General features: G+C 32.9%; 1 long non-coding RNA gene and 1 pseudogene across 1 annotated transcript; both read right to left on the bottom strand.

Annotated features, from left to right (window-relative positions):
* Positions 1-46,584: 46,584 nt before the first annotated feature.
* LOC139840671 (brassinosteroid-responsive RING protein 1-like) lies at positions 46,585-48,566 on the bottom strand (annotated as a pseudogene).
* Positions 48,567-50,526: 1,960 nt separating this feature from the next.
* LOC139904632 (uncharacterized) lies at positions 50,527-52,267 on the bottom strand. Its single transcript, XR_011778921.1, has 3 exons — positions 52,142-52,267; positions 51,176-51,283; positions 50,527-50,842 (listed from the first exon to the last, which is right to left on the bottom strand). It is a non-coding gene; the product is annotated as an uncharacterized lncRNA (long non-coding RNA).
* Positions 52,268-72,089: the final 19,822 nt, after the last annotated feature.

Here is a 72,089-nt window from a genome sequence, read left to right as displayed (position 1 = left end):
CATAAGTATATTAACAATGAGTTATATACATATAAACAAGACTACTAACTTAAGGATTTCGAAACGAGACATATATGTAACGATTATCGTTGTAACGACATTTAAATGTATATATATCATATTAAGATATATTAATATATCATAATATCATGATAATATAATAATTTAACATCTCATTAGATATAATAAACAATGGGTTAACAACATTAATTGAGATCGTTAACTTAAAGGTTTCAAAACAACACTTACATGTAACGACTAACGATGACTTAACGACTCAGTTAAAATGTATATACATGTAGTGTATTTAGATGTATTAAAATACTTTTGGAAGACTTCAAGACATATATCAAAACACTCATACTTAACGAAAATGGTTACAGTTACTTTCCCATCTTTTCTTTCATCAAGAATTCTAGTCGTATTCTTACCCGTATTATACACAGCTTCAAAACGTACTTACTATGGGTATATATCAATAGGAACTAGCATGGGATTCCACTCTTGATTATGTCATGTATGACTAATCAATTTTAACTTCTACCATGAGCTAGTCAACTAACTAGAACTCCTTTTAACCCCACTCACCACTCACCAATTACCACTCATCATTCACTCCATTTCACTTCCAATTCTCTTTCTAATTATCTCTCAACACACACACACACACTATTATGAACATATTTTTCCAGTAGTTAATCATCATCTTCATCAAAAATCACTTCAAGAATCAAGCTATAATCATCATAGGAAGAACACTTCAAGAACACTTCAAAAATCCCTTCAAGTTTACTAATTTACTTCCAAGCTTTCTAATCCATTCCAAGTAATCATCTAAGATCAAGAAACCTTTGTTATATACAGTAGGTTATCTTTCTTATTCAAGGTAATATTCATATTCAAACTTTGATTCAATTTCTATAACTATAAACTATCTTAATTCGAGTAAAAATCTTACTTGAACTTGTTTTTGTGTCATGATCCTACTTCAAGAACTTTCAAGCCATCCAAGATCCTTTGAAGCTAGATCATTTCTTGTCACTTCCAGTAGGTTTACCTACTAAACTTGAGGTAGTAATGATGTTCATAACATCATTCGATTCATATATATAAAACTATCTTATTCGAAGGTTTAAACTCGTAATCACTAGAACATAGTTTAGTTAATTCTAAACTTGTTCGCAAACAAAAGTTAATCCTTCTAAATTGACTTTTAAAATTAACTAAACACATGTTCTATATCTATATTATATGCTAACTTAATGATTTAAAACCTGGAAACACGAAAAACACCGTAAAACCGGATTTACGCCGTCGTAGTAACACCGCGGGCTGTTTTGGGTTAGTTAATTAAAAACTATGATAAACTTTGATTTAAAAGTTGTTATTCTGAGAAAAAGATTTTTATTATGAACATGAAACTATATCCAAAAATTATGGTTAAACTCAAAGTCGAAGTATGTTTTCTAAAATGGTCATCTAGACGTCGTTCTTTCGACTGAAATGACTACCTTTACAAAAACGACTTGTAACTTATTTTTTCAACTATAAACCTATACTTTTTCTGTTTAGATTCATAAAATAGAGTTCAATATAAAACCATAGCAATTTGATTCACTCAAAACGTATTTAAAATGAAGAAGTTATGGGTAAAACAAGATTGGATAATTTTTCTCATTTTAGCTACGTGAAAATTGGGTAACAAATCCATTCCAACCATAACTTAATCAACTTGTATTGTATATTATGTAATCTTGAGATACCATAGACACGTATACAATGTTTCAACCTATCATGTCGACACATCTATATATATTTCGGAACAACCATAGACACTCTATATGTGAATGTTGGAGTTAGCTATACAGGGTTGAGGTTGATTCCAAAATATATATAGTTTGAGTTGTGATCAATACTGAGATACGTATACAGTGAGTCGTGGATTGATTCAAGATAATATTTATCGATTTATTTCTGTACATCTAACTGTGGACAACTAGTTGTAGGTTACTAACGAGGACAGCTGACTTAATAAACTTAAAACATCAAAATATATTAAAAGTGTTGTAAATATATTTTGAACATACTTTAATATATATGTATATATTGTTATAGGTTCGTGAATCAACAGTGGCCAAGTCTTACTTCTCGACGAAGTAAAAAATATGTGAAAGTGAGTTATAGTCCCACTTTTAAAATCTAATATTTTTGGGATGAGAATACATGCAGGTTTTATAAATGATTTACAAAATAGACACAAGTACGTGAAACTACATTCTATGGTTGAATTATCAAAATCGAATATGCCCCTTTTTATTAAGTCTGGTAATCTAAGAATTAGGGAACAGACACCCTAATTGACGCGAATCATAAAGATAGATCTATTGGGCCTAACAAACCCCATCCAAAGTACCAGATGCTTTAGTACTTTGAAATTTATATCATATCCGAAGGGTGTCCCGGAATGATGGGGATATTCTTATATATGCATCTTGTTAATGTCGGTTACCAGGTGTTCACCATATGAATGATTTTTATCTCTATGTATGGGATGTGTATTGAAATATGAAATCTTGTGGTCTATTGTTACGATTTGATATATATAGGTTAAACCTATAACTCACCAACATTTTTGTTGACGTTTTAAGCATGTTTATTCTCAGGTGATTATTAAGAGCTTCCGCTGTCGCATACTTAAATAAGGACGAGATTTGGAGTCCATGCTTGTATGATATTGTGTAAAAACTGCATTCAAGAAACTTATTTTGTTGTAACATATTTGTATTGTAAACCATTATGTAATGGTCGTGTGTAAACAGGATATTTTAGATTATCATTATTTGATAATCTACGTAAAGCTTTTTAAACCTTTATTGATGAAATAAAGGTTATGGTTTGTTTTAAAATGAATGCAGTCTTTGAAAAACGTCTCATATAGAGGTCAAAACCTCGCAACGAAATCAATTAATATGGAACGTTTTTAATCAATAAGAACGGGACATTTCAGTTGGTATCCGAGCGTTTGTCTTAGAGAACCAGAATTTTGCATTAGTGTGTCTTATCTAGTTTGTTAGGATGCATTAGTGAGTCTGGACTTCGACCGTGTTTACTTGAAAAATGATTGCTTAACAAATTTTGTTGGAAACTATATATTTTTAACATGTGAATATTATGTGATATATTAATCTCTTAACGCGTTTGATATTATGTGATAGATGTCTACCTCTAGAACAAGTCCCATTGACTCACCTAATAATAATGAAGAGTCAAATGTAAATTGAAATGATTCGTGGACTGATTCACAAGTTCCCGAAGAGGAACCGGAAGAAGAGTCGGAACCGGAAGAAGAATCGGAACCGGAAGAAGAATCGGAACAGGATGAAGAAATAGAACCGGTGGGGGAAATAATAAAACGGTTAAGTAAAAGAAAATCCTCAACCAACCGACCAAGGTTAATTATGGTCAATGGTGTTTCCGCCAAGGAAGCAAAATATTGGGAGGATTACCAATTCTCCGATGAATCGGATTCCGACGAGAATTCCGATGATGTTATAGAAATTACCCCAACTGAATTTAAAAAGGCAAAAGAAAATAATAAGGGAAAGGGCATAAAAATAGAGAAATCTAATTCCAACCCCGATGAACTTTATATGTATCGTCAACCCCCGAAGTCCTTAAGTTGTAACAATGACCCGGGAACCTCTAAACCACCAGGTTTTTCTAAACCAATGTGGAAAACGACGGCTCGTATTAGGGGAACATCATATATCCCTAGAAACTTGGCAAAACGAACCAAAACCGAAAAAGAAGAAGAAACAAGCGAGTCGGAATAAGATAGTTTTATTCGTGTGGTGTAATATATGTAATATAGTGTGCTTATGCTTTATGATATATGTAAAAATTGCTTGTATTAATAAGTATTTTTTTTTATGAATCTAACTCTTGTCTATTTTACAGTATAAAAACACAAAATGGATAGACAACCCAATATTTTAAGAGACCTACCCGGAGACATGATTGATGAAATCTTGTCTAGAGTCGGTCAGAATTCTTCGGCACAACTATTTAAGGCGAGATCAGTTTGTAAGACATTCGAAGAACGTTCCAAGAATGCCTTGGTTTATAAAAGGCTTTCGTTCGAAAGATGGGGGATATCACATTGGGAAATCCATAAGTTACGATGTGTTTACTTTGACGCATATATTGCGGGGAACCCAAATGCTATTTTACGCAATGGGTTAAGAAATTATTTTGACTCAATATATCCGAATATTGGACTTCGTGATTTAGAAAAAGCGGCTAACATGCAACATAAAGAAGCATGTTATGCTTACGGATTAGTAATGTTCGCTTCTCACCAAAGTGAGAACAAGAACATCGGGCTACAACTATTAAACAAAACGTTCCCACAAGTGACGGAGTCGGTAATTGGGGTAAGAAATGAGGTTTTTAGATTGTTACGGGACTGTTGGACATTACTTAACCCTCGTCCCTTTGACGACGTTACAACACACTGTCTTATCAACGGCCATAACGGTTATGTTCCACAAGACCAAGGATGGGAAGTAATCCTAGTAAAACCAGAATGCATGACTTGTTTCTGGACGCATGAATTACGTGTCTTTATTGCCTTTGCTGAACGACTTGTGTACTAGCTAGAATTATCTTCACAACTATCTTGTATCAAAGTTATTGTGTGCTATATTTCATGCTATATGTAAAATAAGCGGTATTGTAAGTTTGTAAAATATTGTATAAAAGTTTGAACGCGAAATATTATTATAATCAGTTTTTCATATAGAATTGTAGTAGTTGAATTGTATATTAGCTACTAAGTATGAACTTAACGGGTAGGTACTACCCGAATTTAAACTTATAAAACGCTAATATGAAGAAAAAGCTTTTATAAATGAGTTCATATTATGCTACAAAATACTATTAACTACTCTTAATATTCTGTATGATTAACTTGTTCCATTTGACTATTTTGAAGGAAATGGCACCGACTACTCGACACACCGTGAATATGAATGAAGAGGAATTCTGTACTTTTCTAGCTTCAAACATAGCCGCAGTACAGGCTGCGCTACATACCAACAATAACCTTGGATCTAGCAGTACAGGAAATCGTGTAGGATGCACCTACAAAGAATTCACTGCCTGCAAACCTTTGGAATTTGATGGAACCGAAGGACCGATCGGATTGAAACGGTGGACCGAGAAGGTCGAATCGGTGTTTGCCATAAGTAAGTGTACTGAAGAGGACAAAGTAAAGTACGCTACGTATACCTTCACAGGTTCTGCGTTAACATGGTGGAATACCTATCTAGAGCAAGTGGGACAAGACAATGCGTACGCACTACCGTGGTCAGTATTCAAGCACTTGATGAACGAGAAGTACCGTCCCAGAACCGAGGTCAATAAGCTCAAGACAGAACTTAGAGGGTTACGAACCCAAGGATTTGATATTACCACGTACGAAAGACGATTCACAGAATTGTGCCTATTGTGTCCGGGAGCATTCGAAGATGAGGAAGAGAAGATCGACGCGTTTGTGAAAGGATTACCGGAAAGAATCCAAGAAGATATAAGTTCACACGAGCCCGCCTCCATACAACAGGCATGTAGAATGGCTCACAAACTAGTGAACCAGATTGAAGAAAGAATTAAAGAACAGACTGCTGAAGAGGCCAATGTGAAGCAAGTCAAAAGAAAGTGGGAGGAAAACGGTGATAAGAATCACCAATACAACAACAACAGCAATTACAACAATAATCGCAACAATTATCCCAACAATCGCAACATCAATCGCAACTACAACAAACGGCCCAACAACAACAACAACAACAACAACAACAACAACAACAACAACAACAACAACAACAACAACAACAATCATCCCAACAACAATAATAACCGCAACAAAAACAACAATCAGAAGCAGCTATGCCAAAGGTGTGAAAAGTATCACTCGGGGTTCTGCACCAAATTTTGCAACAAGTGTAAAAGAAATGGTCATAGCGCGGCGAAGTGTGAGGTCTACGGACCAGGGGTTAATAGAACGAAAGGAACAAATGGTGTCGGAACGAGTAATGGCGGAGGAAGTAGTGTCGGAGCAAGTTATGCCAATGTAGTTTGTTATAAATGTGGAAAACCGGGCCACATTATTAGAAATTGCCCGAACCAGGAGAACACGAATGGACAAGGCCGCGGAAGAGTTTTTAATATTAATGCGGCAGAGGCACAGGAAGACCCGGAGCTTGTTACGGGTACGTTTCTTATTGACAATAAATCTGCTTACGTTTTATTTGATTCGGGTGCGGATAGAAGCTATATGAGTAGAGATTTTTGTGCTAAATTAAGTTGTCCATTGATGCCTTTGGATAGTAAATTTTTACTCGAATTAGCAAATGGTAAATTAATTTCAGCAGATAATATATGTCGGAATCGAGAAATTAAATTGGTTAGCGAAATATTTAAGATTGATTTGATACCTGTAGAGTTAGGGAGTTTTGATGTGATAATCGGTATGGACTGGTTGAAAGAAGTGAAAGCAGAGATCGTTTGTTACAAAAATGCAATTCGCATTATACGAGAAAAAGGAAAACCCTTAATGGTGTACGGAGAAAAGGGCAACACGAAGCTACATCTTATTAGTAATTTGAAGGCACAAAAACTAATAAGAAAAGGTTGCTATGCTGTTCTAGCACACGTCGAAAAAGTACAAACTGAAGAAAAGAGCATCAATGATGTTCCCATTGCAAAAGAATTTCCCGATGTATTTCCGAAAGAATTACCGGGATTACCCCCACATCGATCCGTTGAATTTCAAATAGATCTTGTACCAGGAGCTGCACCAATAGCTCGTGCTCCTTACAGACTCGCACCCAGTGAGATGAAAGAACTGCAAAGCCAATTACAAGAACTTTTAGAGTGTGGTTTCATTCGACCAAGCACATCACCGTGGGGAGCTCCTGTTTTGTTTGTCAAGAAGAAAGATGGTACATTCAGGTTGTGTATCGACTACCGAGAATTGAACAAACTTACCATCAAGAACCGCTACCCACTACCGAGAATCGACGACTTATTTGATCAACTACAAGGCTCGTCTGTTTATTCAAAGATTGACTTACGTTCCGGGTATCATCAAATGCGGGTGAAAGAAGATGATATTCCAAAGACTGCTTTCAGAACACGTTACGGTCATTACGAGTTTATGGTTATGCCGTTTGGTTTAACTAATGCACCAGCTGTGTTCATGGACCTTATGAACCGAGTGTGTGGACCATACCTTGACAAGTTTGTCATTGTTTTCATTGATGACATACTTATTTACTCAAAGAATGACCAAGAACACGGTGAACATTTGAGAAAGGTGTTAGAAGTATTGAGGAAGGAAGAATTGTACGCTAAGTTTTCAAAGTGTGCATTTTGGTTGGAAGAAGTTCAATTCCTCGGTCACATAGTGAACAAAGAAGGTATTAAGGTGGATCCGGCAAAGATAGAAACTGTTGAAAAGTGGGAAACCCCGAAAACTCCGAAACACATACGCCAGTTTTTAGGACTAGCTGGTTACTACAGAAGGTTCATCCAAGACTTTTCTAGAATAGCAAAACCCTTGACTGCATTAACGCATAAAGGGAAGAAATTTGAATGGAATGATGAACAAGAGAAAGCGTTTCAGTTATTGAAGAAAAAGCTAACTACGCACCTATATTGTCATTGCCGGAAGGGAATGATGATTTTGTGATTTATTGTGATGCATCAAAGCAAGATCTCGGTTGTGTATTAATGCAACGAACGAAGGTGATTGCTTATGCGTCTAGACAATTGAAGATTCACGAACAAAATTATACGAGGCATGATTTGGAATTAGGCGCGGTTGTTTTTGCATTAAGGACTTGGAGGCACTACTTATATGGGGTCAAAAGTATTATATATATACCGACCACAAAAGTCTTCAACACATATTTGATCAGAAACAATTGAATATGAGGCAGCGTAGGTGGATTGAATTATTGAATGATTACGACTTTGAGATTCGTTACCACCCGGGGAAGGCAAATGTGGTAGCCGACGCCTTGAGCAGGAAGGACAGAGAACCCATTCGAGTAAAATCTATGAATATAATGATTCATAATAACATTACTACTCAAATAAAGGAGGCACAACAAGGAGTTTTAAAAGAGAGAAATTTAAAGGATAAAATACCCAAAGGATCGGAGAAGCATCTTAATATTCGGGAAGACGGAACTCGGTATAGGGCTGAAAGGATTTAGGTACCAAAATTTGGAGATATGAGAGAAATGGTACTTAGAGAAGCTCATAAAACCAGATACTCAATACATCCTGGAACGGGGAAGATGTACAAGGATCTCAAGAAACATTTTTGGTGGCCGGGTATGAAAGTCTATGTTGCTAAATAAGTAGGAGAATGTTTGACGTGTTCTAAGGTCAAAGCTGAGCATCAGAAACCATCAGGTCTACTTCAACAACCCGAAATCCCTGAATGGAAATGGGAAAACATTACCATGGATTTCATCACTAAATTGCCAAGGACTACAAGTGGTTTTGATACTATTTGGGTAATAGTTGATCATCTCACCAAATCAGCACACTTCCTGCCAATAAGAGAAGATGACAAGATGGAGAAGTTAGCACGACTGTATTTGAAGGAAGTCATCTCCAGACATGGAATACCAATCTCTATTATCTCTGATAGGGATGGCAGATTTATTTTAAGATTCTGGCAGACATTACAGCAAGCATTAGGAACTCGTCTAGACATGAGTACTGCCTATCATCCACAAACTGATGGGCAGAGTGAAAGGACGATACAAACGCTTGAAGACATGCTACGAGCATGTGTTATTGATTTCGGAAACAGTTGGGATCGACATCTACCGTTAGCAGAATTTTTCTACAACAACAGCTACCATTTAAGCATTGAGATGGCGCCGTTTGAAGCACTTTATGGTAGAAAGTGCAGGTCTCCAATTTGTTGGAGTGAAATGGGGGATAGACAAATTACGGGTCCGGAGATTATACAAGAAACTACCGAGAAGATCATCCAAATTCAACAACGGTTGAAAACCGCCCAAAGTCGACAAAAGAGCTACGCTGACATTAAAAGAAAAGATATAGAATTTGAAATTAGAGAGATGGTCATGCTTAAAGTTGCACCTTGAAAAGGCTTTGTTCGATTTGGTAAACGAGGGAAATTAAATCCAAGGTATATTGGACCATTCAAGATTATTGATCGTGTCGGACCAGTAGCTTACCGACTTGAGTTACCTCAACAACTCGCGGCTGTACATAACACTTTCCACGTCTCGAATTTGAAGAAATGTTTTGCTAAAGAAGATCTCACTATTCCGTTAGATGAAATCCAAATCAACGAAAAACTTCAATTCATCGAAGAACCCATCAAAATAATGGATCGTGAGGTTAAAAGACTTAAGCAAAACAAGATACCAATTGTTAAGGTTCGATGGAATGCTCGTAGAGGACCCGAGTTCACCTGGGAGCGTGAAGATCAGATGAAGAAGAAATACCCGCATCTATTTCCAGAAGATTCGTCAACACCTTCAACAGCTTAAAATTTCGGGACGAAATTTATTTAACGGGTAGGTACTGTAGTGACCCGAACTTTTCCATGTTTATATATATTAATCGAGATTGATATTTACATGATTAAATGTTTCCAACATGTTAAGCAATCAAACTTGTTAAGACTTGATTAATTGAAATATGTTTCATATAGACAATTGACCACCCAAGTTGACCGGCGATTCACGAACGTTAAAACTTGTAAAAACGACATGACGATATATATATGGATATACATATGGTTAACATGAGATTATGATAAGTAAGTATCTCCATAAGTATATTAACAATGAGTTATATACATATAAACAAGACTACTAACTTAAGGATTTCGAAACGAGACATATATGTAACGATTATCGTTGTAACGACATTTAAATGTATATATATATATATATATATATCATATTAAGATATATTAATATATCATAATATCATGATAATATAATAATTTAACATCTCATTAGATATAATAAACAATGGGTTAACAACATTAATTGAGATCGTTAACTTAAAGGTTTCAAAACAACACTTACATGTAACGACTAACGATGACTTAACGACTCAGTTAAAATGTATATACATGTAGTGTATTTAGATGTATTAAAATACTTTTGGAAGACTTCAAGACATATATCAAAACACTCATACTTAACGAAAATGGTTACAGTTACTTTCCCATCTTTTCTTTCATCAAGAATTCTAGTCGTATTCTTACCCGTATTATACACAGCTTCAAAACGTACTTACTATGGGTATATATCAATAGGAACTAGCATGGGATTCCACTCTTGATTATGTCATGTATTACTAATCAATTTTAACTTCTACCATGAGCTAGTCAACTAACTAGAACCCCTTTTAACCCCACTCACCACTCACCAATTACCACTCATCATTCACTTCATTTCACTTCCAATTCTCTTTCTAATTCTCTCTCAACACACACACACAAACACTATTATGAACGTATTTTTCCAGTAGTTAATCATCATCTTCATCAAAAATCACTTCAAGAATCAAGCTATAATCATCATAGGAAGAACACTTCAAGAACACTTCAAAAATCCCTTCAAGTTTACTAATTTACTTCCAAGCTTTCTAATCCATTCCAAGTAATCATCTAAGATCAAGAAACCATTGTTATATACAGTAGGTTATCTTTCTTATTCAAGGTAATATTCATATTCAAACTTTGATTCAATTTCTATAACTATAAACTATCTTAATTCGAGTAAAAATCTTGCTTGAACTTGTTTTTGTGTCATGATCCTACTTCAAGAACTTTCAAGCCATCCAAGATCCTTTGAAGCTAGATCATTTCTTGTCACTTCCAGTAGGTTTACCTACTAAACTTGAGGTAGTAATGATGTTCATAACATCATTCGATTCATATATATAAAACTATCTTATTCGAAGGTTTAAACTCGTAATCACTAGAACATAGTTTAGTTAATTCTAAACTTGTTCGCAAACAAAAGTTAATCCTTCTAACTTGACTTTTAAAATTAACTAAACACATGTTCTATATCTATATGATATGCTAACTTAATGATTTAAAACCTGGAAACACGAAAAACACCGTAAAACCGGATTTACGCCGTCGTAGTAACACCGCGGGCTGTTTTGGGTTAGTTAATTAAAAACTATGATAAACTTTGATTTAAAAGTTGTTATTCTGAGAAAATGATTTTTATTATGAACATGAAACTATATCCAAAAATTATGGTTAAACTCAAAGTGGAAGTATGTTTTCTAAAATGGTCATCTAGACGTCGTTCTTTCGACTGAAATGACTACCTTTACAAAAACGACTTGTAACTTATTTTTCCGACTATAAACCTATACTTTTTATGTTTAGATTCATAAAGTAGAGTTCAATATGAAACCATAGCAATTTGATTCACTCAAAACGGATTTAAAATGAAGAAGTTATGGGTAAAACAAGATTGGATAATTTTTCTCATTTTAGCTACGTGAAAATTGGGTAACAAATCCATTCCAACCATAACTTAGTCAACTTGTATTGTATATTATGTAATCTTGAGATACCATAGACACTTATACAATGTTTCGACCTATCATGTCGACACATCTATATATATTTCGGAACAACCATAGACACTCTATATGTGAATGTTGGAGTTAGCTATACAGGGTTGAGGTTGATTCCAAAATATATATAGTTTGAGTTGTGATCAATACTGAGATACGTATACACTGGGTCATGGATTGATTCAAGATAATATTTATCGATTTATTTATGTACATCTAACTGTGGACAACTAGTTGTAGGTTACTAATGAGGACAGCTGACTTAATAAACTTAAAACATCAAAATATATTAAAAGTGTTGTAAATATATTTTGAACATACTTTAATATATATGTATATATTGTTATAGGTTCGTGAATCAACAGTGGCCAAGTCTTACTTCTCGACGAAGTAAAAAATCTGTGAAAGTGAGTTATAGTCCCACTTTTAAAATCTAATATTTTTGGGATGAGAATACATGCAGGTTTTATAAATGATTTACAAAATAGACACAAGTACGTGAAACTACATTCTATGGTTGAATTATCGAAATCGAATATGCCCCTTTTTATTAAGTCTGGTAATCTAAGAATTAGGGAACAGACACCCTAATTGACGCGAATCCTAAAGATAGATCTATTGGGCCTAACAAACCCCATCCAAAGTACCGGATGCTTTAGTACTTCAAAATTTATATCATATCCGAAGGGTGTCCCGGAATGATGGGGATATTCTTATATATGCATCTTGTTAATGTCGGTTACCAGGTGTTCACCATATGAATGATTTTTATCTTTATGTATGGGATGTGTATTGAAATATGAAATCTTGTGGTCTATTGTTACGATTTGATATATATAGGTTAAACCTATAACTCACCAACATTTTTGTTGATGTTTTAAGCATGTTTATTCTCAGGTGATTATTAAGAGCTTCCGCTGTCGCGTACTTAAATAAGGACGAGATTTGGAGTCCATGCTTGTATGATATTGTGTAAAAACTGCATTCAAGAAACTTATTTTGTTGTAACATATTTGTATTGTAAACCATTATGTAATGGTCGTGTGTAAACAGGATATTTTAGATTATCATTATTTGATAATCTACGTAAAGCTTTTTAAACCTTTATTGATGAAATAAAGGTTATGGTTTGTTTTAAAATGAATGCAGTCTTTGAAAAACGTCTCATATAGAGGTCAAAACCTCGCAACGAAATCAATTAATATGGAACGTTTTTAATCAATAAGAACGGGACATTTCATCATTAGGCAACTCGGTGGCCACTCAGAAAAACCTGAATGGTTACGTGCGTGATTTTACACAACATGATAACTGAAGATAATGGTCGAGCCTTTTGTGGGTTAGAGGAGGATTATCAACCGGTTCGTCGTTCATTATCAATAAGAGAAAGGTTCGATACACATTTGCGAATGGACAAAGAACTGCGCGATTCTACCATTCATCGTTTCCTCCAAGACAACCTTATCGAACACATATGGAGTTTACCACCAAATGCACGTATTAAACATTACTCAAAAGCAGGATCTTTGGCAATTCCCGAGCATGTCAATGACAATGATGAAGCAGGACCTTCGGGAACTAATAACCTGTGACGACCCGCCAAAATCGTCATTGACGGCGCCGTCAACTTAGGTCCCGTTACGTGGTCATAGTCCCTAAATGAGATGCATTTGACCAAAATTATGTCGCATTCATTTGAAACGTGTAAGACTTGCAAAGTTTTAAGTAAACCAAACGGTTCGACAACAAGTATAAGTTTAAAAAAGTTAATAAGTATAAATGAAATATCTTACGACATAATATAAGTTGAAAATCACGAATGCTATCAATAGCGTATGCATGTAAACATTAAGTTTGAATCCAAAGGTGCTATCACTAGCGTATGCATGTATGTTTGACCCCAAGCAAGTAATCAAAGTGTACGCGGAAGCATGTATCAAGTAGCCAAGTATGAACGTGAGAAACATATAGAAAACTGTCAACGAAAAACGTTGGTGAAATCATAGGTGTATTTGTAAACGTATGTTTTTGAACCACAAGATTTTGTATAAGTTGATTATCCAAATCGTTTGCATTCCAAATATGTTGTTCGTTTGTCGAGCACTCAATTATCAAGGCTTAACTGAATGATACCTCTGAATCATAGTGTTAGATACTACACTATACCCAAAAATATATTTCATCCGCCGACGGTAGCGAACCGTCCGAATGAGGGTTCGTCAAACCCGTATGGCCACACAACATAAGTTCACGCTTACACTTACACCCTGCAAGTGTAACTGATGATAATTGGACTTGAGGATTTTTGTTCTAACTCGTACGTGGAATGTTTGTTTTCGTACTTGTGTTCAAAGTATAAAAGTATAAACCGTATATGTTTCTCATCCATGATTTAAAAGTATAAAAGTTGTTGAAAAGATGGGACTATGATCTCACCTTAAGTGCACGAGTATAAAGGTACTTCACAAAGTAAACATATGCATGAAAGTTGTTTAGTCTTGACCTAAACTGAAATGCCCCGTTCATATACAATATAAACAATTCACAATAGTTGATTTCATCGCGAGGTAATTGACCTCTATATGATACATTTTACAAACATTGCATTCGTTTTTAAAAGACAAACTTTCTTTACATCGAAAGTTGACGGCAAGCATACTATTTCATAATACCTTCAACTAATATTGACTTAATAATAATCTTGATGAACTTGACGACTCGAATGCAACGTATTTTGAAATATGTCATGAATGACTCCAAGTAATATCTCTAATATGAGCAAATGCACAGCGGAAGATTTCTTTCATACCTGAGAATAAACATGCTTTCAAGTGTCAACCAAAAGGTTGGTGAGTTCATAGGTTTATCATAAAACAATAAAATTCATCATTTTGATAGACCACAAGATTTAAATCCTGCATGGTACAAATGGGCCCGAATCCTATACCCACATGTAATGTACATGCGATATCTTTTAAATACAGTACACCTTTCTCGTGTACGAAATCATCTTTCATAAATCTTAGTAACCGTACACATATCTTGTGCACAAAAATAACATACACATAATCTGTGTATAAAATTATTCTCTCGATACATAACATTCACTTTTCATTGCTTTCATAGCTTGGCTTGGTAACCGACCTTATCATATAATGCGCATAATAATTTCCCCAAAACAGAACATCTCATCTGTATAATAATCATATAAACTTCGAAGTACTAAACACCACGCCCACTAGCCCTTCCGTCTAGTGAACATTCTGGGTGGGGGTGTTAAACCCGGTAGCTACCTTTAGGATTCGCGTCAATTAGGCGTGCACCAATTCTCAAAATTAGTGATGTTCCCTAATTCTTAGGTTACCAAGCAATAATAATCAGTGAAAAAATATTCATATCAATTGTGGCAATTATCACATCCACATAATTCAATGGTGGCAATTATCACGTCCACATAATTCATTCGAGGAATGTTTTGCTTGTGTCTATCTCGTCAAATATTTATAAAAGCATTTCATGTATTCGCAGTTCAAAAATGTATTTCAAAAGCATTTAATAAAGCAGTTGTAAAAGTAGCGCATGTATTCTCAGTCCCAAAAATGTAAAGAGTAAAAGGGAATCAAATGAACTCACCATACTGTATTTTGTAGTAAAAATACATATGACTACAATGAACAAGTGTAGGATTGACCTCGGATTCACGAACCTATATCATTTGTATATGTATTAAAATATATAATCGTAATCGAACAAGTATGTATATTATTAGTAATATAAGTTTTAATATCAATACTTATATGTTTCATTATATTCATTTTATTCATTTTTAATAAATAAGATATCAATATAGTTTACTTTTGTGTAGTAAATATATTGTTATATGAATATCATTTGTTAGTTATTTTAATGTGAATATTAAGATATGGGTAATAATACTATCAGATTTAATAATAATAATAATAATAATAATAATAATAATAATAATAATAATAATAATAATAATAATAATAATAATAATAATAATAATAATGATGATGATGATGATAAACGATTCGAAATCGATATTTAAAAAAAATCGCGTACATTTTGATAAACGATTCGAAATCGATATTTAAAAAAAATCGCGTACAGGGGAAGGAGAGAAAGAATATCTGTTTTTGTTTCTATTTCTCTCTCATTTTCTTTATCAAAACAGATGAGAACTTAATTTACAAAAACTTAATAATTCACTCAGTACACTAATTGATCGATTGATGTAGATGGGAGGGATGTCGACAGGTTATTCCAAACAAGAGGAAGAAAATAAAGAACGAACAGAAAGAAAGAAAGGGGAGAATGAATAAAGCAGATAATGATTTTAATTGATTGTACAAATTAGAGACTTTGTTGTCCAACAAATTTTGTTCTTTTGTATATGTGATCACTCGACTGGTAACCAGGATTGAGACAGAAAACAAATTGCAAAAATTGATTAAGATAGGGTAACAACTTCTGCATATAGATATACGATTCTATATAATTTGTATTATTAATTAAATAAATATATATTAATACTAATAATAAATAATAATGAAAATCATAATAATAAAACTGATAATAATAATATTATTACTGATTTTTAAATACAGTTCATATTATTTTTAAAAATATAATATTGATAAGTTATAAAAATAATAATAATAATGATGATGATAACTAAAAAAATATGACATAAATCATAAATTGTTACTAAGTATATTAATAATTATATTAAATATAGTAACAATAATATTAGTAATAATTATAACAATTCAAATGTATTAAATTTCATATCTATATAATAATATTAATAATACTATTAATACTGATATTAATATAAATCTATATTTTATTGAAAGTAATAATATTATTATATTTTATCTTGTAAGTAACTTTAAATTTGATGATATTACATATTATTAAAGTATGTAATATTTTATAACATCTAATATACATAATAACACATATTGATTAGTTAATATTTATATATTTTATTTATATTGTAATATACATATAATATTAATTAGGTATAAAAAACCATATATATATATATATATATATATATATATATATATACATCTTTATTTACAAACAATTATTCGTGAATCGTCGGGCATAGTCAAAGGTTAAATGCATTCATGCAAATTGTTCTAAAATTTTGAGACTCAACTTTATAGACTTTGCTCATCGTGTCGGAATCATAATAAGATTAAGTTTAAATTTGGTCGAAAATTTCCCGGTCGTCACAGTACCTACCCGTTAAATAAATTTCGTCCCGAAATTTGAGTGGGATGGTCATGGTTGACATTAAGTATGTTTTTCATGACTCATATGAGCTGGAATTTAGAGTTTTATCATCAATGAGTGGTTTAGATAGAACAAATCGTTTATGTGAAGAGTACGAGTGAAGCTATCACAAACTAGTGAAATGAGGAAGGTAAGTTTCGTCATAACTTTTGACGTAGTCATGGTTGAATTCCGGAATTCAAGGGATTTAAAGAAAATCTTGGAAATCTATAAGATCCGATTCTTTGGGATTTATGAAATTTAAGATCTGTTTAATTAAATGAAGATCTGTTTAATTAAATGCGATCATCTGTCTCGATTACTCTGTCTGGTATTTCCACTATAAATGAACTTCTTCCGTTCCATTATTTTCACCATTTCTATACTTTCTTTCTTAGTTCATACATCCAAAAGATTGTGAAAATGCTTAATCCCATTCTAATCCTTGATGTTTTTCCTAATTATCATTTCTGTCATCCTTCTTTTCAATCTTCCGCCAGAAAAATCTGTTTACGTTTATTATTACCTTGGGGTGATACTATTCTTAATTCTACCATGTCCTTATATTGCTATTCGTATTAATATTCATGGTTTGTAACCTCCGTGTTGTTATTGGCTATATATTTTCTCTTATATTTTGGAGCTCTTTGCCTTTTTATTCTTCTCTCGATCTCTAGTAAAGTGAGTAATGGTCCAGAATTTCGTAAGTATGGAGTTTCGAATGAACTTAATGTTCTAAACAAGAAAGAACGTAATATTATGATTTTGATTGGTTAAATTATCAGAATTTAAGAGAAAAGATAGAACTATCAAGAAATTATGTTATTGATATGTTTATAGATTAGATGGAATGTAAGAGTCGTGTAACATGGCACATGATGACGTTATGGTCTGTGAATCATCACGTCTCATTAGAAACTCAGCATGACTTACTGTAATATAATCACGTTGATCAAGTGTCATTATATTATACTAACTCATGCATCAATTTCCAACACTACTTCAAAACATTCATACTTTAAACTCGAATATTTCAAAATTTTAGAAACTAAAACAGTTTCGTTTTATGATATAACACAGATAACGCGGAGAGATAATTAATATCGGACGAGAATATTTATGAAGATATCTTCAGAAATATTGAGGATATTTATAATAAAAGATTCGATGATATCTTGGAATTTCTAATATCGAAGGATGATGAAGAAGATTTATCCGTAAGGGTTTAGATTCAGAAGCAAGGTGCTTGCTAAAGATTTCATCGGATACAGAATCATCAAGATTCTTTATGTACAAGTTTAGTCCTTATGATTTGTTTAGAGTCTCCTTCATGGTTAGCTCAATCTGTTTTTCAGTACCAAATTTTCTATCGAGCGTTCCCAATATTCCGTTATTTATTATCAAACTCTTGGCCATTTATGCCATTTACAATTTTACTGTTTCGTCTGCATTTAATGCAGCCATATCTGAATCGTCGGTTATCAATCCGAGGTGTTTTCAGGAGAATTGTGTTTTTAGATGATTAAACGCTGATGGTAATATGGTGGAATATGAAAGGTTCCCAGGTAACAATAAAAGAGCACGTATATATATTAAAGTTATAATAAGGTTGTTTCGAATGAAAAGTCGTAGTTGTCTTGCTAGAGCTGTGACAAAATTGACTATTTTGAAAAAGAACTGTAAAGTTATTTTGGGTAATAATAACACTAAAGGAATTAGCACAGCTACGTGTTTAACGTTTACTCAGTTTCCGAGAGTTTTTCAGATGCATAGCTATATGCATCAATCTTTTTTTCCGTAGATGAAGTGCGGTTGGTTCATCCTCTCTATTGAGGTGTTTTCAAGAATCATGAAAAATTTGAACGCAGATTGTAATCGTCAAGATACAAATGAGGTTTAAGATGAAATCAAGTTACAAAGGATGTTTTAAGATGAAATCAAGTGGCAAAGTTGAAGAATTGTTTAGTTTCATATGTTATAATCAATATTTTAATTCAATTTGATTGTCCAATGTTCTTAGTCCACAGTAGATAGTCCACAGTAACAGCCCAATAATTCATATATAGTTTAATATATAATATTCGAATTAATTAATACGTATCGTGACCCGTGTACATGTCTCAGACTCGATCACAACTCAAAGTATATATATTATTGTAGAATCAATCTCAACCATGTATAGCTAACTCTCGCATTACTGCATATAGAGTGTCTATGGTTATTCCAAATAATATATATAGATGCGTCGATATGATATGTCAAAACCTTGTATACGTGACCCGATATTTAAAGTGCGTAAAATAAATAACAGAAATTAAATGACGATAAATAAAATTGCGAGAATAAATATTGCGATAATAAATTGCGATAAATAAATTGCGATAATGTAATAGGGAATTAACAGTTAGCTAGGAACTGTTAGCTAGGATTTTGTTAGCGTGGATTCTTAACAAAATTTTCTCATGGTTAATTTGTTTGTTTCTAACAAATTTTATTTTGTCAAATGTTTTCTTCATTATGCCACTTGTTGAATTCTTATAGGTCAAAATCCAAATATGAAATTGAATGAAAATGGTTATTCTGCGGTGAATGGATACGTATATCTGTGGATGTAAGTAGGATAGTAAATGACTGTTGAATCAGATTCGAAGAATGTACAATGTAACTTATTAATGTGAAATCTAAATATTCCTCGAGTATTACCTACCCGTTAAAATATTTTCACCATTAACAGTTTGTACAAAAGAATTTTTAATTACAATCTTTATGAAAGCATATATACATATATATTTTCTTCAGATGTAATCATGAATTTAATGAGTTAACATGATATTAAACTCATTTAGTTTTCGTTTGGAACTAGAATAAATAATCTCTAAAACTTTAGAGATTACATATTCGCCATGTCGAACGAAGATAATTGAGGTAGAACGATACGTAGAATGGAGATCATACTTGAAGTACAGATGGTGATATTGAGGTATGAATTGTTGATGATACTGGTGCTGTTATTGATGGTACTGTTGGTGCCGGTGATGTTGATGAAGCTTGTAAATTTTGCACCATATTCTCCAAATTGATTACTCGAGCGCGAAGTTCGCTAACTTCTTCTATTATTCCGGGATGATTGTTGGTAGGAATGAGCGGATGAATAAGGTTTAAAATTGTGAATAGAATATAATCATGTCGAACTACTCTGGAAATGAGGCTGAAAATGGTGTTTCGGATAGATTCGCCGGTAAGTGCTTCAGGTTCTTCGCCAAGAGGGCAATTTAGTTGGTGGAAAGGATCGCCGTCTTCTCGTCTCCATTGATTAAGTCGACTACGAACCCATCAGATGAATTGGGGATGGCTGATTGATTGATTCATTCTGGTAACACCGCTTTCGGAGCTTAGGTGAATATCATGTCGAAATAGTTGTCGGAATAACTATCGGAATAGCTATCGAAATCTGAGGGACTTGAACTGGTTGAGGGATTCATCTCGTACGATTAGATGAAGGATTTTCGATAAGAAACAGATTATAGAATGTAGATTAGTACTCTGCAATACATAATTTACATATGCATATATAATACTAAAATCCCATAAGTTACGGAGGAATCTACGGAAGCTGTCAGGCAAAGGTAACAATAACAGATACACTAAGATATGAATTTATCTATACACTGTCTATGCAATAGAGGCATTAAGACGTGTCTAGACTTTAAGGATGATAAGCAAATAATTTTTGACACTGCATGATAAGCAAAACGTTTGACATGCAGACACGGTCGAAGTCCAGACTCACTAATGCATCTAAACAACTATCAGTTAGACACACTAATGCAGACCTGGTTCGCTAAGACCACCGCTCTGATACCAACTGAAATGCCCCGTTCATATACAATATAAACGATTCACAATAGTTGATTTCATCGCGAGGTAATTGACCTCTATATGATACATTTTACAAACATTGCATTCGTTTTTAAAAGACAAACTTTCTTTACATCGAAAGTTGACGGCAAGCATACTATTTCATAATACCTTCAACTAATATTGACTTAATAATAATCTTGATGAACTTGACGACTCGAATGCAACGTATTTTGAAATATGTCATGAATGACTCCAAGTAATATCTCTAATATGAGCAAATGCACAGCGGAAGATTTCTTTCATACCTGAGAATAAACATGCTTTCAAGTGTCAACCAAAAGGTTGGTGAGTTCATAGGTTTATCATAAAACAATAAAATTCATCATTTTGATAGACCACAAGATTTAAATCCTGCATGGTACAAATGGGCCCGAATCCTATACCCACATGTAATGTACATGCGATATCTTTTAAATACAGTACACCTTTCTCGTGTACGAAATCATCTTTCATAAATCTTAGTAACCGTACACATATCTTGTGCACAAAAATAACATACACATAATCTGTGTATAAAATTATTCTCTCGATACATAACATTCACTTTTCATTGCTTTCATAGCTTGGCTTGGTAACCGACCTTAACATATAATGCGCATAATAATTTCCCCAAAACAGAACATCTCATCTGTATAATAATCATATAAACTTCGAAGTACTAAACACCACGCCCACTAGCCCTTCCTTCTAGTGAACATTCTGGGTGGGGGTGTTAAACCCGGTAGCTACCTTTAGGATTCGCGTCAATTAGGCGTGCACCAATTCTCAAAATTAGTGATGTTCCCTAATTCTTAGGTTACCAAGCAATAATAATCAGTGAAAAAATATTCATATCAATTGTGGCAATTATCACATCCACATAATTCAATGGTGGCAATTATCACGTCCACATAATTCATTCGAGGAATGTTTTGCTTGTGTCTATCTCGTCAAATATTTATAAAAGCATTTCATGTATTCGCAGTTCAAAAATGTATTTCAAAAGCATTTAATAAAGCAGTTGTAAAAGTAGCGCATGTATTCTCAGTCCCAAAAATGTAAAGAGTAAAAGGGAATCAAATGAACTCACCATACTGTATTTTGTAGTAAAAATACATATGACTACAATGAACAAGTGTAGGATTGACCTCGGATTCACGAACCTATATCATTTGTATATGTATTAAAATATATAATCGTAATCGAACAAGTATGTATATTATTAGTAATATAAGTTTTAATATCAATACTTATATGTTTCATTATATTCATTTTATTCATTTTTAATAAATAAGATATCAATATAGTTTACTTTTGTGTAGTAAATATATTGTTATATGAATATCATTTGTTAGTTATTTTAATGTGAATATTAAGATATGGGTAATAATACTATCAGATTTAATAATAATAATAATAATAATAATAATAATAATAATAATAATAATAATAATAATAATAATAATAATAATAATAATAATGCAAATTTTATATAATATGACAAATTTAATAATATTTATAATGTTAATGATGATGACTACTTAGTTTTTAATGAAATTATAATAATGATACTTATAACGTTAATAATAATATTTTGCGTTATTTTCGTAATAACAATATTCATAATAATCATATTCATAATAATCACGCTTATATCAATGATACTAATAATACTATTAATACTTAATGATATTACATAATAATAATTAAAATGATAATAATAACAATAATCTTATTAGTTGCATTAATACTAATTATAATAATATTCATAATAATGCTAATAACAATGATATTTATAATTATATAGTGATATTAACTCTATTAATAATAATAATTTGGATTTATAATATTACTTATAACAATTAACATAACAATAATAATAACTAATAATATTAGTAACAATAATAATAATAATAATAATAATAATAATAATAATAATAATAATAATAATAATAATAATAATAATAATAATAATAATAATAATAAAAAGAAGTTAATAAATGAGCTACCTTTAAATGCTCAAAAAAAGAAATAGTAAACCGCCCATGTCGGGACTCGAACCCGCGACCTCTTGTATACATTGAAGATGCCTAAATCAGTTGTGCTACTGCACTTTTTTTTGATATAACTCATTTCCAAAAATATATAACCCGTTTTTCCTTATTCCCCTTTCTTCTTCTTTATTTCAAAATACGATCGGCCAACTCAAACAACACATGATACCATCGATTTAAGGTTTTCTTTAAGACTTGTAATTAAATTAAAATCGACTGATATTGGATGGAATTGTTCAACAGACAATCAGAAATAAAAAAAAACAAAAAAAAACTGATGTAACTCGTGAAGAACATACACGAACTCAAATTCAATTTTTGAATTCCAAACCGTTTTAGGCTATAACTATAACATGAGATAGATAGCAAAACATTCCTTAAAACTTTTTGAAACAATAAATGATCCTAAAACTTCAAAACAAAAATCGAATTTTACTATGAACAATTACGTTTGACTTTTGAAAAACATAAGTTTGATTCTTGAAATTAAGGCTCGATAAAATGAATTAGTATTTGAAACTTTGCAGAAACCTTCAATAGAGGATTCCCAACACCACTACAAATTTTACATTTTGATAAACGATTCGAAATCGATATTTAAAAAAAAAATCGCGTACAGGGGAAGGAGAGAAAGAATATCTGTTTTTGTTTATATTTCTCTCTCATTTTCTGTAACGATCGCTCCAAATCCATATGGACGAACACGCCATTCATCGATTTCATTGCGAGGTATTTGACCTCTATATGATACGTTTTGTAAACATTGCATTCTTTTGAAAAGGCACACCATAAATGAATATTTAAATCAAAGGTTTTCGACATTTGATGATTTCTACATATAGACAATCACCGTAAATAATAGTTTACAATAGTACTTCCATTGACAATGTAGTTAAAATAAGATACATGGTGATGATTTGGTGAATGCAACGTTTCCTTGATAAATATTCCATGTAAGACTCCATGCACATAGCTTGTCTAACATATAAGCAAACAACGGAAGACTTCTAGGAACCTGAGAATAAGCATGCTAACAAGTGTCAACACAAAGGTTGGTGAATTCATAGTTTTAATGTTTTGCATAATCTGTACATAAAGGTGGATCACAAGATTTCAGTTGTTTCATCCAGAAACGTTTATCAATATATTCTACGAAATTGAGCACCCTGGTAACTAAACTTACCGTATATATAATTTATACCCTTTGTATAATCATCTTAATAATACACGCAAACCAACGTGTACGCTTCTCAAATAGCATACGTCCGTTAAAAGGCTAGTGCTCTAGCTCGGACAGGGATATCAAGCCCTATGGATCCATATACTACTACTCGCGCCCACCATTTCTTATAACTGGCAGTTACTAGTTACCAAAGCTAAGGGATTTTTGGTTCAAACTTGTGACGATCGCTCCAAATCCATATGGACGAACACGTCATTCATTGATTTCATTGCGAGGTATTTGACCTCTATATGATACGTTTTGTAAACATTGCATTCTTTTGAAAAGGCACACCATAAATGAATATATAAATCAAAGGTTTTCGACATCTGATGATTTCTACATATAGACAATCACTGTAAATAATAGTTTACAATAGTACTTCCATTGACAATGCAGTCAAAATAAGATACATGGTGATGATTTGGTGAATGCAACGTTTCCTTGAAAAATATGCCATGTATGACTCCATGCACATAGCTTGTCTAACATATAAGCAAACAGCGGAAGACTTCTAGGAAACCTGAGAATAAACATGCTAACAAGTGTCAACACAAAGGTTGGTGAGTTCATAGTTTTAGTGTTTCGCATAATCTGTATATAAAAGTGGATCACAAGATTTCAGTTGTTTCATCCAGAAACGTTTATCAATAGATTCTACATAACAGAGCACCCTGGTAACTAAACTTTAACGTTATAATGATAAATACCCCATTCGTTTTAATACACGCAAACCAACGTGTCCTAAACTCAAATAACACACGTCCGTTAAAAAGGCTAGCGCTCTAGCTCGGACGGGGATGTCAAGCCCTATGGATCCATATACTGTTATTCGCGCCCACCAGTCCACATCCTATGTACTGGCAGTTACTAGTTACCAAAGCTAAGGGATTTTCGGTTTAAACTCAGTGTAGAATTAAGTATGTACTTGTATCCATTGCGTTTAAAATAAATTGCATGTATTCTAAGCCTAAAATTGTATATTGCAAAAGCAATTAAAAAGGGAGCAAATGAAACTCACGCATATAAATATTGTATATCGGTTAACAAAGCATTTGCTTGTATTCTCAGCCCAAAAATGTAGAGAGTAAAATGGATCTTATGAAACTCACAGTTTAATATTGATATACAATATTGCAGGAAAGCACGTAGACGCATCGGAGATGATAAATACGAGGTTTGATTCACAAAAATACCCCCGAACATTACCCATAATTTCCTTGGCAATAACCCATATTTTCCTTAACTCTAGCTCGCTCGGAAACTCGTTTTGAAAATTACTTGGACAGCACTCCGTCGTAATATTTTATGTACATTATTATTTTTGTATCGCAAAAATAATAACACTAATAATAAAAAAATAATACGATTAATAATAATCTTAATAATAATAATAATAATAATAATAATAATAATAATAATAAATAAATAATATTACGGAGTATATATATTTGTGTATATATGTGATTTTAATCGAGCGAAAACACTGGAATTTATAGATGTGGCCTGACAAACACTGCCATGCGATCGCATGGGTTTGAAGGCCTGTGGCCATGCGATCGCATGGCTTCCCCTTCCAGCTCACATATTGTTTGTCATCAAGCTTGTCGACATATTTTAAAAATAATATATATTATATATAATTTATATTAATTATATATATAATATATTATATTCACGTGCATAGTTGACTTGTAATTTTCGTTCCGATAAGTCGCACGTCGTCACTCGACTTATGTCTCGATTTCGATTTTTCGAACTTCCTATCGTATACTGAGAAAACTTGTACTTTACGTTTCGTGAATCGTACCTTTGTCAAAATATAGTTTTAAATCATCCATAAACTATACCACTGTAGCAAAGTCAATTTCACTGTAGCAAATAGTGATTTTCGAAAACACTGTAGCATTTTGGGTACTGTAGCAATTTAAAAATGTTACTATCGTTTACTAAATAACTTGAAATTATATATATGTATATATCTTTTTAATATACAGAAATCAGTTTTTAAATACACATTGGAAGTTATTTATAAATAAATTTTAATAATAAATATTTCAACTTATCATATTTATTTAAATAGATATTTAAACCAATAAGTTTAATGTACGGTATCAAATAATTAATACATTGTTACCTTTTCAAGTTATAGTATATATGTATCTATTTACATATAATTGTTCGCGAATCGTCGAAAATAACCGAAGGGTATTTAAATATATAAAAGTAGTTCAAAAATTTTGAGATTCAGTTTTACAGACTTTGCTTATCGTGTCGAAAATGTTAATCATACAAAGATTAAGTTTAAATTTGGTCAGAAATTTTCGGGTCATCACAGTACCTACCCGTTAAAGAAATTTCGTCCCGAAATTTGAGTGAGGTCGTCATGGCTAACAATAAAAATGTTTTAATGACGAATATGAGTTGATAATAGAGTTTTATCTATGTTTGAATAATATGGATAAAATAATCCAATTACTCGAAGCGTATGAGAGAAGTTATCGTAATCAAGTGAAATGGAGAATAGAGATGCGTCTTATCTCTTGATGTAGTAATGATTGATTTTCGGATTTTAAGGAATAGAAAATCTTCATAATTTAAATAAGATTTGATTTTTCGGAATTTGCGAAAATTAGGATTTTCTCTATCCCGCTCGAAACCCATTTTGAAAGTGACACGCTCATGACCTCGTCGTAATATTTTATGTATAATACTAATTAATAATACTAATAATAATAAGATTAATAATAATATTCATCTTATTAATAATAATAATAATAATAATAATAATAATAATAATAATAATAATAATAATAATAATAATAATAATAATAATAATAATACGAGAGAGATAGAAAGATGTGTGCAAACTGAATCAGAAGTCGAGCTTTTATACTTGTGGCCTGAATTCTACTGCCATGCGATCGCATGGTCTCCATGACCATTTCCCATGCGATCGCATGGGAACATTTTCCAGCTCACATCTTGTTTAACATTTAGCTTGTCGACATATTAATATATAATATATATAATTTATATAATTAATTATATATTATATTAAATTCACGTGCATAGTTGATTTGTAATTTTAGTTCCGATAAGTCGTACGTCATCACTCGACTTATGTCCCGGTTCCGGTTTTTCGAACGTTCTTTCGTACATTTAGAAAACTTGCATTTTACGTTTCGTGTCACGTATCTTTGTCAAAATATAGCTTTAAGTTATCCATAAACTATACCACTCAAAGTATATCTTAAACTTTCGAGTGTTTTGATCATTTTCTTCTATAAATCATCGTCTCGCTCATGACGTCATATGTATTTTTACTACAAAATACAGTATGGTGAGTTTTATTTGCCTTTTTACCCTTTATATTTTTGGGCTGAGAATACATGCGAAATTTTTATAAATGTTTTACGAAATAGACACAAGTAATTGAAACTACATTATATGGGTGAATTATTGAAGCCGAATATGCCCCTTTTGCTTGGTACCCTAAGAATTAGTAAACCGATCTACTAATTAACGCGAATCCTAAAGATAGATCTATTGGGCCTAACGAACCCCATCCATGGTTGCGGATGCTTTAGTACTTCGATGTTGTTTTATCATGTCCTAAGGATTTCCCGAAATGATAGGGGATATTCTTATATGCATCTTGTTAATGTCGGTTACCAGGTGTTCACCATATGAATGATTTTTGTCTCTATGCATGGGATGTATATTTATGAGAACTGAAAATGAAATTCTTGTGGTCTATTAAAATGATGAAAATGAATGATTATGATAAACTAATGAACTCACCAACCTTTTGGTTGACATTTGAAAGCATGTTTATTCTCAGGTATGAAAGAAATCTTCCGCTGTGCATTTGCTCATATTAGAGATATTACTTGGAGTCATTCATGACATATTTCAAAAGACGTTACATTCGAGTCATCGAGTTCATCAAGATTATTATTAAGTCAATTATAGTTGGATATATTATGAAATAGTATGCATGCCGTCAACTTTCGATGTAATGAAAGATTGTTTTTTCAAAAACGAATGCAATTGATGTGCGTAGAGGTGTATATAAAATAGTTATAATTTTTACAAGAAAATACTATTAAATATGATACAATTTTACACAAGATATTTATTTATTTATAGAATGAATATACCTAAACCTTGCTACAACACTTATAGGCAGTGTACCTAATCGTACAGTAGTGTAGTTTTTAGTAAGTCCGGTTCGTTCCACAGGGAAAATTAAACAAGCTTAACGCTATATTTTTAACTTATAATTGTAAAAATACAAAAATATATATAAGTGGTATTATTATTATAAAAGGGGTTTTTACCGTTTAATGACCGGTTTGTCGATTTTAAAACTTTAGTCGCAGTTAAAACCTAATGTAAAATATTAAAAATAAATATAACTTAATTTAAAGCGTAAAGTAAATAACGATAATGAAATTGCGATAAATAAAAATGCGATAAATAAAAAGTATGACAATTAAAGAGTACGATAATTAAAAGTGCAATTAAATACAATCACAATAAATAAAAGTGCGATAATTAAAAGTGCAATTAAATATAAAATAAAGGAAATTATATATGAAATAAAGGAATTATGTTTATTTAAACTTCCGTAATCATGATGTTTGACGTGTTATTTTTAGTTTATTCCCATGGGTTAATTGTCCTTTGTCCTAGATTATTCGATATGTCCATACGGATTTGTCCATAATAGTCCATCAGTCATAATCATAAAGTGCGAAAGTCTTCATCAAATTATTCTTATTCCCGAAGTCAAATATTCCAACTAATTGGGGATTCGAATTGTAACAAGGTCTTAATACTTTGTTTAATGAATACACCAGGTTATCAACTACGTGTAAACCAAGGTTTTACTACTTTGTTAACAATTACACCAATTACCCTTGAATGTAATCCACCCCTGTTTCAACAAGTCTATTAACTATTAATCCAGTTCCGTGTCCGGAAAAATGAACAATTATTGGTATTTATAGATATCCCACCCACCGTACCCAGTCAAGCGTATGTGGTTATATATAAATACGTCAAATTATAAGTCTATATATTAAATTAACGAGGTATCATTTAGTTAATATAAAACCCATTAATAGCCCATAGTCTAATTTCCACAAGTGTCGTTCTTTTGTCCAAACCCCAATTATGGTACAAAGCCCAATTACCCAATTTTAATATTTAGTCCGACATCACGATTACTTCGGCATTAAATAAGCATAATAATAACTTAGCTACGAGACATTAATTTAAAAATAACATTAACCATAACTTACAGTGTTTAAAAATAACGTAGCGTTACACGGACAGAATTTTGACTTACACCCTTACAACATTCGCTAACATACCCTTATTATTAGAAATTAAAATTAAAATTAAAATTAAAATATAAAATATATATATATCTTTACGTATGAATGAGAAGAGAAAAAGATGATGGATATTGAACCAAAACACGCGAATTTATAGCAATGTGGGCTGTCACCTACTGCCATGCGATCGTATGGATTTTTGCCTTCCAGGCCATGCGATCGCATGGCCCCTTTTTCCAGCTCACAAGACTTTGGCTCCTAGCTTGCCGACAGTTTATATTATAATATATAATATATAATATATAAATAATTTATATAATTATTTAAATATTATATTTTATTCTTGTGCATAGTTGACTCATAATTTTTAGTCCGTTGCGTCGAGCGTTGAGAGTTGACTTTGGTCCCGGTTCCGGATTTTCGAACGTCCTTGCGTACAATTTAATATCTTGTATTTTGCGTTTCGCTTCTTGTACTCTTGTAATTTTGAGACGTTTCTCATCAATAATTGGAACCACTTTGATTGTATTTTGTACTTTTGAGCTTTTTGATCGTTTGCGTCTTCAATTCGTCGAATCTGTCTTTTGTCTTCACCTTTTATTATTTAAACGAATATCACTTGTAAATAGAACAATTGCAACTAAAAGCTTGTCTTTCTTGAGGGATAATGCTATGAAATATATGTTCATTTTTAGCATTATCAGCAATGTTTGTAAAATGTATCATATAGAGGTCAAGTACCTCGCGATGTAACCAAATATAATGTATTCGTCCAGATGGATTAGGACGGGTCATTAGAGTTGGTATCAAACCGGTGGTCTTAGCGAACCAGGTCTTGCATTAGTGTATCTAACTGATAGTTGTTTAGATGCATTAGTGAGTCTGGACTTCGACCGTGTCTGCATGTCAAAAGTTTTGCTTATCATTTCGTGTCAAAAAGTATCTGCTTATCATTCTTAGAAAATTACCTGCTTATCATTCTTAGTCTAGACATGTCTTACTGCATTTAGTGCATCGATAGTGTATAGACAAAATTCATATCTTAGCGTATCTGATGATTCATATCTTAGCGTATCTGTTACTGTAGATTTGCCTGACATATTCCGTAAATCCCTCCGTAATCTACGCAACCTTTTGTCCTATATATATATATATATATATATATATATATATATATATATATATATATATATATATATATATATATAGGTATTCTATGTAAAAAGAATATCATCCGATATCCAAAAATCATTTCATATTGAAAAATCCTTTATTCAATCGTACGAAATGGAACTCGCTACTAGTTCAAGTCCCTCGGATTCCGACATGGAGTCCCACTCAAGCTCCGAAAGTAGTGTGACCGTAATGGACCAACAAATAGGCCATCATCTATTCTGGATGAATTGGGGCTGGGTTCATAGCCTACTTAGTCATTGGAGATAAGAAAAAGGTTATCCCTTTCATCTGCCATATTGTCCTTTTGGCGAAGAACCTGACGCACTTACCGGCGAACCTGTCCGAAACACCATTTTCTCTCTCATTTCCAGAGTATCTCGTCATGATTATATACTAAATCAAATTCTAGATTTTATTTATCTGCTCGTCCGAACTAACAATCACCTCGGTGTAATAGAAGAAGTCAACGAGCTTCGCGCCCAGGTTACGGCTTTGGAGAATATGGTGCAAAAATTACAAGCACCAGCGGCAACACCAGCAGCATAACCAGTACCACCAACAACTACATCTGCATCACACACCTCAACATCACAATTTGTATCTCGAACATCAACATCATACGCACCATAGATACCAAGGAGTACCAACAACAATGAACGATGAATTATTGATTCATAACTTCATTGAAGAAATATTCTGCGAAGAATATGTGGTTTCTAAAAGTATTAGGGATTACTTATTCTAGCTCAAACCGAAAAGCAAATGAGATTAATATCATATTAACTCATTAAATCCATGATTACAACTGAAGAAAATATATATGCAAGTATATTTTTATCAAGATTGTAATTAAGAATTCTTTTGTATAAACTGTTAATGGTGAAAATATTTTAACGGGTAGGTAATATCCGAGGAATATTTAGATTTCACATTAATCAGTTACACGGTACATTCTTCCAATCTGATTCAACAGTTTTTTATTATCCTACTTACATCCACAGATATACGTATCCGTTCATCGCAGGATAACTATTTTCATTCAATTTCATATTTGAATTTTTATCTATCAGAATCCAACAAGTGGCATAATGAAGAAAACATTGGACAAAATAAAATTTGTTAGAAACAAACAAATTAACTATGAGAAAAATTTTGTTAAGAATCCACGCTAACTGTTCGTAGCTAACTGTTCCCAGCTAACTGATTACATTTTATTTATCGCAATTTATTTATCGCAATTTAATTATCATAATTTATTTTATCGCAATTTAATTCTCGCTATTTTATTTATCGTCATTTAATTTCTGTTATTTATTTTACGCACTTTAAATATCGGGACACGTATACAAATTTTTGACATATCATATTGACCCATCTATATATATTATTTGGAATAACCATAGACACTATATATGCAGTAATGCTGGAGTTAGCTATACAGGGTTGAGGTTCATTCTATAATAATATATATACTTTGAGTTGTAATCGAGTCTGAGACATGTATACAATGGGTCACGAATACGTATTAATTAATTCGAATATTATATATTAAACTATATATGAATTGTTGAATTACTAATTGTGAACTACGAACTGTGGACTAATGACATTGGACAATTAAAATGAATTAAAATATTAATTATAACATATGAAACTAGACATCTCTTCAAGTTTGCCACTTGATTTCATCTTAAACCTCATTTGTATCTTGACGATTCCAATATGCGTTCAAACCTTTCATGATACTTGAAAACACCTCAATCGAGAGGATGAACCAACCGCACTTCATCTACGGAAGAAAATATTGATGCATATAGTTATGCACCTGAAAACACTATGAACCTGAGTAAACGTTTAACACGTATCTGTGCTAGCTTCTTTGGCATTATTATTACCGAAGATAACATTGCAATTCTTTTTCAAATTAGTCAATTTTGTCACAGCTCCAGCAAATCAACTTCGACTTTTCATTCGAATTAGCCTTATTATAATCTCGATATATAAGTTTGCCTTTCGACATCGTTATCAGGGAACCGTTTATGTTCCACCACAATAGCAGTAAACTTACCAGCAACTTCATTACTCATTGGCCTAAGTCTCTCTGAAGAACCATTATATTTGTTCGTTAAACTCTATCATGTAATTATTCGCATCTGATAACGAGAACTGCCATATCAATTACCGGATATCAGCAATTAGTATTTTGAAATCTCGCAGCATGTCTACATCAACAGTTATATGTATACATATAACATTTATCTCTTAGAATTATGATCTTTCATTCTAAAAAAGCTGAATACAACAGCAAAAATTGTACACAACCTTAACAGTCGAAGCTATAAAGATAAAGAATAAGTGTGTTGGCAAAGCTTAGGAATGTTGGAACTTGAAAACGGATTAAGCAAACCACGAAGGAGGCTGTGGACAAATCATAAAGACTAAACCTGCCCTCAAAGGATCCAAATGATTCAATATCTGCTGAAGTCATTAACAAATACTTTGCTTCTGACTCTAAACTTTTGCAGACAAATTTTCTTCTTCATCCATCGATATTAGAAATTCTAAGATATTATCGTATCTTTCTTTATTAATATCCTCAATATTTCTGAAGATATCTTCATAAATATTCTCGTTCGATATTAATTATCTCTCTGCGCTATCTGTATTATATCATAAAAGGAAACTGTTTTAGTTTCTATATTCTGTGAACCTTCGAATTTAAAATATGAATGTTTTTGAAGTAGTGTTAGGAACTGATGCATGAGTTAGTATAATATAATGACACTTGATCAACGTGATTATATTACAGTAAGTCATGCTGAGTTTCTAATGGAACGTGATGATTCACATATCATAATGTCATCATGTGCCATTTTACACGACTCTTACATTCTACCCAATCTTCAAACATATTAAGAACATATTTTCTTAATAAATTCTATCTTTCCCTTGAATTCTGGTAATTTAACCAATCAAGGTCATGCTATTACAATTTTTCTCTTAGAACATTAGTCATGTTCATTCGAAACTTCATACTTACGAATTCTGGACCATTACTTGATGTGCTTACTGGATAGAAGAGAAAACAGAGCATAAAGCTTCGAAGTGTAAATAGGGGTATAAATCGCAGCAAATAGGAGAGAGCATTAACTGTGAATGACAATGATTATAGGAGACAGAAGCAGGGACATCAAAATATAAGGGAAAATATATAACTCAATAACAACACGGAGGTTACAAACTGTGGATATTAATACGAATAGAAATATAAAGATACGGTAGAATTAAAAATAATGTCAAAGTAATAGTAGAAGTAAACAGATTTTTTCAGGTGGAAGATTAAAAAGAAGGATGACAGAAATGATAACTAGAAAAATATCAAAGATTAGAACGTGATTAAGCATTTTCACAATCTTTTAGAAGTATGAACTAAGAAAGAAAGTATAGGAATGGTGAGAATAATGGAACGGAAAAGTTTAATTTATAATGAAAATACCAGACAGAGTAATCAAGGCAGATCTCTGCATTTAATTAGAGAGATCCTAATTTCCTTATTCGCCGAAGAATCAGATCTTATAAAATTCCAAAGATTTTCTTTTAAATTCCTTAAATTCCGAAAATCCACCGTGACTACGTCAAAAGTTAAATATCTATCTCAATCTTTTGTGACAGCTTCACTCGTACGCTTTACATAATTGAATTGTTTTATCTATATTAGTCAATAATGATAAAACTCTATTTATCGACTCATATTCGTCATGAAAACATTTTTATTGTTATCCATGACCACCTCACTCAAATTTCGGGACGAAATTTCTTTAATGAGTCGGTACTGTGACGACCCGGACATTTCTGACCAAATTTAAACTTTATCTTTATATGGTTTCGACATGATAAGCAAAGTCTACAATGTTGAATCTCAAAATTTATGAACTGTTTTGATATTTACAAATACCCTTCTACCGTTCCCAACGATTCACGAACAATTGTTATTAAATAAATATGTATATATATATATATATATATATATATATATATATATATATATATATATATAAATGTAAGCATTTATAATAGTTTGAAATTATAAAATATAATTAAAGAATTTGAATTAAATACGTAAAATGTGATACAAAATAATATACAAAATAATTAAGTTGTAATTAAAATGAATGAATATATATATATATATATGCATATATATATATATATATATATATATATATATATATATATATATATATATATATATATATATATATATGCACATGGTTTTTATACCTAATTAATATTATGTATATATATGAAATATATAAGTATTAAATAATCAATATGCATTATTATGTATAATAGAAGTATTAAATACTACCTACTTAATAATATGTTAAATCAATATAAAAAATTACTAAAAGATAAAATATAATTGCTATATTTATAATATTAGTACTTTTATTAAAATAGAGATGTATATTAATATCAGTATTAATAGTATTATTAATATTATTATATAGATATGAAATATGATACATTAAAATTTTTATAATTATTACTAATATGAGTGTTACCATTATTAATAAAATTATTATTATATATAGTGATAAATTATGAATTTTTGTCATTTTTAAATTTCATTATTATTATTAAAACTAATAGTTAATATAAATAATTGTATAAATAATATTATCATTATTATGTTTCTTTATATATTTAATATACAAAATATATATAGTTATACAAATAAAGATATATGTAAATCCATGTACATATACAAATTTCAGATTACATATATGTATATATAGATAAATACGTACATACAGTTATATAAATAAATAAATATGGTATATATACATAAATAAACATAGTATATACATATATAGATACAGAGAAATTTACAGATTCAGTTTACTATCGTTTTCGATGCTTCTGTAATATGATTCTGTCTAAAATTCGTACACTTCAAAAATCTAATCACTAGGACAAATCAAAAAGTTGTTAACTATCAATTTCTCCTTTTTTTCTAATATATTTATGTACTAAGCAAATAATGCTTGTCAATTTTTTAACTTCCATATAATTGAGTATTACAGATGTAAACAAGACCCATCTGAATCACATTACCTTTTATCAATTCCAATTATCCTTTAAAGAATTCAAAGGTGTCGAATTTGTTCAGAAAAAAAGGAAGAACACAAATAACTTCTCTGTTCTTGGTCATTTTGTCAAAAACACAGAAACTGAATCCTATTTTAAAATCTATAAACGCAAAGTTGTTGGAAATATGTCACTAAAACTTTCTGTAAGTTTTCACTTCTTAATTTTTCCTATTGATTATGAATTTTAGAGTCAAAGTTTTCAAATAAAAAAAGTCAACCATTGTTCTTGGATCAAATTCGAGATGTGTGGTACAATTTGAGTTCAATTGATGATTCCTTAAGTTTTTATACATGATTTAAAAATTAGTTCATGAAGAAATTATTGTGTAAAACGTTACCCAAATCAAAATCATTTTTTTCTCTTTTATACCGTCGGCAACAGCAAAGCAGCAGTTTGATTTATTTTTTATTTTTTTCTTTTCATTCTCGTGTCTGATTAATTAACATAACAATTATAACTGGTTTCTGTTTCGAGTTAGAATCATAAATTAAACCTGAGATTATGTTAAGATGAGTTTTAATCGATTGAAATGTTGAAAGAAGGAGAAGAAAAAGATACAGCTAATTTACGGGTTAAATATTTATGTTTTCTGTAATCTTTCGGATAAATGGGCACAACCCAGCTAGTTAAGTGAAGTAACGGGTTTTCGGGAGGTCTCATGTTCGAGCCCCGGCGCGGGCAATTGTTTTTAGAAAAGCTTTGGAGAGGTAGTTACTTATCAAATTTCTTTTTATTTGTGATTATCATTATTATTATTATTATTATTATTATTATTATTATTATTATTATTATTATTATTATTATTATTATTATTATTATTATTATTGCTATTTGCTACTATCACTAGGTATTATAATTATTATTAGTAATTAGAAAAATAATATAGTTTTCATAAAAAGCAGTATTAGTAACATTCTAAAGTTACTAGTATTATCATTATGTAGTAATAATACTAATATTATCATTACTATTACTTTACCATTATTATGACTGCTACAACTATATTATTATCATTATCACTATTATTTCTAATATCATACTGTTTGTATTATTATTAATATGATCATTTAAAATATCTAATAAGACTATAATTTTATTAAACTTACTACTATTATTAAAAATATTATTTTACTAAAACTATCATTTTTACTTTATAATTACGAGTGAAACTATCATTTTGACAAATAAATCTTTTGTATATTATATATACTTATTACATATACTAGGATTATATTAATATTTCATATAACAAACTAATGATATTTCATGAATACAATACTAATCACATATATAGATATATAGGTATATTAATATAACTAAATGTATAAATATTAACCAATATAATTATATATACACAAAATTAATATATATACAATATCATATAAAATATAATAAAAGTATACGTTTCAAAATGAAAATTAGTATAAATTCTATATAACTATAAATATATAAATAATACATAATAATAAATGAAATCCTGTGATTTACAATATATGTATTAATAAATATACAAATGATATAGGTTCGTGAATCCGAGGCCAACCCTATTTTTGTTCAAGGACGTCATATGTATTTTTACTACAAAATACAGTATGGTGAGTTTCATTTGCCTTTTTACCCTTTATATTTTTGGGCTGAGAATACATGCGAAATTTTTAAAATGTTTTACGAAATAGACACAAGTAATTGAAACTACATTATATGAGTGAATGATCGAAGCCGAATATGCCCCTTTTGCTTGATAACCTAAGAATTAGTAAATCGATCTACTAATTCATGCGAATCCTAAAGATAGATCTATTGGGCCTAATGAACCCCATCCATGGTTGCGGATGCTTTAGTACTTCGATGTTGTTTTATCATGTCCGAAGAATTTCCCGAAATGATAGGGGATATTCTTATATGCATCTTGTTAATGTCGGTTACCAGGTGTTCACCATATGAATGATTTTTGTCTCTATGCATGGGACGTATATTTATGAGAACTGGAAATGAAATTCTTGTGGTCTATTAAAATGATGAAAATGAATGATTATGATAAACTAATGAACTCACCAACCTTTTGGTTGACACTTGAAAGCATGTTTATTCTCAGGTATGAAAGAAATCTTCCGCTGTGCATTTGCTCATATTAGAGATATTACTTGGAGTCATTCATGACATATTTCAAAAGACGTTGCATTCGAGTCGTCGAGTTCATCAAGATTATTATTAAGTCAATTATAGTTGGATGTATTATGAAATGGTATGCATGCCGTCAACTTTCGATGTAATGAAAGATTGTCTTTTCAAAAACGAATGCAATGTTTGTAAAATGTATCATATAGAGGTCAAGTACCTCGCGATGTAACCAAATGTAATGTATTCGTCCAGATGGATTAGGACGGGTCGTTAGATCGAACAATTTTTCTGGGTTATATAATCATATATGAGCATGCTAGAACAAGTTACATGTTAATCGGAGGTGCGTAGCATAGTTAGAATTAAACGTGAAAATGCGAAGTTGAACAACCCACTTTCCAGGCAAACACCGCGCCGCGCCGCGCCAAAGATTGGCCGCGCCGTGGCAAGACTCCTGAGCTGATTCCTGGGCTGTTTCAAATGTTCAAGTCTCGAACCAAAATTCCCCAATTCTTATATAATGAACCGCAAACACCCAAAACACGTATCTTATATCGTTGGAAAGGTATTTTGATAAGGAATACAACTAAACACATATCATTAACCAAAAACATCATTTAAAATAACTAATTCCTCGTTGAATGATCGTTAAATGTTCATCATTAAAATTTCAAGTTCATAAAATGCATTTCATGATTCGGGAATCCAATTTACACATACGATATGCCGTTTCGAAGGTAATTAAACATACATTGCGACTAAACACTTACTAACAATGTTTCATAGCATTCAATGCATCAAAAGTTCGTATTTAGGTCTATCAAACCCTAACCAAAAATCATAAAATCATTAATCATGTTAATGAAGTTTTTTCAAGTCAACCTACATACCAAAATGTTGCTAATGATGCTAGTAACACATTTAATACATGAACTTTAACATAACAACAACATTTAATCAACCAAAACTCAAGATTAAACACACCCATTTTCAAGTTCATGCTAGTTACACCAAAATAACAAGATCGAGCAAATAAGTCACATATTCATGTTAGTCTCGAGCCATTGACACTAACTAACACACTTTTAAGTTTAAAGGTCTAATTTATGAAAATTAGAGATTTTGAAAAGCTTACCTCAAGCTATGAAATTGGTACCAAATTGAAGAGGATGATGCAAGGATCACAAATATGTAGTTTGTTTTTATGTAAGCCTCCTATATTCGATTTAGATGATGATTCTTTGTTGTGTGTGTTTGAGAGCAAAAATGGAAGTAAGAAAAAGAGAGAAGAGGTGGGTGAATGGAATGAGTGGTGGTGGTGGGGTTTGACTAGTTGACCTAGTCAACTAGTTTGGCCCCTTGACAACTTTAGTCCCTCGAGTTTAAAAGCGGGTGCTTGAATTAACCAAACGAATTATTTTAAATACGCAAGAGTAAACGAAAGGTGTTAAAATCAAATAACGGAAATTCTTAAAACATTAATCAACGAAAGTTACGAATTTATCTACGAAAGATATTATCTAAAAAAAAGACGGGCGTTAAAATAATTTAACGGAAAAAAGGTGGGTTATTATATAACCAAGACGAAGAGGATGGCGAAGAGGAGGACGAAGACGAAGACGATGAGTAATTTGATTTTGTAATATTTTGGTTTATTTTTTTAGGACTTTGTAATCTTTTTTAATTTATTTTAGGACTTTGTACTTTTTTTTTTGGAATTTGTAATGTTTTTATTTTTTTTATTTTTAGAAATTTGTAATATATTTTTTTTTATTTTTAGGAATTTGTAATGTTTTTATTTTTTTTATTTTTAGGAATTTGTAATATTCTTTTTATTAATAAAATTTTAATTTTTAGGATTTTAAATGTTATATATAAGTTAATAAAATAAAAGTTTAATATAAAAAATAGAGGTAGGACCAAGTGATGGGTACGTCATGGATGTTAGCGGTTAGTGATTAGTTAGTGATGAGAAGAAGGCGCTGATGTGGCGCTGATGTGACAGTCAGTGATCCTATGACGAACCGTCATGGTTAATAGTGGTCTTATGGTCAAGGAGGGGTTCTGGCCACCAAAACTTTTTAGATGTTCTCGTGTTTTACAATAGATCATTTGATACTATAAATTTATATAAAATGCCTTCTAACAAAAATATAAAATATTATATATATGTCTTCTAAATACTAAAAGAAATTATATTATATTCTACCTATATGTCTTCTAAGTTACTAAAAGATTATATTATATGTTAAATCATTTGATTTTCTCGATAAAATGCGTCATGTTAGATCCCTCCTGTAATATTGCTCAAAATCCGTCACTATATTGAGGAGTGATGACACCGAAATCACGGTGTTACAACCAAATCGTTTGTACGTGGAGTGAATGAGTGATTCACTTTCCTCATTCAATATTCACGAGTTAAAATGAGTCTACACGGCCACTAAAATCTAACAAATTCTTTTCTTTTCTTATATTATCATACTTACAAGTTGTAAGCGAGGCACTTGTCAGCAGTTAAACCTTTCTTTTTCGTTGAGTTAGTGTGTATAAAATTTATACGTTACGGTCCTACGTTTATTTGTGTTTAAGTAGATACAACAAACTAAGCTATTATTGTGGTAGCTTATTCTTATCTTTAACAATTTATATCTATTGAATTTTTTTTTAGAACAGCTAAAATTTCATTATAAACAAGGACTCCCCCTAGTAAGGCACTAGAGAGGATCCATCAAACAATTACAATGGCATCAATTGCTAAGAGTCCCATCTCAAACTACGAACGCTTCTACTCTTTAACCAATTAAAAGAAAAATTTCTAATAGAATCAAAGAGAATTTTTTTCTTCATTCTCCAGGTGCCAAAGAGCATACAATTTCGAAATCTCCATATATGCCAAATGAGAGAGGCGATAATAACATACAATCGCTTTTTGTTGTCAGTCGATAGATTGCAAGAATCGAACCAAACTAGCCATCCTTGCCACGAATTGCTTGCAGGGATGTCGATATTAATCCACGACTTAACTTTCCTACATAGCTCGGATGCAAGCGGACATTCAAATAATAAATGGTCAAGCGATTCAATGCTACAATTACAAATAGCACATCCGATATCACCAATTCTATTCCTCTCAAAGAAAAATTTAACCTTATCGGCAACCGATTCCATGCGACTCTCCATAGAAATATGTTCAATTTTCTTGGAAGTTCTTTTGCCCAACGAGTAGAGATATCCACCATGGGGAGCATACAGTCGTCTAAATAAATTCGAGTATTTGCAACTAGAAAAACATCCTCATTCATAAGTGACCAAATCCAGGAGTCTATATTATCGTTGAGAACAAGATTGTCAACGTGATTAGTAAGATGTTGTAACAAATCTCGGTTTCTAGCACCTATGTCGTTTCTTTTCCAGTTTCAATTCCAAACTCCACCAACGAATCTATCGGCCAAAGTGCAAGAAACATTGGCCTCTAGGTGAAACAATCGAGCATATTTAGAAGCCAAAGATCCATCATGTGACAACCCTAAAATTTCCGACCAAATTTAAACTTAATCTTTATATGTTTCCGACACGATAAGAAAAGTCTGTAATATTGATTCTGAAACTTTTTGAACTAATGTTATATATTCAGTTAACCTTTGACTATTGACTGACGATTCACGAACATCTATTTGTAAATATATATATATATATATATATATATATATATATATATATATATATATATATATATATATATATATATATATATATATATATATATACAATAAGTTGGAATATTAATTATTCACAAATAACTTGCAATGTGTATTTAAAAACTGATTTATGTATATTAAATAAAGATATATACATATATATAATTTCAAGTTATTTAGTAAACGATAGTAACATTCGTTTATTGATTCGATTGATATTTAGATAAGTTAACTAAAACGTTTAAGATGAACAAGTAAAACACTAATTTACTACAGTATTTTCGAATTGCTACTGTACCCGAAAAGCTACAGTGTTTTCGAACATCACTATTTGCTACAGTAAAAATGACTTGCTACAGTAAAACACTATTTGCTACAGTAAAAATGACTTTGCTACAATAAATACTATTTGCTACATTAAACACTATTTGCTACTGGTAAACACTATTTCCTTCAGTGAAAAATCATGTCGACAAACTAGAAAACAAGAGATCATGAGCTGGAAAAGGAGGCCATGCGATCGCATGGCCATTAGCCTACAGACCCATGCGATCGCATGGGATGGCTGGCCAGGAGTTCCTATAAAGCTCGATCGATTTCTGTTTTCTCATTTACTCAATCTCTCTATATTACATATTACTCCGTATTACTTATCTTATTTATTTATTTTAATTATTATTAATATTATTATTAAAGATTATTATTAATCTTATGATATTAATATTAGTAGTATTATTATTATTAGTATATACCTAAAATACTACGACGAGGTCATGAGTACATTATTTTCAAAACGGATTTTATGAACGGGATAAAACTAAGGAAATTATGGGTTATAGGCTTATAGATATGGAGGTTATGGGTATGATTCGGGGGTATGCTTGTGAGATCAATCTAGTGTTTATCATCTTCGTTGCGTCTACGTACTTTCCTACAATATTGAATCACAATATTGATACGTGAGCATTCACATCTTATCTTTTATATATTAATAGTGTATCCATGTCTAGTGCTCGAGTATATATGTTTATGCATGCTTGTATGCTTTAATTTTGTCCTTAGATAGTTTATGATGAATCACGAATTTGATACATATACTACTGATATAAAATATATGATATGCATGTTTTTGGAAAGCTGGCGAAAAATTATTAACTTTTTATTTGGAAATCGCGTGATTTCGATGAACGGATTAAAAGATATGGTCAACTGAATTATGGTTAACGTTAATTGAAATTGTGTTTGAAACTGTAAATTAATATTTAAACAACTTGTCTATGAGATTAATAAATTGGATTTTCAAATATTACTAATCGAGTAAATGAATTTCTATATAAAGCACGTCTCGTCTTGTTGAACAATTGTCAAAGTTGACTATCTTATCATGTTTTAAAGCTTTATAAACACTATAATCTGATTTTACAAGTATTGGAAAGCTATGTGAAATAATAAAATATTTTCGATTGCCATGATAATTCAAATATAATATAGCTCCTGAAATAAATAATATTTTGAGTTTGATAAACTATAAATTCGTTCAATTATCAAGATTTATACTATGATAATAAACATGTATAGATTTAAAGATCATATTGGGTCAGGTTGACTTTTGAGATGACTTTTGTTAACTTTTTCATGTCGGTCTCGAGCATTAGGATTGTGATACACTATGACCCGACCTAGCCTGTTAGACATTTATTGACCAATATATGTTCTCTAGGTTGAAATCTATGATTACTTTGCATTCCGAGTTTCGGTCACATTTCGATGAATGACCTTATGTGCTGCTAAGGTGAGTTTCATATGCTCCATTTTTAATTGCTTTTGCAATCTATATTTTGGGCTGAGAATACATGCACTTTATTTTAAACGTAATGGATACAAGTACATACTAAATTCTACACCGAGTTTGAACCGAAAATCCCTTAGCTTTGGTAACTAGTAACTGCCGGTTATAAGAACTGGTGGACGCGAGTAGTTATATATGGATCCATAGGGCTTAACATCCCCGTCTGTTTCACGTATAGAAACCCTAGCCTGAACTATAAAACAGACGTATTCTATTTGAGTTTAGTACACGTTGGTTTGCGTGTATTGTACATGTTGGTTGCATGTATGTTAAAACAGTGGTACTTATTATAACGTTAAAGTTTAGTTACCAGGGTGCTCAATCTTGTAGAATAATTTGATAAACATTTCGGATGAAACAACTGAAATCTTGTGATCCACCTTTATATACAGATTATGCGCAACATTAAAATTATGAACTCACCAACCTTTGTGTTGACACTTTTAAGCATGTTTATTCTCAGGTTCCTAGAAGTCTTCCGCTGTTTGCTTATACGTTATACAAGCTATGTGCATGGAGTTATACATGTTTTATTCGAGAAAACTTTGCATTCACAAAATCATCACCATGTATCTTATTTGACTGCATTGTCAACGGATGTATTGTTAAAAATTATTATATACGGTGATTGTCTATACGTAGAAATCATCAGATCTTGAAAACCTTGGATTTATATATTCATTTATGGTGTGCCTTTTCAAAAGAATGCAATGTTTACAAAATGTATCATATAGAGGTCAAAACCTCACTATAAAATCAATGAATGATGTATTCGTCCAAGTGGATTTGGACGGGTCATCACAGTTGGTATCAGAGCTTGAGGTCATAGGGAACCAGAATTTGCATTAGTGTGTTTAACTGGTAATTGTTAGGATGCATTAGTGAGTCTGGACTATGACCGTATCTATTTTTACCGAGTTTTGCTTACCATTTATTGTCAGAAATTACTTGCTTATCATTCCTAAGTCTAGACATGTCTTGCTGCATTTACTGCATAGATAGTGTATCGACAAAATTCATATCTTAGCGTATCTGTTACTTTAAACTTTTCCTGACATCTTCCGAAAATTCCTCCGTGATTTATGGATTGCAGCCGACCTTCCCATTTTGGTTTCTTCTACGAGTACTAAATTAATTTCTCACTTGGTACATCATCAAATTTTATTTATGTATCACCATTCCTATTTTATAATCCGTAATACTGTTCGGTACAACAAATTAAAAAAATACATATAATGACATACAGATAAAAAGTTTACTCCGTAAATAAAAACTAGTGGTTAGGACGACAATGCATCGGATATGGATCATGTAAGCATATCAATATTCATATCCATTTATTTTTTAAAATCCATATCCATATTCATATCCATTTAAATATAATTCACCCATCCATATCTATATCCATTGGATGAAGCGGGTAAATGGATATCTGTTGGATGCTAAATCTTCTAAAAATATTCCTATTATGAAATTAAATCATCAAATTATCTTTAACAAAGATATGTACTATATGCAAGATATACGAATTTAATACTATTCACATAGTTGAATCTTCCCAATCTATTTTTTCGAAAACATTTTATTAGTTTATAGTGTACATATATAAGGATACGTAAATGTAAACACATATGTTTAAGTAAATATTATATATTTATATTTATATATGTATTTTGAGTGGTAAATGAATATATATCAATGGATGAGAAATTATCATCCATACCGGATCAATTAATGTTTCACATCATTCATATCCATATCCATTTATCATCCATTTAGATCATCCATATTCATTTAAATGGATCGGATCGGATCGCATCGGATGAATATCCGATGAATCAAACATTCATTGCCATCTTTTGTCCATATCCATACAGCTGAAATGCCAAAAGTAAGAAAAAAAGAGAACTATCATTGTATGAAAAATCAACTTATATTGAAAGTTATTATATTATGCAAATGTTTCAATGTAAACCATTCCAACATAATTTACTGGTCGAAATCTTAATATTCTCATAAGAAATCTCATATTCAAACCTCAATATAGTAGCATATCTTGTTAAAACCTTGTGTTGCAAGTCATGTGGTAGTGTTCTGCATCTCTTAGCGAGAGGTCAGGAATTCGATTCCCGTGAGGTGCAGCATTGTACACAAGGTTGCCCTTTACCCTTGAATTCCACACAAGGATGCCTTCCGTACATCGCTTTGCGGGGGCAGTGTAGTGGGGGTTTACCTCTCATGCTCTCGGATTGGGTCGGGTTTCCTCTAGGCACCACTTGAGGGCGGGTTATGCAACTGTGAGAGATGAAAGCGTGGGTGGTTAAGCCCCTCTGAGTGATCTCGTACTTCGGTTAAGAAAATGCATATCTTGTTAATATTAAAACTAGGATAGAATCCATGTAAATATTTCAGTTTTAAAAAGGAAAAAGTTATGTACGTCCAAAAATATGATTGACATAAAAAGCTATTCATCAACTAATTAATCATATCACATACCAATGTTAATAGGCAATTACTCAAAAACGGAATTTAAATCAGAAACTTTAAATATATTTCCAAATGGCCGGATAAATAATTTTTGGAAAATTTATATAAACAACTAAACATAAGTCATAAGTTCAGTCAAAAAATAAATAAATTCAAGTGTTATAAACTTATAATTATGCTGTTAGAAAGACCATATATAATGGGGCATCACCCATCACCTCTCAAGCCCCAAAAAATCTAGGTGGCATCTCACTTGGCAAGCCCATGACGCCCCTGACGCTCGTAACGGGGCGTCACCCGTGACGTTTTTGGAGCGTCGGTAAAAAATCTGACGAAAAAAATGTAGACGTCAGAATTTTTTGGACCAATCAGATTTCTCCATTAATTATAATATATTTTTAAATTATATATTTTATACCTAATTTCAATAATATTTTACCACATTACCCATCACAAATTTAACACTTAAATTTAACACTTCCCATTGCAAAACTTCACTCCCTTGACATTGCCACGTCACCACATTTGCCTTACAAATGGTCTTATGAATTTAGTGCACTGAAAGATTCGCTACAAAAAAACAGCATAAAAAAGATAATCCAACCATCTAAGTACGAAAGTATGAAGTAGAGAAGGGTGTTGAATCGCCATAATAATCAGCAATACCCGAATCAGCCCATAACCTTTCATTAAACGAATCTTCAAAATCTTCCGAAATAAACGGAGTTCGACAAAGTGGGCATGTTATCTGATCATGATTCATCCACGTGTCAATACAACACCGATGAAACACGTGTCTACAATTACTCAACCCACGTATCCAGGGCCGGTCCCGAGAATTTGAGTGTCCTGAGCGAGGCGGAAAAAAAGGCACTAGTGAACAACATAAACTATTTAAAAAAATGTAGTGAGCTTGTAAGGATTTATATTTATATTTAGATTGGGAAAAGTCAAGCACTGGTGTAAGGATTTCTTAAAAAAAAGAAAAAAAGAAAAGAAAAAAAAAAAGGCCCTAGTGAGCTTGTAGCCTGTGATCCAACCTCAAAACACTTAAAAATCATGTACAGTGTTGTAGAGCTTTGATTACCCAAAAGAGCATATCATATCAAACATAAATTATAAATTATAATAATTATTGTAAAAGTGTACTTACATGTATGTGGTAGCAAGTACAGGTTTGTACCTCTGATTTCAAGCTTATTGGACACCAAATAGCTTAACAGGAGTAGACCTAATGATACAAGCATGAAGATAAACCCACATCCAGGCCATATATGTTTTCTTCTTTTTCTTCATCTTTTTTTCTGCATTGTCTGCACATATATGAGGAATATAAACTCTTTCTGTTTAGAGGAAATTAAGTACCTTTTTAAAGTATCAAATAAACTTGATTACTGACCTCCGAGATACTTAAAGGCGTAATATTCTGCATATGCCCGAATTCGAGCTTTTGCTGGATCGTATATCATTTTACCAAAAGTCTTGCAGCCTGCCCTGTTTTTGTTTGCGTAAGTATAACCCACGCAAGAACAGTTGCTCCAGCATAGTTGTTTGCATTCAATTTTTTCAAATTCATCTTCAGCACAACCAGGGTCACTAATCAAGTGGCAAAAAACATGTATACCCAGATTTTCTTAACAAATAGAATAATAACTTTTCTCTTAACAAATACTAATGATAATATCATATTCTAATCATCATTTTCATATTGTATCTTAAGTAACATCACAGATACCCGGTTCAGTCTCTATGTTTGGCCCTTTATGTTAATCAGAATTCTAAATAGGGCTTATTACACTATAGAGGGAGAAAGTTAACAGATTTACAACATCAATAGTTAAAAATGCATCAATTGAATGATAAAAATATTAAAAAAGAATAGTAGTTTATAGAAGGTATAAAAAAAATTAGGGTTTATAGAAAGATGTGAACCTGAAGAGGCTGATCGAAAAAGAGATCGGAAGAATCGTCCGACAAGAGGCTGAGAAGGGCAGAGAGATCCCTGAAATCCTTCTTTGGCAAATTAAAAAGATTCACTTCGAAATTCAGATTTTGAGAAAGGAGTTGTTTCCTATTTAGATATGTATGTATACCACTTCAATCAATCATCAATTCATTCAGTATGACACTCAAATGGAACATTCAGTCGATCCCTACTATTTTCCCAGTTCCCACATCGGTGTGAGAAGAATTTTCCAAGAGATAGAACCTTTATAAAAGGGATAAGAGAGATGTGTATTGTTAGTGCACTCTTTGGGCCTTTTTAGAAGACTTTAAACTTGCTAGGCGTAGAGTGCCGGGCCTACACGTATCTCATCACTAGCTTTAAACTCATACAAACAAACAACACAAGTACTCTCCGGTGGGTCCACCAGTTCGGAGAATTTATTTACAGGAAGTAGCTCACGCAAAAGAACAGTTGAGAAGGATTGGAAGTTTGTTATTGGGCCGGGTTGAGTCGGGGTCAGACGGTGATTCGGCATCACTGAAATGGAGAACGGTGGAAATGAGTGTACGGCTGAGATTAAAAAGTGTGGATATGTGGATTATGAGTTTTGGTAGGAATGAATCTGTGTAGCGGAAGCCCATAATGATTCTTTTTTTAAAAAAAAAAAAAAAAAATGGTGTGTTAATTTGTGATTAAAATTTGGTTGATTTTAGTGAGAATTGTACATGAGAAAGTTAATGGTGATGGAACTGTTTGTTGGTGTTTATGATTATGAATATAGACAAAAAATGTGGTGTGGAAGTGTACAATATATACTCAACACATGTGTTAAGACTAAGTTATCATTGAAGTTCGAGTAGTTTGTTGATTAGAGAAGTTTAGTTGAAACTAGCTATGGAGCCCTCACTTCGCGCCGGGGGTTCCGTTTTGAATGCGAGTTAAAAAAAAGTCGATCTATTTTGTAAAAAAGAATTTTTTTCGACATAACATTGAAGGGTTGTTCCTTTTGTGAAAGTTGCTTCTTTTAGCGTTCGGGTTTTATTTTAAAAAAAAAAGTTAGTAAAGTGGGGGTTCGATTTGTATTTTAATAAAAGTTAGTGGGTTAAGTTTGTGAAATTTGAAAAAACTTTACGTATAAAGTGGGAGTTCGATTTGTATTTTAATAAAAGTTAGGGGGTTAAGTTTGTGAAAATTGAATATTAGTAAAAAAAAAAAAAGTTAGTAAAGTGGGAGTTCGATTTGTATTTTAATAAAAGTTAGGGGGTTAAGCTTGCGAAATTTGAGGGAAAATATACATATAAAGGGGGGTTCGATTTGTATTTTAATGAAAGGTAGGGGGTTTTTGGGAGAACTTGGAAAGTGAGTAGAACTATTCATTAGATATAGGTGTATAAGTTTTATATATAAAGGGGGGTTCGATTTGTATTTTAACGAAAGGTAGGGGGTTTTTGGGAGAACTTGGAAAGTGAGTAGAACTATTCATTAGATATAGGTGTATAAGTTTTAGATATAGGCATATAATATATAATATAATATTAATATAATATAATATAATATCTAATATCTAATAGAGACGCGTGTACATGTAAGCATCAAACATATTCATGACCAATATAAATATATGAAACTGCAGTCTGGTACTTGAGGTTTAAAATTTTTATAATGTGGACTCAAATTCAATTCTCATGTTCTACAAGTTCAGAACTTTATCTTTCAATGATATAAAATCATATGATAACGCACCCAATAAACCTAAAAACTTATTCATCACATAGACTAACACAATTGCCTATGAGGTTCATCCTCCTCCCTCTGTTCCTAACATGACCGATCTTAGTCGTTCGGTACTCGTGTATGTATGTGTCCTTATGTTTACGTGTGTTTGTGCGACACTGCGATGATAGGAAATGTCTACTCTCGGGTCAATATTTCATATTAGTGTTGACATAAATTAAAAAAAACTGTCTTTCAATCATTTAATTATATATAACACAGTCAAATCAATTATGATTAGGATACACATAAACTTTAACCAGTATTTATGAGTATTTATGAGCAGGGCCGTCTCGTTAAATCGCCTCTTTAAATTATAGGCTATGTTCAAAATATAAATAAAGACCTTTATAAACATTAAACTTCTCAATATATAATGGATTTTACAAATTTTTTGAAATAAGCAAATAAAAAGTTTTTGGGCCTATTCAGTTGCAATCTTGCACACCCTCATTTTCCCTACTTAGACCGATAAAAAACAAGTTCATATAATGGGTTTTTCTCAAAATTTTGAGCCCTTTTATAATTTTGGTCCTATTCGGCTGCAATCTTGTACCCCCCTCAAAGGCCTCAGTTTATAAGCATTAAGAATCATCGGCGAAGGTCGGTTTTACCCTTTTAAGAATCATTCTGAAAAAAATGTGTAAACCTAAAAAGTTCTCTGCAACTCGAGAATATGTCGCGGATCAGCACAGCAGAAAAGAGATCAGACTATCATCAAAGAGGCAAAGACTGCTCTTTCTTGTAATGCTTAGCGTTCTATTTGCTAAAACAACAGTTAGTTTGTAAACAAGTCACAAACAACCTTCAAAAATTTATTACTACTAATTAAACTGCTCAGAGATTTTTTAAGAGTCGAAACATAAGCAATATCCTAGTTTCTATTCACAATCATTCAAAATTGAAAGACAAGAAAACCATTACAATTTCCTGATTCAAGAAAAGACTTACAAACATCGCATCTCTCATTCATCGTCATTTGCTGACCAAGTTTCCCACAAAGATAGAAGAACAAGTGGTCCAAGAACCGGCGGAAGCGGTGGTGGCTTACTAAAAGCAACGATAGGATCAATCTCCTCCTTTTTCATCTTTTCGTTCTTCTCAAAATCATCATCATTTACCTTCTTTGGTGTCACAGTAGCCACTGCACATTATCTCACAAATTTAGATGGTTACTAAAATATAAGATCCAAGTACAAACAGTGACGGAGGATTGTAAGGGCAGGGGGGTGCCATGGTCCCCCCAAAAAGTTTAGTCTTTACTAGCAATTTGTATAGATTTAGGTACTAAATATGTTAAAATTCAATCTTGGCCCCATCAAATTAATATTTGAATGTCTAGTATACGGTTTATCAATTATTGGTTATCAAATTAAGAGAATACATCTTTTGATTGAGTTCTTTTGACCCCCTCATTGTATGTGTTCAAGCTACGTCGCTGAGTACAAACAACATTATGAATGGATAATTGTATTACCCCAGGATGTTTTCACACGACAAATGCTATTAAATGTATTCCTCGAGCGTGATAATGCAGTTATTCCACGCATATGGGTTGTTGATTTACTTTCTTCTTTGAACTACTCTGTATCACGTTCGAATAGAGAAATCAATTAATAGACCATATCACAAAACTTATAAACATGTACACCACCTCTATATTTACTGCTTGAATAACAAGATATGATAAGGATTCTAACAAATAACAACGTCGTCCGTTGGAAAAATATTATTCTACCTGACTAGTGTGTGTGTGTGTTACACTTTTTGCTCCTTCAATGCTAATCCTAAATTGTAACTAATAAGATCAGATAATGCAAATTATCTGGCTAAGTTGTGGATAATACATTACAATTTCGCACAGCTACATCTATGTTATAATATAAACCCTAGTTATGCAAACACATGAGTGTTAAACAGTTTGTTTTAACTAATTCGGCTGATTAAAAATTCTTAAATAAAATAAAAAATAGTTTCTTCTATACAGCCTGATTTTTCAGTTTTAGCATTCTCCCTAAATGAAGCAGCTGCGAACCGACTCGTGGGGTCACGTGACACCGCTAGTTTAAAAAATTTAGTAGAAAATACCTCGTAAATTGTATAGGACACCACTAAATTTAAATGCATTTAAATGCATGACCCCATATATTTTTCAAATAAATAGTTTTTCATTTAATTTGTATATAACACCACTAAATTACACTACTTGTACCCCATATATTTTTCGAATTTATAATTTTTTAAAAATAAATTATCACTAAAATAGCATTTTAATATAATTAGTACTGAATAAAATTTAGGATTATAATTACACCAAAATTACACTAAAATTACACTAAAATGAAGCACTGAAATGAAGCAAAGTTAAAATTACACTAAAATTTATAATGACGAAAAAATTAAATCATTAAACTGTGAACAATTCATTGTTAAAAATATTAACCTGAGATGGTTCAGCGGTCTTTTACACAGAAATAATTGGATCGCCGGAGATGTTTAGGGATAATCGGATAGATCAGTGGCGTTTTCCGGTAACACGGGAGATCGATCGATCCACAAGTTGCCGAAGTTTCTGGAGCTCTTACGTTTATTATGCGTATTATTACAGAAGTAGGCTTGTCGGCCTGTTGGGCTTTTAGTTTGGGCTTTATTATAGAATTAAAATGGATTTGGGCTGCTAAATGTTATTTAAGATCTGTCACGAGAGTAATTATCTTGCGAAATCTTTTGTATGGATGATATTACCACACGTGTTTGAAATGCAAATGCTTTTCTCTTTTACTCCGTATTATATAGTGCGTTTTTGAGCCCGTGTTGCACGCATTAATAACCGTGCAAAATCAAAAGAGGTTATCAAACAATCACGGAGTATTATTCAGAGCTAATATTTTCAATAAAATGATAATAAATTATAAAATTACTTAAATTGCTATCACTTTATAAAATAGTTAGTATATGGAGCTCGTGCCTTACACGGTAGTTAAAAATCACTTGCAATTTTGAGTTTTTTAAATAATTTCAATTGTGAGCCATCAATTACCTTTATATAACATAATTTTTTTTTTATGTTTAAAAGTCTGTGGTGTTGAAAAATTTTTAGAAGTGGTTTTGAGTTTAAGAGCTCGCTGTGTTGACAAACTTTAATAGTGGTTTTGAGTGGTGTTAATAACTTAACGGCTACAATTTCTTTTATTTCTCTCCATTGATATCTCTATAGTTATTTATTTACAAACTTTAAAAAAATGTTGACTTCCTCTATCGACCGAGTTCATCGGCCCATTTCTTCAATCAATTCATTTAAGATTGAAATAAACTCCATATTCATTATTAAAAATATTATTTATTAAGTATTTTAAAAATAAATATTACTTTTTAAATATCGTAAATTTTAATATTTTTAATTTAATGCAACTAACTAACGATGTTTGATGTTCTCTTTGTCCACGTCAAATAACATAAATTTCAAATAATAACAATCTATATATTTTATAATAATTGGAAGGTTAATATACGGAGTAATATTTTAATTAATTTATATATATAATAATCTATATATGTAAATCTATATCCATATGTATATATTAAATTATAATGAATAATTAATTCAATTTAATTACAAATTAACACCTAAACAAATACCTTTTTGATTTGTATAGATGTATAGATAGATAGATATATTTTTAAATGTAACTATTTTGAATCACTATCGCGTAATAACTCACTTACACGATCATTTTAAAAACACAAGCGTGGTTTCGAGCGGAATCCCAAACAACATTACAGGGACCCGATCAACTAACCCGAAGGGCAGGCGAAGCGGGCCGAAATCCTTGAACATACAAGGTGTCAGGTGTATCAATAGGCCACTAGGACAGATATTTGTTATAATTATATTGCATTCTGATAGTAGCATTTCTCTTATTAATATGTAGAAAGATATGGTACATAACGATTAATTATAATATTTAGGATGGATAACAATAAACTATTTGTGTCCTAACGAACGTAGGTATATATGTATTATCTTTTGGAAAGATCATTATTAAAAGTTTTGTTGACTTCCATATATGAAATGGATAAAAAGTTATGTTTGAGCTACCCGTGAGAGCGAGTTATCTGATCCCTAACCATCACTAAATATTCGTTATAGACATGATTCGAACATGAAACTTCTTGCAAGTAACTCGAAACTCAATCACTATACTATCTTGTGATGGTTGGGTGCAATCGAATAAATTTAGTCATAATTTGCTTTTGAATTAATTATTGGTAAATACAGGCTTACTTTTTCTTGAACATTAAACACCACCTTTTGTTCCCCAAATGAAATGTCGCCCATTGATGTAATCACCCATGAAATCTTCTCGCTTTAATTTCTCAACATCTCCTCATAGAATTTTCTTGAAGTTCATACTAGAATTTAAACATACTGGATATCAAGTTTTGAAGTATAAATAGCATATTAGCAACTAGACATTGTGTTTCCTTATACATCAATCAATCAATCAATCAATCAATCAATAATAATAATAATAATAATAATAATAATAATAATAACAATAACAATAACAATAATCCAGCATTTCTCGGTCATGTTACGTGAAGTTCGCCGCCTTTGTCCGAGCATTTCTCGGTGGGTTGAATTTTGCTACTCTAATCCAGCCAGATTGTATTATGGGAACCACACATTATGGTCTTCTCAGGGGGTGCAACAGGGTGATCCCCTTGGTCCGCTGCTTTTTGCTTTGGTCCTACAACCCTTGGTTTCTAAAATCAGAGATAATTTTGAGGTTTGTCTTCAGGCGTGGTATTTGGATGATGGTACTATTATTGGGGACACTTTGGTGGTGAGGAAGGTTTTGCATTTGATTATGGAGGATGAGCCTCGTTTTGGGCTGCATCTCAATGTTGAAAAAACAGAAATTTTCTGACCTACAGAGGACCCTCGCAACAGGCAAGTAGGTGTCTTTCCTCCTAATATTGCTCGGCCTTTAAATGGTGTTAAGTTGCTTGGGGCCCCCGCAAGTTCCGATCCTGGTTTTAGTAGCGAACTGGTGATGCAAAGGGTGACCAAGTCCATTGCGCTTATGGATAAGGTTGCTAAGCTTGATGATCCTCAGTGTGAGTTGTTGTTGCTTAGGGCATGTACGGGAGTTTCTAAACTCCACTTTTCCTTGCGTACTTGTCCTCCTAGTATATTTGAGGCGGCTCAACGCGCTTTCGATGGAGCCCTTCGATCTTCCTTGGAGCGTATTGTTACTGCTTCAGGGCCTGGGTTTGGTGATTGGCAGTGGCGGCTTGCCACCTTGCCATTTGCATTTGGAGGGCTTGGTGTTTATTCTGCGGGAGATGTTCGTCATTATGCTTTTCTGGCTTCTCGATTACAGTCTGCTGGATTGCAGACCAAGCTCCTACGTCATGCGAGTATTGTTGGTCTTGGTCGTGCTTTTGAAGATGCATTAGGTCTGTTTAATAAAACGGTTGGGTTTGATATTTTAGGTAATCCGAGTGAGGTCGCTGCCCCAATACTCATGAAGAAATTGGCAGATGTTTATTTCACAAAGGTTACCGCTTCTGCAGAATCCACTTTTTCATTATCTCCCCGACAATCGGCCTTATGGAAATCACAGCAGAGTGATCACACCTCTGCTTGGCTAAGGGCAGTCCCTATTTTGGGGTTGGGTCAGACGATGAACGCAAAGACTTACCGATGTGTGTTGTGCTACCGGTTAGGTGTTCCATTGTTCTCTATCTCGACGGCATGCTCTGCCTGTTCAAGGGTTTTTACTGGGGATATTTTCGGGGATCACGCGGTGTCTTGTGCTGGTATGGTGGGTATTAAGCATCGACATAATATTGTCCGGGATTCCCTTGTTGATGTTTGTTATCGATCTGGGATTTCAGCGAGAAAGGAGGTTGACATTGGGTTGTCTGGAGGGAACGACAGGGCCCTCAGACCTGCAGATGTGTTACTTTATTCCTGGGATTGTGGTCGCGATGTTTGTGTTGACTTGACAGGGTCTTCTCCTTTGACACAGTCTGGGCTTTCTGACTTTGTCCCTGGACGTGCTGTGATTGATGCGGCTCGTCGGAAGCGGGTCAAGTACGAATCTAGTTGTCTGGCGATTGGTTATGGTTTCATTCCTTTCTCATTTTCTTCCCTTGGGGAATTAGAGAAGGAGGCTGTTTCTTTGCTAAAGCGGGTTCAGAAGAGTTCGATGGCGCAAGATATTGGTGCCGGTGCTGCTGCTCATATTTTTACTAGGATAGGTTTTGCTATTGCTAGAGGTGTGGGGGCCCAGATTGTCTCTAGGCTTCCCACTAATTTTTTGTAAGTTTTAAAACTTTTAAGTTTATTATTATAATAATAACAATAATAATAACAATAATAATAATAATAATAATTCGCTAACAATTAATTAATCTTGGATATTTATTGAGTTGATTATTTGATTGGAGTTGAAAGACCGAGCTTTATACAATTATTTTACTAGTTTTTTTCTAGTTTTATTTTTTGTTTTGTTTTTCAAAGCCAAACAATCATCTTATGTAAATCAACTAGGAAGTCGAGCATCAGAAATAGACTGTGCCCAACTGCCTAAACTATGTACGAATACATGGACTAAAATCGATATCGAGCAAAACCTGGAAGAACGAAAAAAGATTTAAGCCAATGCCAACTCTATTTTTAGATGGTAGGACGAAGAATACCGGATTGATTAGCCATTGGTGTCACTCTAAACCCGGCTTCTTAAATCTTTTTGAGATTCATTAGAAGCTTTTTAGTTGAATGTCATTGAGAATTGTGGAAGCTTCCCATTTCGCGTTACGAAAGATCTTGTTTTTCAAATAGTGAAACTACATACCCATTTCGTAGCTTGTCATATTCTTCTCCTCGATTCGGATTGTATAGCTTGGGGATTATCACTAAAATGCCCATTTTTGTTCATTTTCTTACGTTGGAGCGCAATTTTTTTTTCCCGCCAAATTGCCCGCGCAAGGTGCCTTGCGCCTTGCGTCCTTGCACCTGGGGGTGCCTATTGCGACCTTGCTTTCCGGTGACGCAAGGACGCAAGGTGCCTTTTGCGACCTTGCTTCCCGGGGACGCAAGGTGCCTCTTGCTCCTGCCTGATCGTTTTCTTTCAGACATTTCATCGAACAACTTATGTGCATGCACAAAATGTAAAAATAATTTAGTCAAGAATAAAGTTGGGTTGAATCTCAGTAAGAAAAAGATTAATTATATAGTTAACGTGTTTAAAAGTAAAATACACAATGTTTTTAATCGTATTTTGGTTTGTTGTTGTTAATGGTTTACTCGAGGTTAATTTTTACGTATAGGTATATAGTAGTATGGAAACTATAAGTCACTTATATAATTGCAGTAAAAAGCAGAAAATAACCAAAATAATACCAGTAGTACCAATTTTAAATTAGTCTAAGTAATCAAGCATTCACAACAGTGCCTATTTAAAGAATCTTTGATGTTGTGTGAATTAGTGAATAACTCTTTTTTTTTTACGACGTTCACTTGAATTCACTAATTTAGCTTAACTATTGAATTAATTAGATGCAGGTGTCCTGTTTTTTATTACTATGTCATTTTAACTTTTGAAAGTCTATATGAATTAAATAATTGAAAGTCTATTTTTTACATTTTGTGCATGCACATAAGGTGTTCGATGAAATGCCTGAAGGAAAACGATCAGGCAGGAGCAAGAGGCACATTGCGTCCTTGCGTCCCCGGGAAGCAAGGTCGCAAGAGGCACCTTGCGTCCTTGCGTCCACCGGGAAGCAAGGTCGCAAACAGGCACCTTGCGCCCTTGCGTCTTGCGCGGACAAATTGTCAATTTTTTATTTTTATGGATTCTGAGTCAAAAATGGGAGAAAAATGGGTATTTTAGTGATACTCCCTATAGCTTGATGTTCATTAGAAAATGCTTCTTCTATACCTCTCATATCTAAGTTTGAAAAACCCCACCAACATGCAATTAAGTCCCATATAGATGTAGCAAGCTCGTATTTAATGTTGGTGATTTTAGTGTTACCAACAAGCATTTTAGTTAATTGAGATTTACTTGAAAACAAGGGTAATCAAGTTATACTTAATAACAGGTTAGGAGAGTGTGGAGTACACACCCGTAAGAGTTAACTTGATACTAATATGGAAATTGTCCACCATATTCCATTAGGTGTGAACGAAAAGTTGCGTCTTATCGTTGAAAGATTACATCTTTTGGTTGAAAGGTCGCATCCTTTCACTTGCACCTTTTCACTTCCTATAAATATAGGAATATGATTTTGTTTTCATAAAACGAACATACACCTTTTCACTTCCTATAAATATAAATATTCACATTCTCACTAATACTATAATTTGATCTCTTCTTGCCTAGAATTAAATTGCGTTATTGTCTTATCCCAATTAAGATTTCGTGTAACCCGAGGCAAGTAGGGTCGAAATACTTAATTAGGAAAGTGTTTCACGATTCAAGAATCAATCCGGGATTATCAATTTACAACCCTATTATTTCCAACATTTAATAAGTATATGTTCTACCGATTTCAAGTCGTGATCGCATAGAGGACATCTGACATTATCAAGATTGAAGCCACGTTTATCTAATTCAACATGAGTTGGAAGTCTTTGAAGATTTGCCCTCCAAATAAAAATCCCACTTTAATCGGGACAACAGAATTATGTAAGCATGGAGATAGGTGAAGCGGTTGAGCTGAAGATCGATAATGTTAGCAAGATTTTTAGTGGTAAATTTACAGAGGTGAAGTTTTTTTTTTTTGTGTGCCAAAAAATGAGTAAAAAATAATGCTGATGATTAAAAGACAAAAATACCCCTCGCATTGTTCACGAGACTTTGAATTTAGATAAGGGATAATATGTCGTTTGAGTCCAGATTTCATGACCACGAGTCTTTGTTAGTATTTAGACAAACGCTAGATAATAAAGTTGTTAAGTTCTCGAGTTCACCGATTGCCTTGCCTCTTGATATTACGTTTACTAGTTTAAAATTACCACTCTCCATGTCTCAAAAAGAATGTTCTCTTAAAATTTTTGTTAGATTAAAATAATTTTGATAAATGTAAGTTTATTATTTATATTTAAGTTAAGTTTGATTGTATTTATTTAAGAAATAAATAATTAAGAGTAATAAATAAGAGTGAAGTAAGAAGTTTAATGATATTTATTGATTATTTTTCTAAATGGAAAATTATTATGGATGAAACAATAAGTGAACACCTTTCATGAGGTAAACGAATTAAACAATAGTATTTAATGTAATGATACCGCAGCCCGCATGCGCATGTAACATACACACGGGCATGCGCTATGGTGCATGCGGCATGCGGATCCGTATCTGGTCCCTTTACGGCGGTTGCTTAGCTAACAAGCAAATATCTTTTCCATAATTATATCCGTGATTCGGGGGAGTTGGTTATGGAAACGATTATCACTATCCTATGACGGTTCTAGAATTAGGGTTTGCCTATAAATACAAACCCTAATCGTCGTTAGCAACAGACCACGTTACGTAGCCATCTTTTACCACACATCCTACGTAACTTACATCCTCTATCATCTTCTAAAGGTTAACAGGTTAGTTCTTTATTAACTGGTACCTACAACCTTGCTTGGGGCCTTCTGATCGACGAACGTCATCGAAGGTGGACTTAATCACTTGGCCACCCCGCCGACATCATCATGTCGGCCAGGGTTATTCACGGTAGCCGGACCGGAGAGCCACGTTCTAAGATCCTTAAACCCCTCCTTTACGTTGAGCAAGCATGTTAAAACCCCTCGGTTAAAATATGCATGATCAAGTGGTGCTTTCATTGAGAGTCGAATTAATTCAAAACTGTTTAATTGTTCTTTCTTTTTAGGTTTTGAATTATGATTCGCTATTTACAAAATTTTTTGAATTTTTTCTTTTTAACAGTATCATAACTTCCGAGGAATCATCGGAGCATACTCAAACAGCAATTCAACACGCGCCATCTGGTAGTCAGCAAACGCCAGTTTTGACTACGGAGGCGGCTGCTCAAGCAGGGTACACAATGTACCCCCCACCTGTATCCGGCGAACCCTTTCAGCGGTTTAAGCCGATATATCCGGATGGGGTTACACCGCCAAGAGCAAACTCACCAGTCACAACCACGCGGTTGGATTTTTCATCGGTGGATCCAAGGGTTATCCCGATAAACGCTGGTGGCGAAACCATGGGACCGCATGTAGTTTGCTGCGGCCAGGTACCTATTTACAGTACCACTGTTTCGATACCTCTGCAGACGCAGACTATTCAGCAAAACTCGTCGTTTACACCCCTGCAACCTTGGCAACCACCGCGCCCAGTTTCTCAATTCTTAACCCCTGCGGATGCGCAGGCGTTACTTAACAGCTGGGGATTTGGTGTCATTTGAAATGTCCCGTTCTTATTGATTAAAAACGTTCCATATTAATTGATTTCGTTGCGAGGTTTTGACCTCTATATGAGACGTTTTTTCAAAGACTGCATTCATTTTTAAAACAAACCATAACCTTTATTTCATAAATAAAGGTTTAATAAGCTTTACGTAGATTATCAAATAATGATAATCTAAAATATCCTGTTTACACACGACCATTACATAATGGTTTACAATACAAATATGTTACATCGAAATCAGTTTCTTGAATGCAGTTTTTACACAATATCATACAAACATGGACTCCAAATCTTGTCCTTATTTTAGTATGCAACAGCGGAAGCTCTTAATAATCACCTGAGAATAAACATGCTTAAAACGTCAACAAAAATGTTGGTGAGTTATAGGTTTAACCTATATATATCAAATCGTAACAATAGACCACAAGATTTCATATTTCAATACACATCCCATACATAGAGATAAAAATCATTCATATGGTGAACACCTGGTAACCGACAATAACAAGATGCATATATAAGAATATCCCCATCATTCCGGGACACCCTTCGGATATGATATAAATTTCGAAGTACTAAAGCATCCGGTACTTTGGATGGGGTTTGTTAGGCCCAATAGATCTATCTTTAGGATTCGCGTCAATTAGGGTGTCTGTTCCCTAATTCTTAGATTACCAGACTTAATAAAAAGGGGCATATTCGATTTCGATAATTCAACCATAGAATGTAGTTTCACGTACTTGTGTCTATTTTGTAAATCATTTATAAAACCTGCATGTATTCTCATCCCAAAAATATTAGATTTTAAAAGTGGGACTATAACTCACTTTCACAGATTTTTACTTCGTCGGGAAGTAAGACTTGGCCACTGGTTGATTCACGAACCTATAACAATATATACATATATATCAAAGTATGTTCAAAATATATTTACAACACTTTTAATATATTTTGATGTTTTAAGTTTATTAAGTCAGCTGTCCTCGTTAGTAACCTACAACTAGTTGTCCACAGTTAGATGTACAGAAATAAATCGATAAATATTATCTTGAATCAATCCACGACCCAGTGTATACGTATCTCAGTATTGATCACAACTCAAACTATATATATTTTGGAATCAACCTCAACCCTGTATAGCTAACTCCAACATTCACATATAGAGTGTCTATGGTTGTTCCGAAATATATATAGATGTGTCGACATGATAGGTCGAAACATTGTATACGTGTCTATGGTATCTCAAGATTACATAATATACAATACAAGTTGATTAAGTTATGGTTGGAATAGATTTGTTACCAATTTTCACGTAGCTAAAATGAGAAAAATTATCCAATCTTGTTTTACCCATAACTTCTTCATTTTAAATCCGTTTTGAGTGAATCAAATTGCTATGGTTTCATATTGAACTCTATTTTATGAATCTAAACAGAAAAAGTATAGGTTTATAGTCGGAAAAATAAGTTACAAGTCGTTTTTGTAAAGGTAGTCATTTCAGTCGAAAGAACGACGTCTAGATGACCATTTTAGAAAACATACTTCCACTTTGAGTTTAACCATAATTTTTGGATATAGTTTCATGTTCATAATAAAAATCATTTTCTCAGAATAACAACTTTTAAATCAAAGTTTATCATAGTTTTTAATTAACTAACCCAAAACAGCCCGCGGTGTTACTACGACGGCGTAAATCCGGTTTTACGGTGTTTTTCGTGTTTCCAGGTTTTAAATCATTAAGTTAGCATATCATATAGATATAGAACATGTGTTTAGTTGATTTTAAAAGTCAAGTTAGAAGGATTAACTTTTGTTTGCGAACAAGTTTAGAATTAACTAAACTATGTTCTAGTGATTACAAGTTTAAACCTTCGAATAAGATAGCTTTATATGTATGAATCGAATGATGTTATGAACATCATTACTACCTTAAGTTCCTTGGATGAACCTACTGGAAAAGAGAAAAATGGATCTAGCTTCAATGGATCCTTGGATGGCTCGAAGTTCTTGAAGCAGAATCATGACACGAAAACAAGTTCAAGTAAGATCATCACTCGAAATAAGATTGTTATAGTTATAGAAATTGAACCAAAGTTTGAATATGATTATTACCTTGTATTAGAATGATAACCTACTGTGAGAAACAAAGATTTCTTGAGGTTGGATGATCACCTTACAAGATTGGAAGTGAGCTAGCAAACTTGAAAGTATTCTTGATTTTATGAAACTAGAACTTTTGGAATTTATGAAGAACACTTAGAACTTGAAGATAGAACTTGAGAGAGTTCAATTAGATGAAGAAAATTGAAGAATGAAAGTGTTTGTAGGTGTTTTTGGTCGTTGGTGTATGGATTAGATATAAAGGATATGTAATTTTGTTTTCATGTAAATAAGTCATGAATGATTACTCATATTTTTGTAATTTTATGAGATATTTCATGCTAGTTGCCAAATGATGGTTCCCACATGTGCTAGGTGACTCACATGGGCTGCTAAGAGCTGATCATTGGAGTGTATATACCAATAGTACATACATCTAAAAGCTGTGTATTGTACGAGTACGAATACGGGTGCATACGAGTAGAATTGTTGATGAAACTGAACGAGGATGTAATCGTAAGCATTTTTGTTAAGTAGAAGTATTTTGATAAGTGTCTTGAAGTCTTTCAAAAGTGTATGAATACATATTAAAACACTACATGTATATACATTTTAACTGAGTCGTTAAGTCATCGTTAGTCGTTACATGTAAATGTTGTTTTGAAACCTTTTGGTTAACGATTTTGTTGAATGTTGTTAACCTATTGTTTATTATAACAAATGAGATGTTAAATTATTATATTATCATGATATTATGATATATAATATATCTTAGTATGATGTATATACAGTTAAATGTCGTTACAACGATAATCGTTACATATATGTCTCGTTTCGAAATCATTAAGTTAGTAGTCTTATTTTTACATATGTATTTCATTGTTAATTCACTTAATAATATATTTACTTATCATTTAACATAATTAACCAAGTGTATCAATATCTTAATATGATTCATATGTACCTAGTAAGACGTTGTTATAACGATAATCGTTATATATATCGTTTTCGAGTTTCTTAAATTAATAGTCTCATTTTTATGTATATAACTCATTGTTAAAATACCTAATGAGATACATACTTATAATAAAAACATGTTAACTATATATATAACCATATATATGTCATTGTATAGTTTTTACAAGTTTTAACGTTCGTGAATCACCGGTCAACTTGGGTGGTCAATTGTCTATATGAAACATATTTCAATTAATCAAGTCTTAACAAGTTTGATTGCTTAACATGTTGGAAACATTTAATCATGTAAACATCAATCTCAATTAATATATATAAACATGGAAAAGTTCGGGGGTCACTACAGTACCTACCCGTTAAATAAATTTCGTCCCGAAATTTTAAGCTGTTGAAGGTGTTGACGAATCTTCTGGAAATAGATGCGGGTATTTCTTCTTCATCTGATCTTCACGCTCCCAGGTGAACTCGGGTCCTCTACGAGCATTCCATCGAACCTTAACAATTGGTATCTTGTTTTGCTTAAGTCTTTTAACCTCACGATCCATTATTTCGACGGGTTCTTCGATGAATTGGAGTTTTTCGTTGATTTGGATTTCATCTAACGGAATAGTGAGATCTTCTTTAGCAAAACATTTCTTCAAATTCGAGACGTGGAAAGTGTTATGTACAGCCGCGAGTTGTTGAGGTAACTCAAGTCGGTAAGCTACTGGTCCGACACGATCAATAATCTTGAATGGTCCAATATACCTTGGATTTAATTTCCCTCGTTTACCAAATCGAACAACGCCTTTCCAAGGTGCAACTTTAAGCATGACCATCTCTCCAATTTCAAATTCTATATCTTTTCTTTTAATGTCAGCGTAGCTCTTTTGTCGACTTTGGGCGGTTTTCAACCGTTGTTGAATTTGGATGATCTTCTCGGTAGTTTCTTGTATAATCTCCGGACCCGTAATCTGTCTATCCCCCACTTCACTCCAACAAATCGGAGACCTGCACTTTCTACCATAAAGTGCTTCAAACGGCGCCATCTCAATGCTTGAATGGTAGCTGTTGTTGTAGGAAAATTCTGCTAACGGTAGATGTCGATCCCAACTGTTTCCGAAATCAATAACACATGCTCGTAGCATGTCTTCAAGCGTTTGTATCGTCCTTTCGCTCTGCCCATCAGTTTGTGGATGATAGGCAGTACTCATATCTAGACGAGTTCCTAATGCTTGCTGTAATGTCTGCCAGAATCTTGAAATAAATCTGCCATCCCTATCAGAGATAATAGAGATTGGTATTCCATGTCTGGAGACGACTTCCTTCAAATACAGTCGTGCTAACTTCTCCATCTTGTCATCTTCTCTTATTGGCAGGAAGTGTGCTGATTTGGTGAGACGATCAACTATTACCCAAATAGTATCAAAACCACTTGCAGTCCTTGGCAATTTAGTGATGAAATCCATGGTAATGTTTTTCCATTTCCATTCCGGGATTTCGGGTTGTTGAAGTAGACCTGATGGTTTCTGATGCTCAGCTTTGACCTTAGAACACGTCAAACATTCTCCTACGTATTTAGCAACATCGGCTTTCATACCCGGCCACCAAAAATGTTTCTTGAGATCCTTGTACATCTTCCCCGTTCCAGGATGTATTGAGTATCTGGTTTTATGAGCTTCTCTAAGTACCATTTCTCTCATATCTCCAAATTTTGGTACCCAAATCCTTTCAGCCCTATACCGGGTTCCGTCTTCCCGAATATTAAGATGCTTCTCCGATCCTTTGGGTATTTCATCCTTTAAATTTCCCTCTTTTAAAACTCCTTGTTGCGCCTCCTTTATTTGAGTAGTAATGTTATTATGAATCATTATATTCATAGATTTTACTCGAATGGGTTCTCTATCCTTCCTGCTCAAGGCATCGGCTACCACATTTGCCTTCCCCGGGTGGTAACGAATCTCAAAATCGTAATCATTCAATAATTCAATCCACCTACGCTGCCTCATATTCAGTTGTTTCTGATTAAATATGTGTTGAAGACTTTTGTGGTCGGTATATATAATACTTTTGACCCCATATAAGTAGTGCCTCCAAGTCTTTAATGCAAAAACAACCGCGCCTAATTCCAAATCATGCGTCGTATAATTTTGTTCGTGAATCTTCAATTGTCTAGACGCATAAGCAATCACCTTCGTTCGTTGCATTAATACACAACCGAGACCTTGCTTTGATGCATCACAATAAATCACAAAATCATCATTCCCTTCAGGCAATGACAATATAGGTGCCGTAGTTAGCTTTTTCTTCAATAACTGAAACGCTTTCTCTTGTTCATCATTCCATTCAAATTTCTTCCCTTTATGCGTTAATGCAGTCAAGGGTTTTGCTATTCTGGAAAAGTCTTGGATGAACCTTCTGTAGTAACCAGCTAGTCCTAAAAACTGGCGTATGTGTTTCGGAGTTTTCGGGGTTTCCCACTTTTCAACAGTTTCTATCTTTGCCGGATCCACCTTAATACCTTCTTTGTTCACTATGTGACCGAGGAATTGAACTTCTTCCAACCAAAATGCACACTTTGAAAACTTAGCGTACAATTCTTGCTTCCTCAATACTTCTAACACCTTTCTCAAATGTTCACCGTGTTCTTGGTCATTCTTTGAGTAAATAAGTATGTCATCAATGAAAACAATGACAAACTTGTCAAGGTATGGTCCACACACTCGGTTCATAAGGTCCATGAACACAGCTGGTGCATTAGTTAAACCAAACGGCATGACCATAAACTCGTAATGACCGTAACGTGTTCTGAAAGCAGTCTTTGGAATATCATCTTCTTTCACCCGCATTTGATGATACCCGGAACGTAAGTCAATCTTTGAATAAACAGACGAGCCTTGTAGTTGATCAAATAAGTCGTCGATTCTCGGTAGTGGGTAGCGGTTCTTGATGGTAAGTTTGTTCAACTCTCGGTAGTCGATACACAACCTGAATGTACCATCTTTCTTCTTGACAAACAAAACAGGAGCTCCCCACGGTGATGTGCTTGGTCGAATGAAACCACGCTCTAAAAGTTCTTGTAATTGGCTTTGCAGTTCTTTCATCTCGCTGGGTGCGAGTCTGTAAGGAGCACGAGCTATTGGTGCAGCTCCTGGTACAAGATCTATTTGAAATTCAACGGATCGATGTGGGGGTAATCCCGGTAATTCTTTCGGAAATACATCGGGAAATTCTTTTGCAATGGGAACATCATTGATGCTCTTTTCTTCAGTTTGTACTTTCTCGACGTGTGCTAGAACAGCATAGCAACCTTTTCTTATTAGTTTTTGTGCCTTCAAATTACTAATAAGATGTAGCTTCATGTTGCCCTTTTCTCCGTACACCATTAAGGGTTTTCCTTTTTCTCGTATAATGCGAATTGCATTTTTGTAACAAACGATCTCCGCTTTCACTTCTTTCAACCAGTCCATACCGATTATCACATCAAAACTCCCTAACTCTACTGGTATCAAATCAATCTTAAATGTTTCGCTAACCAGTTTAATTTCTCGATTCCGACATATATTATCTGCTGAAATTAATTTACCATTTGCTAATTCGAGTAAAAATTTACTATCCAAAGGCGTCAATGGACAACTTAATTTAGCACAAAAATCTCTACTCATATAGCTTCTATCCGCACCCGAATCAAATAAAACGTAAGCAGATTTATTGTCAATAAGAAACGTACCCGTAACAAGCTCCGGGTCTTCCTGTGCCTCTACCGCATTAATATTGAAAACTCTTCCACGGCCTTGTCCATTCGTGTTCTCCTGGTTCGGGCAATTTCTAATAATGTGGCCTGGTTTTCCACATTTATAGCAAACTACATTGGCATAACTTGCTCCGACACTACTTGCTCCGCCATTACTCGTTCCGACACCATTTGTTCCTTTTGTTCTATTAACCCCTGGTCCGTAGACCTCACACTTCGCCGCGCTATGACCATTTCTTTTACACTTGTTGCAAAATTTGGTGCAGAACCCCGAGTGATTCTTTTCACACCTTTGGCATAGCTGCTTCTGATTGTTGTTGTTGTTGTTACGGTTATTATTGTTGTTGGGATGATTGTTGTAGTTGCTGTTGTTGTTGTTGTTGTTGTTGTTGGGCCGTTTGTTGTAGTTGCGATTGATGTTGCGATTGTTGGGATAATTGTTGCGATTATTGTTGTAATTGCTGTTGTTGTTGTATTGGTGATTCTTATCACCGTTTTCCTCCCACTTTCTTTTGACTTGCTTCACATTGGCCTCTTCAGCAGTCTGTTCTTTAATTCTTTCTTCAATCTGGTTCACTAGTTTGTGAGCCATTCTACATGCCTGTTGTATGGAGGCGGGCTCGTGTGAACTTATATCTTCTTGGATTCTTTCCGGTAATCCTTTCACAAACGCGTCGATCTTCTCTTCCTCATCTTCGAATGCTCCCGGACACAATAGGCACAATTCTGTGAATCGTCTTTCGTACGTGGTAATATCAAATCCTTGGGTTCGTAACCCTCTAAGTTCTGTCTTGAGCTTATTGACCTCGGTTCTGGGACGGTACTTCTCGTTCATCAAGTGCTTGAATGCTGACCACGGTAGTGCGTACGCATCATCTTGTCCCACTTGCTCTAGATAGGTATTCCACCATGTTAACGCAGAACCTGTGAAGGTATGCGTAGCGTACTTCACTTTGTCCTCTTCAGTACACTTACTTATGGCAAACACCGATTCAACCTTCTCGGTCCACCGTTTCAATCCGATCGGTCCTTCGGTTCCATCAAATTCCAAAGGTTTGCAGGCAGTGAATTCTTTGTAGGTGCATCCTACACGATTTCCTGTACTGCTAGATCCAAGGTTATTGTTGGTATGTAGCGCAGCCTGTACTGCGGCTATGTTTGAAGCTAGAAAAGTACGGAATTCCTCTTCATTCATATTCACGGTGTGTCGAGTAGTCGGTGCCATTTCCTTCAAAATAGTTAAATGGAACAAGTTAATCATACAGAATATTAAGAGTAGTTAATAGTATTTCGTAGCATAATATGAACTCATTTATAAAAGCTTTTTCTTCATATTAGCGTTTTATAAGTTTAAATTCGGGTAGTACCTACCCGTTAAGTTCATACTTAGTAGCTAATATACAATTCAACTACTACAATTCTATATGAAAAACTGATTATAATAATATTTCGCGTTCAAACTTTTATACAATATTTTACAAACTTACAATACCGCTTATTTTACATAAAGCATGAAATATAGCACACAATAACTTTGATACAAGATAGTTGTGAAGACAATTCTAGCTAGTACACAAGTCGTTCAGCAAAGGCAATAAAGACACGTAATTCATACGTCCAGAAACAAGTCATGCATTCTGGTTTTACTAGGACTACTTCCCATCCTTGGTCTTGTGCAACATAACCGTTATGGCCGTTGATAAGACAGCGTGTTGTAACGTCATCAAAGGGACGAGGGTTACGTAATGTCCAACAGTCCCGTAATAATCTAAAAACCTCATTTCTTACCCCAATTACCGACTCCGTCACTTGTGGAAACGTTTTGTTTAATAGTTGTAGCCCGATGTTCTTGTTCTCACTTTGGTGAGAAGCGAACATTACTAATCCGTAAGCATAACATGCTTCTTTATGTTGCATGTTAGCCGCTTTTTCTAAATCACGAAGTCCAATATTCGGATATATTGAGTCAAAATAATTTCTTAACCCGTTGCGTAAAATAGCATTTGGGTTCCCCGCAATATATGCGTCAAAGTAAACACATCGTAACTTATGGGTTTCCCAATGTGATATCCCCCATCTTTCAAACGAAAGTCTCTTATAAACCAAGACATTCTTGGAACGTTCTTCGAATGTCTTACAAACTGATCTCGCCTTAAATAGTTGTGCCGAAGAATTCTGGCCGACTCTAGACAAGATTTCATCAATCATGTCTCCGGGTAGGTCTCTTAAAATATTGGGTTGTCTATCCATTTTGTGTTTTTAAACTGTAAAATAGACAAGAGTTAGATTCATAAAAAAATACTTATTAATACAAGCAATTTTTACATATATCATAAAGCATAAGCACACTATATTACATATATTACACCACATGAATACAACTATCTTATTCCGACTCGCTTGTTTCTTCTTCTTCGGTTTTGGTTCGTTTTGCCAAGTTTCTAGGGATATATGATTTTCCCCTAATATGAGTCGTCGTTATCCACATTGGTTTAGAAAAACCTGGTGGTTTAGAGGTTCCTGGGTCATTGTTACAACTTAAGGACTTCGGGGGTTGACGATACATATAAAGTTCATCGGGGTTGGAATTAGATTTCTCTATTTTTATGCCCTTTCCCTTATTATTTTCTTTTGCCTTTTTAAAATCAGTTGGGGTAATTTCTATAACATCATCGGAATTCTCGTCGGAATCCGATTCATCGGAGAATTGGTAATCCTCCCAATATTTTGCTTCCTTGGCAGAAACACCATTGACCATAATTAACTTTGGTCGGTTGGTTGAGGATTTTCTTTTACTTAACCGTTTTATTATTTCCCCCACCGGTTCTATTTCTTCATCCGGTTCCGATTCTTCTTCCGGTTCCGATTCTTCTTCCGGTTCCGACTCTTCTTCCGGTTCCTCTTCGGGAACTTGTGAATCAGTCCACAAATCATTCCAATTTACATTTGACTCTTCATTATTATTAGGTGAGTCAATGGGACTTGTTCTAGAGGTAGACATCTATCACATAATATCAAACACGTTAAGAGATTAATATATCACATAATATTCATATGTTAAAAATATATAGTTTCCAACAAAAATGTTAAGCAATCATTTTTAAAGAAAACACGGTCGAAGTCCAGACTCACTAATGCATCCTAACAAACTCGATAAGACACACTAATGCAAATTTTCTGGTTCTCTAAGACCAACGCTCTGATACCAACTGAAATGTCCCGTTCTTATTGATTAAAAACGTTCCATATTAATTGATTTCGTTGCGAGGTTTTGACCTCTATATGAGACGTTTTTTCAAAGACTGCATTCATTTTTAAAACAAACCATAACCTTTATTTCATAAATAAAGGTTTAATAAGCTTTACGTAGATTATCAAATAATGATAATCTAAAATATCCTGTTTACACACGACCATTACATAATGGTTTACAATACAAATATGTTACATCGAAATCAGTTTCTTGAATGCAGTTTTTACACAATATCATACAAACATGGACTCCAAATCTTGTCCTTATTTTAGTATGCAACAGCGGAAGCTCTTAATAATCACCTGAGAATAAACATGCTTAAAACGTCAACAAAAATGTTGGTGAGTTATAGGTTTAACCTATATATATCAAATCGTAACAATAGACCACAAGATTTCATATTTCAATACACATCCCATACATAGAGATAAAAATCATTCATATGGTGAACACCTGGTAACCGACAATAACAAGATGCATATATAAGAATATCCCCATCATTCCGGGACACCCTTCGGATATGATATAAATTTCGAAGTACTAAAGCATCCGGTACTTTGGATGGGGTTTGTTAGGCCCAATAGATCTATCTTTAGGATTCGCGTCAATTAGGGTGTCTGTTCCCTAATTCTTAGATTACCAGACTTAATAAAAAGGGGCATATTCGATTTCGATAATTCAACCATAGAATGTAGTTTCACGTACTTGTGTCTATTTTGTAAATCATTTATAAAACCTGCATGTATTCTCATCCCAAAAATATTAGATTTTAAAAGTGGGACTATAACTCACTTTCACAGATTTTTACTTCGTCGGGAAGTAAGACTTGGCCACTGGTTGATTCACGAACCTATAACAATATATACATATATATCAAAGTATGTTCAAAATATATTTACAACACTTTTAATATATTTTGATGTTTTAAGTTTATTAAGTCAGCTGTCCTCGTTAGTAACCTACAACTAGTTGTCCACAGTTAGATGTACAGAAATAAATCGATAAATATTATCTTGAATCAATCCACGACCCAGTGTATACGTATCTCAGTATTGATCACAACTCAAACTATATATATTTTGGAATCAACCTCAACCCTGTATAGCTAACTCCAACATTCACATATAGAGTGTCTATGGTTGTTCCGAAATATATATAGATGTGTCGACATGATAGGTCGAAACATTGTATACGTGTCTATGGTATCTCAAGATTACATAATATACAATACAAGTTGATTAAGTTATGGTTGGAATAGATTTGTTACCAATTTTCACGTAGCTAAAATGAGAAAAATTATCCAATCTTGTTTTACCCATAACTTCTTCATTTTAAATCCGTTTTGAGTGAATCAAATTGCTATGGTTTCATATTGAACTCTATTTTATGAATCTAAACAGAAAAAGTATAGGTTTATAGTCGGAAAAATAAGTTACAAGTCGTTTTTGTAAAGGTAGTCATTTCAGTCGAAAGAACGACGTCTAGATGACCATTTTAGAAAACATACTTCCACTTTGAGTTTAACCATAATTTTTGGATATAGTTTCATGTTCATAATAAAAATCATTTTCTCAGAATAACAACTTTTAAATCAAAGTTTATCATAGTTTTTAATTAACTAACCCAAAACAGCCCGCGGTGTTACTACGACGGCGTAAATCCGGTTTTACGGTGTTTTTCGTGTTTCCAGGTTTTAAATCATTAAGTTAGCATATCATATAGATATAGAACATGTGTTTAGTTGATTTTAAAAGTCAAGTTAGAAGGATTAACTTTTGTTTGCGAACAAGTTTAGAATTAACTAAACTATGTTCTAGTGATTACAAGTTTAAACCTTCGAATAAGATAGCTTTATATGTATGAATCGAATGATGTTATGAACATCATTACT

Source organism: Rutidosis leptorrhynchoides, chromosome 4 (genome assembly GCF_046630445.1).
Source record: "Rutidosis leptorrhynchoides isolate AG116_Rl617_1_P2 chromosome 4, CSIRO_AGI_Rlap_v1, whole genome shotgun sequence".
NCBI classification, from domain to species: domain Eukaryota; kingdom Viridiplantae; phylum Streptophyta; class Magnoliopsida; order Asterales; family Asteraceae; genus Rutidosis; species Rutidosis leptorrhynchoides.
Note: the sequence above shows the minus strand (reverse complement) of the source record. Positions and strands in the feature narration are given on the sequence as shown.